A 60,948-nucleotide genomic window follows, 5' to 3' on the forward strand; every position below is an offset into this window, starting at 1 on the left:
AGCCCAAAACCAAAAAGTCAAATATTCTAAGTGGAATGAGGACCGATGAGCTTAGTGAGGAGACAAGCAATGCGTAAATTCTCCTCATACCCTGGAATCTGGAATGCTGCTTGCCATGTGGTCAACTTTTCACCAGTATTTATTGAATGAGTAATTAAGTGATGATCCTTTAAGTGTTCCAGTGGTGTAACACGCAGTGCTTGCTGCACTTTCCTACAGACTTCTAATTCTAAACGTTAGGTACTTGAGGGTCATGACTGTTATTAACACTAGGTTAGGTCTAGCGTTGTGATTGCATAAGTAATTCTCTGAGAGGACAGACTCCCCAGCCTGGAGTGTCATTCAAACCAAAAAATTTTAAAGTAGCCTTGCCCCACATGCAGTATCTCTTGGTTTCTGACCAAGAGAGTGTCAACAAATTTGTCAAATTACATTGTTATATCTTTATTAATTGTATAAAAACATGTGATGGAAAATTTTTAATTAATAGAAATTTCTGTCAACTCTGACACATACTGTCCATGTAGTACAGTTTAATGAATGAATAAACTTGAAAATAATTGAGTGCCAAGAAAAGCTCTTTGATCATATAACTTATTCACTGTTAGATATGTCATATTGGTAACATAAGTAGGTAACTTTGTGGTGCCTTTGCTGGAATTTGTGTATATATCAAGAGCTATATTCTGATGCCATAGTAAAGAAGACACTGTATATAAAGGTATCATTATCAGAGATGTGCACTGGTGTGTGTTTCCATTTCATGAAACACATGTAGCCCTGATTTATTTTAAAGACAAACTAGAGATCACTTCGCTGATAGTAGCTCTCTTTCATTGCAGTTCTGAACGGTGGCCCTCTCTCTGGTAACTATCGGATCACTCAGTTCCACTTTCATTGGGGCAACTCAGATGACCATGGCTCTGAGCACACTGTGGATGGAACCAAATATTCTGGAGAGGTAATGTGATATATTAATGAGAGATAGCTCAAGGAAGTGCCTGGGAAATATCTCTGGTACTGAAGATGCCACTATCAGAATGTCTCAAAAGGAAGAATTCGGATATTAGGATTTATTTAACTAGTCTTTTGGTGGATCATTATAATATCTGCTTACTGGGAGTTTTGTTGCTTTTTTTTAATCAAAAAATGCTTCAATTAAGACATGGTGCTTATATCTGTAGCACAAGTGGAAGTAACTATGTAAGAAAGATTTTTCACAGAAAAGATTATAAAATATATACAGTTCGTTGTGATAGAATTAGATGCTAAGAGTTTAAATACAGTTAAAAACAAAATACTTCCTGTTTTGTTTTATTTTTAAAGTTTACATAATACCTTTCAGTGTTTCAGTTTGTAAAATCTCATTCCTAGTTTCCCTTCTGCAAATCTGAAGTAAGCACTAAAGTGAAATCAAAGCCTAAAGCATTATGTTTTAGGAAGGATAGGTGTAAGTATTCAGGGAATCTAAATCAAAGATTATATTCTCTCAACCAAGGTGATAAAAAAAATAATCAGGAATAGGGGATGAGGCAGGGGAGAGGGAGGGAGGGTGTGACTGGGAGGAGAGGAGGGAGGGGGCTACAGCCAGGATGTAAAGTGAAAAAACAATAAAATAAATAAATACATACATAAATAAAAAGATAACTTCTCCTCACAAAAAAAAAATAATAATAATCAAAGAAACATTTAGTTACAAAGTTCAATGTTATTTATTATTCAGCACAAAAGCCTGTGTGGGATACATTAGGTTCAAGAGAAAATGCAGAGAATTGGGTGACAAGTGCCAGCTCCTCCCTTGGCCTTCATGGAGTCAAACTGAGCCACTTCTTGTCTGTGTAACTCTTCATCTGTAAAATTTGGCACTAAAGCATTAATCTACCCCTACACTTACTGAGAGAATACAACAAGGCAAACTTGGGCAAGCCTCCATCATTGCTTGTAGTCCTTCAGAGGGAAAAGCATGTGAATCCACGGCAGGCATTAAGTAAACAGTGCTCATTAGCAGTGTGAGAGCTTACAAAGAGTTGCAGTGAGCGAGAAGAATAAATGACAATGAAACAACACTCAAATTAGGACTGCAGAATGATCTCGCTAAAAATTAGTGTTCTAATTGCTCTTTATTAGTTATCAACTATTTGTTGAGTTTTTTAGTATACTACATTTTTATTTTTTAGAGTAACTGAATCACAATCTACATTTTGTAGGGGGAAAGAAAAGTTTTCAAAAGAAGGAATGGAAGAGAAGAAGGAAAGAGAGGGGGCAGAGCAAAAGAGGAGATCAGACAAATGTCATGAAAAGAATAAATTCGATTTATGGTGGTCACTTTGTGTTGAGTACTCAATCTATTGGAGGTGTGGCATTTGAGTTCAGTCCTAATTGCAGAGGCAAAGGAAGGGAATTCCAGGAAGTTAGCAGCTAGTACAAAACTTCAAGCTATGAACAAACGAGGAGGTATACACGGCTAGGCGTGGAGGCCAACATATGTGTAAAATACGAGACTTCTAAGATAGTTTTGGACTGAACAGTTAGGTGTATAGTGTTACCGTTCCTAAGAGGAGAAAAATGACAGATGTGGCATGACAAGTTGAGTTTTCCTTTTGCCACATGACTCCTCAGACACCTGTTAGGCACTCACCTGGAGATATCAGGACAGTATCAAGAGCACATCCAGGTACATGTGGATGTACAGGCTGAAATTCCACCACGAGTTTAGGCTGCAGAATTTGACTGAGAAGATTTTTGGGAAGGACACTTGTAAGCTTCCAAGCAGCCAAAGAGCTTCTTACAAAGTTACTTCATGTGAAAGAAAATGATTTTACCTTTTATCCTAAAGTTAACGATACACTGGATTAGTATTCACATGAATTTTATCTACCTGTGCCAAAAGATATCTTCAAATATAGCAAATCAGCATGAAACTCATCTCTCATGTTTTCCTTTGCATCCATATTAGTAATGAATGACTTCTGTGCCCACTTGCAGCTTCACATAGTCCACTGGAATTCTGCTAAGTACTCCAGCGCTGCTGAGGCCATCTCAAAGGCTGACGGACTGGCAATCTTTGGTGTTTTGATGAAGGTGAGTCATGGGTAGTTACACCACTCTAGAAATCACTTGATTTTTTAAATGGTAGATGTTTGAGGAAAGTCATCATTAAACTGGGTTAGACTGAGTGACTAAGTGACTTTTGAGATTACAGTATTTGGAGGTTACTCTTATCAAATACTTATTCAGAATATGACAAAAATGCATTAAATACAACTAACATAGCAGATAAAATGAAGGTGTAGTTTGTGTCATAGTTTTGATAAACATTTAGAGTTTGTCTTGTATAGCTTTGATCATCTTGTTCACAATTAAATTTAAGCCATATTTTCTGTTCACTACTTTGTCTGTGATTATAACTAATAAGAAAATCAGGAACATTTGTTGAAGATGCTATCCTTTTTCCATTGAATGGATTTGGCTTCTTTGTCAAAAATCAAGTGACCATATGTGTGTGGATTCATATCTGGGTCTTCGATTCGATTCCACTGATCAACCAGCCTGTTGCTGTGCCAGTACCATGCTGTTTTAAGTACTATTGCTTTATAGTACAGTTTGAGATCAGGTATGGAGATTCCTCCGGAGCATCTTTTATTGTACAAGATTGTTTTAGCTATTCTGGGTTTTTTGTTTTTCCATATGAAGTTCAGAATTGAACTTTCAATGTCTTTAAAAAATTGTGTAGTTATTTTGATAGGGATTGCATTGAATCTGTAGATTGCTTTTGGTAGGATGGCCATTTTTACTATGTTAATTCTCCCGATCCATGAGCAAGGAAGATCACGCCATCTTCTCAGGTCATCTTCAATCTCTTTCTTCAGAGTTTTGAAATTTTTTTCATACAAGTCCTTCACTTGCTTAGTTAGGGTAACTCCTAGATATTTTATATTGCTTGTGGCTAATGTGAAGGGTGTGGTTTTCCTAATTTCTTCCTCTGCAAGCTTGAGTGAGTTAACCCAGAAGCAGAAAGAATCAAATGGTATATACTCACTTATATCTGCATACTAGCCCAAGGGGCATGTCCCACAAAAGCCTTCACTTACCAGGAAACTGGGACAGAGGGGAAGGCATCCTATTGGGACTCTAAATGAGAGACGCATGGGAGAACAGCAAAATAAAAGGATCCAGAGGGTCCTAGAAATCTACAAGTAGAACAATATGATAGGCAGATTTGGGCCCAGGGGTCCCGCTCAAACTAAGGCACCAGCCAAGGACAATACAGGAGGTAAACTTTAAACCCCTTCCCAGATCTAGCCAATGGTCAGAATATTCTCCACAGTTGAGTGGAGAGTGTGATACGACTTTCTCACATACTCTGGTGCCTCACATTTGACCATGTCCCCTGGAGGGGGAGACCTGGTGGCACTCAGAGGAAGGACAGCAAGTAGCCAAGAAGAGACTTGATATCCTATGAGAATATATAGGGGACGTATCCCCCTCAGGAACAGTCATAGGGAGGGGAATAATGGGAAAATGGGGGGGGGGGAGAATGGGAGGATACAAGGGATGGGATAAACATTGAGATGTAACAAGAATAAATTAATAAAAAAAATAAAAAAAAAATAAATAAAAATTAAAAAAAAAAAAAAGAAAAAAAAAAAAAAAAAAAAAAAAAAAAAAAAAGAAAATCAGGAACAGTCATAGGGGAGGGGAATAATGGGAAAATGGGGGGGGAGGAATGGGAGGATACAAGGGATGGGATAAACATTGAGATGTAACAAGAATAAATTAATAAAAAAAAAAGAAAAAAAATTAAAATAAAAAAGGACAAAAGATAGCACAAAGATGAACATAAAGCTAGCAGATAATTATAAATTAAATGTAATTTTGTGCCTTTTGTTAAAGAAATGATCCATTCTTTATTTCTATTTTACCTTTAAAATATTTTCATTTATATACAAGGATTATAAATATATACAGGGTTTCCTTACTGTATTTTAAATTTTAATGTAGAATTTAGAGTTCTGTAGACATAAATTTATGCTGTCTATGTTTTGCCCTAAAAAAAAAAAAAAAAAAAAAAAAAAAAAAGAAAATTGCACAGTACAAGATCCCATAAAGATCCATACCTCAGAAAAATCTTCTGTCTTGGAGCAGAAAGAAATCTCATCTTTCTCTCTTCAGTTATTGATGCAAATTGAAAAATTAAATTTTGACTAAAGAGTATTTTATAAATCGCCCTCTCCATCTCATACGTTTTTTTCCCCTTTTTCCTTTGATTCTCCAGGTTGGTCCAGCCAACCCAAACCTGCAGAAAGTACTTGATGCGCTGAACTCAATTAAAACTAAGGTAAATAAGCTAAATAAGCTAACTAAGTTCTGAGAACAAGAACACACAGAAGTACAGGAGTCATTCAGTTGCCTGTTTGAAATAGGAAACATGAAGACGGTGTAGAAGTCGCCAGGTATAAGTTGCCATGGGAACCTTGCTTGACCTGGAGAATGTGGTGCAGGAGTTGGCTTTGCCTTGTTCTCACGGTGTTTGCTCCTTTCAGTAAAGATATTACTTGGTTGGTTTTAGGTCTGTTAAAGACATCATACTATAGTGAAAGCGTTCTCTTACATGAAGAAAACCATCTAGATTTTTTAATAATGCAAAAATATGGGAGGGAGAGACTTAGTTGAGAATTATGATTTTGAACTAAACCCAAAATCCTTAATGGGTTTTCTGAAATGCCCATCCTTAGCATCACTGTTTTAACATTAACCACTTAGACCAAAGGACAAGGCGATTTGTCATTTTCTTTTAAAGTATTGTATTTAAAGTATTGTATTTTTATGTAAAATAAGTTTGTTTTGTGCTAAGTGTATAAAAACAATAAACATTCACTGAGTGTATACAAAGTGAGAGAAGGAATGTTTTTTAAACTCTTCTCGAGTATCAAGAATATATTTAAAAATAGAAGAAAATAGTGAGGATAAAAGCTTAAAGAGTAAAATAAGAAATAAATTGACAAATAAATACAAAATATTATTTTATCAATAATTGAAAATTTGATTCCATGGAATAAACAGAAACAAAAAGAATGATTTGAGCAGATTTAGTAACACCAAAAAAATTACAAATGCTACTAGAATAGAAGGATTGGCAAGATGACTCCACAGGTAAAGGTATTTGCTTGAGTCCCTAGAGCCCACACTGTACAAGGAAAACACTAACTCCCACAGATCATCCTCTGACCTCCACATAAGCATGCACGTGGATATGCCCAGAGAAATGTATAAACACATTAATTAATAAGTGGAAGAAATTCAACTAGAAGTTTACATGGTACACATATGGAAGGAAAAGTTTGAAGTGGAAACTACTTATAACAGTGCACCAGTAAATTTAAAAAGGTAGACAAAATGAGTGATAAGCCTGAAAACATAAAATTATAAAACTGACGTGAAAGAAAAACCAAGCACTCCAAAACTGTAAGAAGAAATTGAAAAGACGGCAAACATCTATCTATATAAGTCCAATTTGTAAGAAAGTTTACTCAAGCTTTAAGAAACAATCAAGTGGGTCTGGTAATGTACACCATGGATCAACAGATAAGGCATTTGCTATGTAAGCATTATGGCCAAAGTTCATATTTTCAAGACCCACTGACATGCCAGGTGTACATGGTGTTTTACACATGGTGTGTCACCCACAGTTCCAGAGGTTAGAAGAGAGAGACAGATTTGCTTGTGCCAGCTGCCTAGCTAGACTAGTCTGATTTCTCTGGATTCATCTGAGACCCTGAGTATAAAGTAATATAAAGAGCAACCAAAGAAGGCTCCAACCACCAATATCAGACCTTCACATGCATACTCACCCACCTGCACGTGCACATGAATGAGTACACATACACACATGCACACAAACCACACAGATGTAAACACAAAAAAAATAGTAAAATACTAAAAAGAGGAAGGAGCAATCACGTAGTGTCAACTAAACATTTTCCCAAGCGGAGGGAATAGATAGGAAACTTCTCATCAGTTTAATGATATCTAGTACACAAACTGGGTGAAGAAACTGCAAAAAGAAATTTTTGTAACACAACCTTTCCTAGTAAAATGGCTGAAATAACCACAAAAGTTATAGCAAATCAATTGCAGCAAAATAGTGATAAATTCATCCTTTTGAATAAGTAGGGTTCACCCTAAGAAGCATGCAGGTGGCTTAGTGCTAGAACACCTTTGAATAGATGCATTATATTATCAAATTAAAAATGAAAATTCGTATTGTCAGCTTCTCCACCTGAAGCTGTTTACTGCAATTAAGAAGGAGAGCAGGCCAGGTGCAGTGGTGCACACCTGTCATCCTAGCACTCAGCCAGAGGCGAGCGGATTTCTGTGAGTTCAAGGCAAGCCTGACCTAAAAAGAGAGTACAAGATAGCCAAGGCTGCACAGATAAACCCTCTCTAAATAAGCCAAAACCAAACCAAACCAACAACAACAAAGAACAGTGCATTTTCTAGCACAGCCACAATTAACATTATAATTAAATTTTTAACCATTCAACCAATAAAGAGCAAAATATTAAGCTAAGTACTGGGAAAGCAAAGACAAAATTATTATATGCAGATGATATGTTAACTATATTTACCTGGAAAATTCAAGAGAATCAACTAAAAAATGAAATTGATACAAAATTTGGGTAGAACTCGTCATATAAAAAATTAACATACAAATATCAGTTCATTTTCTGTGTATAAATAGCATCCAATGAGGAACAATCAAGAGAATAGCACATACCTGACAGGCTTGCTGAATGCCTTTGCCCTAAAACAACTGGATCATTGTTTCTAAAGAGGCAGCATGTTTCATAGTGAAATTTAAATGTTTTTTTGATAAATATAAATTGCAGAAAAATTTTAGCTCTTAGTTTTCATCCATCAAGTAAAGAGGAAATTTGTTGTCTAAAATTTTCATATAGTATTTTCTGTCATTTATATTGTTGCTATTCACAAATGTACCAGTTATGAAACAAGTATAGTAGAAAAGCCAATTTAATGCAGCTAAAAGTCTTTACATAATATATAAAGGAGCGTGTGTTGATAAATTCTGTACAGTTATACATACTGCTTCTGTTTCCAGGGAAAGCGAGCCCCGTTCACAAATTTTGACCCATCCTGTCTCCTTCCTTCATGCTTGGATTACTGGACCTACTTTGGGTCTCTGACTCACCCTCCCCTCCATGAGAGTGTGACCTGGTTCATCTTCAAGGACAGCATCAGTGTCAGCCATGAGCAGGTATCATTTGAAGTGGACTTCCTTCTACTCAGGGGTCCCTGCATTAAAAAAAAAAAAAAGTCCATGCAATAACTGTTTTAATAAGCACATGAGACTCCAAGTTCCTCCTGTGCTTTGTAAAAAAAAGCCAAACATGCTAAATGGCATAGGGTGTCAGAAACAGTGAGCTCTCCTTTAAAATCCCCCATGTCTCCCGGGCGGCCTAACTTTACAGTGTTAAAACAGTTTGGGTTTTTCCAGCTACAGTTTCTAAATATCCAACATAGTACTTTCTCCCTTACTGTTTCTAAAGCTGCTGTTGCTGACTGATGAAACAGCTACTTTCCTGACCTGTCTTGTGTTTCTCACAGCACTGTACTGTGGTCAACTGACGTTTTCTGAGAAAGCCACTGTGCCCCGAGCACTGCTATAGGTCCTTTGCATGGATTAACACATTGAGTCTTAACAACCATCCCCAAAAGGAGATACTATACGGAGTTAAGGGGTGCTGAGCTGACGTACCGCTTGCACAAGCTCCCCAGCTAACAAAGAGAAAGGTGCTGTTCAGACAGAACCAGCTATCCCTCATTTAGGCAAAATACCCAGGTGCAGTCTCCTCCCCTCCCACTGAGAAATCCACCACCATCCTCAACTGTTTTCTAGACAACAGTGTGTTAATGTCACTGGAAACAGTGTTTTCTGGGACTTGAACATCTTTTCAATGTCTCATCCCCACAGCTGGCCCAGCTCCGCAGTCTCCTGTCAAGTGCAGAGGGAGAGCCAGCTGTTCCAGTCCTGAGCAACCACCGTCCACCCCAGCCCCTGAAGGGCAGAACCGTGACAGCCTCATTTTGAAGAGCAGCAAGGAGCAATCAGGACCAGGCCCTCTGCCAACATCACCCAGTAAAGTGATCAGTTTTAAGAAACGGGGTTATTTCAGTGCTGAGACAGTACACCTGCAAATTCAATCCACAGAACTAAAAACATTCATTTTGATTCCTGATGCTTAACGCAAATCATCCATAAGCTTGCCTGTTGTAATCTTTAAGCATGCATTTTGTGCTTAAATCCACCTTTCTTCTGTGGAGTGTTTCCTAATACGATTACAGTTAAGTGATTGGTTCTCTTTCTGCTCCCTCCATTTTAAATCAACCAATAAAATGGCTTTACCTCATCTTGTCTAGTGTGCATTTTATTAAAACCATTAGGTTTCCCTTCCATTCGTAGTCATAAGTCTTAAAGGATTTACTTGAGGTTTTTTGTCTCAAACGTTAGCTAGAAGCGTCCAGGGATGGAAGACTGACTCATCTGTCTCAGCGCTTACACCTGCTGATGCCACACCGGCCTCCACCTATGTGCTCGAAGGCTACAAAATAACAAAGCATAAACAAACAACTAAATACGAGGAGCCATTTTATACAGGAAGACCATGCTTTTAGACATTGTTTCCACTTTCCCCACACACATCACCAAGGCCAGTTCTCTTCTGCCACCATTACAACTGGCAGGCTTGGGAGGGTTTTCTCTGTTTTAAAACTAAAAGAGGTAGGTCAGTAGAATCCTTGTCAATCAAGTACAATGACCTGAGTTCTATCTCAAGAATTGCTTTTTTTAAAAAAAAATACAGTCATGGTGGCATGATTAATCCAGTGCTGGAGGCGGGATGAGGTTGCAGACATATCTTGGGGACTTTCTGGCCACTACTGAATGCTCATGTGTGGGTGGGGTTTTGTGTATGTATGGTTTTTATATGTGGGTGTGGGTGTGCAGTGTTCAAATGCATGTGGAGATCTGAGGACAATGTCAGATGTGTTCCTTAGTTTCTTTTTCTTGAGACAAGGCCTTTACTGAACATGAGGGTCAATGACTTGGCTAGATTCGCTGCCCAGGGTCCTCCTGTCTCTATCTCCCCCAATATATCCAGGGCTAAAGAGATGACTCAGTGCACAGAGCACTTACTGTGTAAGTGTGAAGACCAGAGTTTGTGTTTCCAGAGCCACATAAAAGGCATGGCAGACGTAGTGACCAAACATAATTTCAACACTCAGAAGACAGAGAGATCCCTCAAGCAAGCTGGCTACAAGCTTTTAGTCCAGTGAGAGACCATGCCTCAATAAATATGGTGGGGAATAAACACAAAGACAATTCTCATCAGCTTCCATCCTCCATTTGTATATGTGCATGCACATACATGCCCCTACACATTCAAACACTCGTATGCCCATGTAGGCATAAGTGCACACTGCACACACAAACAGGCAAAATGAAAACAAGGCCACAGCTAGATAGAAGCAGATCCTGGAGCCATTGCTCAGGCCTGGCTGGGCTGACCAGAGGTGGAGTCAAAATGTGTCTTCTCATAGCCTTCATTTAAGGTACCATTCTTAGAAACCATCACAACTGAATTTGTATGATGCAGTCCAATTGGCCCACTTGTGAAGTGAACACACATCCAAAAAGCATGAAAAAGAACAACTTTAAAGGAGACAAGAAAACATGAGACCCCTGCCAAAGTCCCAAGTCAAGTTCAAGCAATGTTTTCTGTAAATCTGTTCCCACTGAGATTTGAAAGGTTACCCAGAGTCAAATGAAGCAATGAAAACAGCACAGAGTTATTTTAAGTTAAGTGGGATTCAGCACTTTGCGGGACAAAAACACTATTCTGTATATCACAATCCACTTACAGCAATTTAAAAAGAATTCCAGTGCTCCCCTTGGGCAAAATAGACAAGAATCATACAAAAGTAACAAACTGAAGGCCAACATCTCACACACACACACACACACACACACACACACACACACACACACACACACACGAAGCCAGGAAGCTGTTCTTACTGAGAGAAAACAGCATCAGATTGGCTTCACTGAGAACTTGAGCGTACAGGCACTCTTTGGAGGATCAATCTTTCCACTGTAAGAATGTAACTATTTTGTAACTCAAAGTATTAAAACACTATATACAAATGGACTCAGTTAAACAAAGGCAGCTATTGTGAGGTTAAAATGTCTTAGACTTCAAACAAAGAAACAAAACAAAACACAAACACATCTCACTTATACCACACGTTTAAACAGTTGCACTGTCCCTGCACATTCATACATCCAGACGTCTTCCTCAACCCATATCCCTCTCAACATCTCTCTCTATATTTTTTTTTCTGGCATCTACATCATCACCGGGGAAGTAAATCACTGCTTCCCTTAAGTCCAATATTCATGCCAATGTATGCACCTGCTTCTGTTGCTATTCGGCTCTGCACTACATCATGCATCTAACGTGCATTTTAAATACCCACTTTGTATAAAACCTTTCATTTCTTTCCTGCAGTGAAACAAATTCAAAGTTCCTTAAAATTTGCCCTTAAGACCTTCCATATGTTCCAACCTAAGACTCCAGACTCATATGCCACGGCTTAGCTCAAGTGATGATGTTTCAGCCGCAGAGACATGTCTGCAGTCCCTGAGCAAGCTACTCTACCACATGCCATGGTATGTGGTAACACTCTCAGTAGCAGACTTCATCGTGCCTCTCTCCTTCAAGACTAAACAAATACTTCAACTAAGAGAAGCTGTTATTCCTGCAGGTAGTAGGAATCCTTTTGAGCCCTTAAGACAGCATAAGAAAGCAAAATTAAATCTACTGAAGCACATGTGATGCCTCGGTCTCTCATCATCAGATACTCACACCAGCACAACCTTCCTGAATATCAGCTGTGGTGACCAACGTGATCACACCCTAATAAAATACCGCTCCACTTTTCTATACCACCTGTGCTCTAGGAACAAAAGGCAACTGAGCCCTAGTGATACAAAGGCTACTGGGCTACACCAGCGTGGGTGCTGAAGAAAAAGTAGGCTGGCTAGGGAGTGGGGGAGGGTTTATAGGAAGACTGGTTGAGCGAGAGCAAGCCACACTCATCACTCTTGTTTGCTGGCATATATGCAAGCTGAATTTTGCAAATAGGTTCTTACGAAACGAAATTCTAGTCCCAGTAGAGAGCCAAGTATGCACTTTATTATTTGCTTATGTGCTCAAATTTATGGACCCAGGGCTTCTCATGAATCTGTGAATATTCACAGCAACTACACAAGGCAGCTGAGGAATACTGTGAGATTTTAAATGACTCACCCTAACTCCCATACTTGAATATTGGGCCAGAATCAACATGTGACTTACTAGTCCATCCGGCTCCTATATGAGCATACTTGCTACACTTGGGAATAATTTGCTTTTTGTGAAAATATGTAATGAAATAATTCAATTTTTTAATTGAACTAGAAATTTCAGTTGTATATAGCACCTTTAAGCTTTTAATTGTTCATCTTACATTTTACTTCTTAAAGTACACTGCTGTGTAGAAAGTGTATTTGGGTATTAAGGAGTAGCTCCATGAGTGGATTGCTTGTCCAGCAGACGTGAAGCCCTGGCTTTAAGCTCCAGCACCATATTACCAGTCACTGGGAAGGTAGAAGCAAGAGGATTGTCAGCTCAAGGTGCTCCTTGGCTAGACAAAGTTCAAAGCCGAGCTGGGATACAGGATGATAACTTGTCACAGGAAAAAAAAGTTTGTAAAAATGGAATTAGAATTTTAAATTTTATGTACTGGCTGGCCTTGAACTATGTACCCGAGGAGGACGTGAACTCAATGCTCCAGATTTTCCCTCATGAACACTGATATTGTGTGAGCCATCAAGCCCATCAAAATTTTTACAATATTTTGCAAATAACTGTATTTTGGGACTTTCAGGATATCCTTGTAAATAGGTAATGATGTATGTGAAATTTTTCATAAGTAATTATTTTATTAACTTTAAGCCCAAAAATATTTGTGGTGCAAATTAATTTTCTTTTTGAACTATGTTTAGTTTTTCTCTTGTCCTGACCTGCAAACTACAGAAATACCCACTAATTTTTAAATCAGTTATTTTTATATGGCTTAATTTTTAATGATATAAAATTCATAATTTACACTTAGTTACTACAAGAATAAGTTTGTGAAAACTGACTAAAAATGTTTATGGCTTTGTACATGTGGGACATAGGTCTCCCTTCACGCCTTCTCTATAGCCCTTAGGATGCTCAGCAATGGAAGGAAGACTTTTGGCTTGCTGTGAACTTCTCTGACACAACAGTAGAAGACAGCAAAGCATTAGGATTGCTTGTTCACAAATATTTCTCACCATTAAAAACAGCATCATCTCAAGAAGAGAGACTTCTTCATCTCTCTCACTCACATATCTGTGACAATGCCTGGCATATGGTAAAGGTGAAACAAATTGCTTTAATTAATAGATACACAGGAAAGCCTTGTTTGAGAACACTAATTCTTGAGTGTAAAAGTCCCCATTGGAATCTAGACTCTGAAAGTGTCTCTTGATTTCATTTGATGTGTTTCTCAGAATGAACGTATCATTCATAGGCCAATACTCCTGCCTCAGGCCCCAGAGTGTTGTGATCATTGTGAGCACCACACCCTTCTGTGATGGTGTCTCTTAGCACCATGATCTCTGCATCTTCAAGGTAGAGCTTAGAAAATCGTGCACCCCACAAAGTTATTAGCATTAAAGCATTGAATAAAGGAGTAGACAGCTTAACATTTACAATGACTCAACTGTGGCTGCACTTCGATGCTAACTGTTTGAAATATAAAGACCCCAGTAAAGTCAGGTAACACTCCAGTGGGTTTCACATCAGCCTTGGCTCCTTTGATCATCACAGCTGTTCTGTGCATTCCGTATAGTTATTATCTTGATTTTACCATGATAAAGTTGGAGCTCTGGGGTGCTCTTGAGCTTGTCTAAGGACAGATAGACAAGCGCTAAAACAAAATGAGAATGCCAATTTTTATAGCTAAATCTGAATTCTTAGCTCCCAAATGAACTTTCTATGAGATAGTCATTTTTAATACATACATGCATACATGGATATTTAATGAAACGTGCTTGCACATCTTTACTCTCACTTAAATTTTTCTTAATTTACATAATGTTTGTAAAATTTCAATAAAAATGAATATTTTTAAAACTAAATATTTTATAAGGATATTATGTTTAGGCTGTGCGTACACGCCGCTTCCTCCAGATCTTGGAGCGAGCGCGTGAGCGGTTGATTGCTACTTGGCCATGGCGCTTCACGTCCCCAAAGCTCCGGGCTTTGCCCAGATGCTCAAGGATGGAGCAAAACATTTTTCAGGGTTGGAAGAGGCTGTGTATAGAAATATACAGGCCTGCAAGGAGCTCGCTCAGACCACGCGAACAGCATATGGACCAAATGGAATGAATAAAATGGTCATCAATCGCCTGGAGAAGTTGTTCGTGACAAATGATGCAGCAACTATTTTAAGAGAGCTAGAAGTACAGCATCCTGCTGCAAAGATGATTGTGATGGCCTCTCATATGCAAGAACAGGAGGTTGGAGATGGCACAAACTTTGTTCTGGTATTTGCTGGTGCTCTTTTGGAACTAGCTGAAGAACTTCTGCGGATTGGTCTGTCAGTATCAGAGGTGATATCAGGCTATGAAATAGCTTGCAAAAAAGCTCATGAGATTCTTCCTGACTTGGTATGTTGTTCTGCAAAACAACCTTCGAGATGTTGACGAAGTGTCATCTCTGCTTCGGACCTCCATAATGAGTAAGCAGTACGGTAGTGAAACATTTCTGGCCAAGCTTATTGCTCAGGCATGTGTATCTATTTTTCCTGATTCTGGCAATTTCAATGTTGATAACATCAGAGTATGTAAGATTCTGGGCTCTGGTATCTATTTATCTTCGGTATTACATGGCATGGTATTTAAGAAGGAAACCGAAGGTGATGTAACATCTGTCAAAGATGCAAAAATAGCTGTGTACTCATGTCCATTTGATGGCATGATTACAGAGACTAAGGGAACAGTACTGATTAAGACTGCTGAAGAGCTGATGAACTTTAGTAAAGGAGAAGAAAATCTTATGGATGCACAAGTGAAAGCGATTGCTAGCACTGGTGCAAATGTCATAGTAACAGGCGGCAAAGTAGCAGACATGGCTCTTCATTATGCTAACAAGTACAATATCATGCTGGTGAGGCTGAACTCGAAGTGGGATCTCAGACGACTCTGTAAAACAGTTGGTGCCACAGCTCTTCCTAAATTGACTCCTCCTGTCCTTGAAGAAATGGGACATTGTGACAGTGTTTACCTCTCAGAAGTTGGAGACACACAGGTGGTTGTTTTTAAACATGAAAAAGAAGATGGTGCCATTTCTACTATAGTTCTTAGAGGTTCTACAGACAATCTGATGGATGATATAGAAAGGGCAGTAGACGATGGAGTCAATACTTTCAAAGTTCTCACAAGGGATAAGCGTCTTGTACCTGGAGGTGGAGCAACAGAAATTGAACTGGCTAAACAAATCACGTCATATGGAGAGACCTGTCCTGGACTTGAACAATATGCTATTAAGAAGTTTGCTGAAGCATTTGAAGCTATTCCACGGGCACTGGCAGAAAATTCTGGCGTGAAGGCCAATGAAGTTATCTCTAAACTCTATGCAGTGCACCAAGAAGGAAACAAAAATGTGGGGTTGGATATTGAGGCTGAAGTTCCTGCTGTAAAGGATATGTTAGAAGCAAGTATTTTAGATACTTACTTGGGAAAATACTGGGCTATTAAATTGGCCACTAATGCTGCAGTCACTGTACTTAGAGTGGATCAGATCATCATGGCAAAACCAGCTGGCGGACCCAAACCTCCAAGTGGGAAGAAAGACTGGGACGACGACCAGAATGACTGAGGGCCTTTCTGTTATAGGTGGAGAGTTCTGTTTGTAGGGTGGAATTTGCCTAATGTTTTCTTACTCTTAAATTAAAGTATTTGTGTTGATACTCTGCTGAGTGGCGAAATTAACGTGTTACTGTTGGGCGTGTCTGGTCAACTGCTGCTTATGTCAACCTTTCTAAACACAGGCAGCAAGCAAGGCAAGTCATTTTTACATTGCTGTTCTCCTGTATATCTGGCCTGCTTCAAAAAATAAATTGTATAATCATCATATGTAAAAAAAAAAAAAAAAGAATATTATGTTTGCTCTGTGACACAAGGTGTACATGAGAATTACAGATACCGCTGTAAAGGGAAATGAATTCCTTCTCAGAGTCAGTTTTAGAACAGAAAAAAAAATTGAAGTTAATGGTTTTTTTGTTCCGAGAAAAAATTAAAAGCATTCTACTTGTATAACAAAATATTATTAAATAACCTCATGGGCCTCGGGGGTGTTGACATTGTGTTTTTGTGTTGTCAAGTTTAGAAACTTCTCCTGAAGAACCCTCTACTCCACGGACTTCATACTGAAACAAGAAAATGAAACCGGTCAGCATCTGTGCCTGTTCGCATTGACATACCATGGTCCTAAGCTTTAAGCCATGAGATCTTGAATGTACCAAATGAAACTATGTGGTGTAGTTAGAAAAACCCACAAAGAAACAGATATGTGAACACAGAACCCCGACAAGAGGCAGGTTGATCGGCTCTTCCCACGGGAGCAAGAACAGCGGGTAATATGTATAGGTTGATTTGGTCAGGAGGGCAATGTCACATTAGAAATGTCACAGATCTCTACCAAATCCATCTTGGGTGATCATTTACCATGAGAAAAATTGAGATGGGCTGCTAATATCGAAAGAAAGGTAAGAGAGAGAAGCCAAGAGCACAGTCCCCAAACCCGATGTGGGATGTATGCTTTCTACTCTATTCTGTAGGCTGTGGGCTCCATCCACATTATCCTCTCTCTGTACATCCACTGTATATTTAGGTGAAGTTTTAAGAGCACATTTGCTGCACGTAACAGTCATAAACTCCACACCACACAGGCTCAAGTGAAAACCTTCAGCGTTTAAAGAGACCCACTCCAGGAAGAGAAAGAAAACAGCCGATGCGGCCATGTTATCCACTCCGCGGCACTCAGCCAACTCTGATGATGGAGATTTCCCGTGAAGTCAAGGACCTGGCTTTCCGTATCACCATCGTGTTCCTGCCGCTCTATACATCGTAGGTCATCAATAAGTATTTGCTCATTGACGCAGACAGTCCATTAGTCAATAAGGTAAGTCATTGTTGTCGCCATCCTTGGCCATTTTGTTCTTAGGGGAGAAGAGAGGATCATCTGCAGGACCTCGCAGAACGCAGCAGAGTCACAGGAGGGCCAAAGCTCATGTGGACTGTGCACGGGTGTTCCTTATTACTTCCCAAAATATTTTATTTCCTGAGTCCAACTAATGTAACATGACCAGGAAAGAAGACATCAGATTACAGTCAAGAAAAAAAATGTGAGAAGAGAAAAACAGTTTTCAGTACAGGGCAGAACTCCGGCCTTCTTTTCTTGTGTATAAATTAATAAAATGTTTTAAAAATCATTTTGAGACCTTTTTTTGGAGTAATACTGCAGTGCTTGAGCAGGGTGCTGTTCTCGCAGCACTAACGATGCAGAGGCAGGCTAGCATAGACTACAGAGTCAGACCCTGTCTCCAGGGCCGGGGGGGATCTTCAGAGGTGACACATTTAAAAGATGCATATATGGGTTCCTGTTCGATGATTGTTTGGTGGGTTTCTTAGCTGTAGATATTGTCTAAGAAATCTTGCTTTAGGTGAACGTGAGAACTGTGGTGTGGGACATACACTTCAACAAGCCCCTTAGAAGAACTTGCTAAATCTTTTACTAACCATAACACTTCTGGGTTCTATTTGTTTCAGTCCTCTGGGTTGAAAGTATTCTTTACTTACATTGTTCTAATGTGGTGTGTGAAATGTGTAGAGTCTGGCCAAACTTGTTTTTGTGTACTTCTCGTTTCAAAAATGTTTTTCAATCTATGACCTGATATCAGATCTGTGCTGGTTTCCCGTTTAGCCCTTTTTGGTGGGAACATTCAGACAGACAGAAAGACTACCCACTCTAACTCAGCCTCTATATTTCAAAACTAACTTCAAAAACTACTTTTAAAGCCAGGAGTGGTGACTATTGCCTGAAATTCTAGCAATCAGGAGGCTGAGGCAGCAGGATCACGAGTGTGAAGTCCACCTGGCCCGCACAGTGAGACCCTGGGTCAAACTGAACATTAACTTTACAAATGTTCATATTTAATCTCTGTCATAACAGTATAAAAATGTGATCTTTGTGCTTTTATTTAGATCTTTAAAAATGCATGCATAATAGACATATTAAGTCATGTCGCCTGTGTGAGCACCATGATGCTATGGCATGGACCATCCCCAAGCACATAAAATTCCAATGGGAAAGACAAAGGAAGTAAAGGAGGCAGAAAGAGCCTCCTAGGGAGCTAATACCCAAGTGCTCTAAGGTCACCAGCCACAGCTTTTCTGAGTCCTTTCTGAGTGACTGACTTCTGTAAAAACAGATTCTTCTTGGCACGTGCTATGCTCTTAGCAACGTTCTTTATAGCTAAGCCAACAGTCATCACCCTGGGCTCCGAACGTGGCTGGCGACACCTCCCTGAATGCTGCAACATGGAAGCCTTAGCCTGATAATCCTCTGGGCTAAAAAGAAGATGGAAAACAGAAAAGTGTCCAGTGTGGGAACCAATAACACTCAATTTCTTATGGGCAAACTAGTAGGATTTGTCATTGCTGAGCCATTGTGGAGTTATGCATTGCTGGTCTCAAGGAATTTACAATAGGTTTTATAGATAATATTCTGAGTATGTGGAGATGTGGGTATAATGCAACATACGTGCAAGGAATACATTTTTCCTTGTGATCAGACTTGTGAAGTTGCTGCCATGATGAAGTTTCCAGAATGTCTGGTGGCTGATGAAGATTGTAATGCAGGATCACTATGTAAAAATTAGAAAACACAAATAAATCTAAAAGATTATTTTTTAAAAAATCCTATTTCACAGTGCATGAATACATCAAAACACTTTCTTGCACACCATAAATACAAAAGTATTTATCAGTTAAAATATACATATTTTAGCTTAAGAATTTTATTTTTAAAAGTATTTTAACTTAAAAATATAACAATAACATAAAATTGCTCAAATTTGCCTCACTAAAAATCAATAGTAATGTTTTTTCTTTATTAGATTGCAAAAGTATACACACATAGATGTATAGGGTGTTTAAATATTCAGACAGAGGAAGCTGGAGAGATGGCTCAGAGGTTATGAAAGAGTATCTGCTGCTTTTCCAGAGGACCCAGGCTCAGTCCCAGGACCCAGGCTCAGTCCCACCTGATAGCTCACACCATCTGTAACTTCAGACCCAACACTCTTCTCTGGGCACTGCATGCACGTGGTGCACAGACATACATGCAGGCACTCACATATACACATAAAAGAAAACAAAAACAAAGAAGATATAAACAAAAAGTGAATGAAGAGAGACGCAAAGAGCTAAATGTGTGGCCATATAATATAGACAAATATGACTATAGAGATAAGTGTTATAAGTTGATACCTTATCTTTTGTAATTCACTTGTTTTATTTGCCAGTAATTTATCAGAATTGTCAGAAGATTTAAATAATCATCTATGTCAGTTAATGCACATCTACAAGTTAGTTTTTAATGGTTCTGGGGGCTGCAAAGATGATTCAGTAGGTCGCGTGTTCCCAGTGCTCCATGAGGAGCTTAGGTAAGGTGCTCAGTGCCTACGCTTAGCAAGCATCTGCAGCTCCAGTTTCACAGAAGCAAAACCAGGCAGATCCCTGGAGCTCACTGGCCAGCTAGACTGGCCTTGTCATTGATCTCCAGGTGCCGTGCCAGACTCTGTCTCAAAAACCAAGATAGAGAATGACTGAGGAAGACATTCAGTACAGACGTGTGGTGTACACATGCAGAGAGAGAGAGACAGACAGACAGACAGACAGATGACAGAGACAGAGAAACAGACACACAGAGAGAAAGAGAGGGAGGAGGGACTTTCTTTGATAGTCTAGCCTAGCGACAGTGGGGAATGCTCTTCCGTAATGCATTCATCTTTTCTGTTGCTCATGGAGTATAACATTTTGATGAAGAGCATCTGCTTAGGAAAAAAAAATAACACTGAAAGAATAGCTTTCTTTAGCTTTTCTAAACTTCACCAACGAGCATGCCCCTGGGCCCAGGTACTGAGTACTGACATCTGACCAGCTGTGCAGATGAGGTTGGTGGGAAGTGGACTCCCCGCTGCAGCAGGGCCTTAGGAGCGAGCTCCTCCAAACCTAGGTGCTCTGTCCCATCATGCAGCCACTGGCTGAGAGCACGGTGGCTCTGAGCCACGGCTCTTCTGGGCCCGCTGACCTTCATGTAGAACTCATTTCCTCTGTTCCCATATTGTCCTCCTTGCAATGACCCTTGGCACCCTTTATAAGCCTATAACTCCTTGCAAACACTCCTTTGTTCTCCATTATAAACTGTACCTTTCCTCCTTCTACACTGCCTTCCTCGTCAAGTCACTCCTCGATGACTCGGCTCTTACAAAAAAGGACAAGATTTGTAAGCCCCGCGATCAGGGAATAATTGAGAGTAGTATCCAGATTCTAACAGCAGTTTAATATGCACAGGGTCAAGGGATACTGGAAGGCAGGAAGAATTCATAACATAAGAAAAAGACAAGTGGTTCCCACTTACTGCAGTCAATGTTTTCAAACTGTTATAAGTTCAAAGTTCACTTATGTGAACCATAACAAGAAATTAATAAAGAATCAGCAGCCGCTAAGGTGACATGAAAAAGACATGAAAAACCTCATACACTGCTTTCAAGAGGATAAAATGGTTCAGCCATTAGGGCTCAGGGTTTGCTGGGCCCTCAAAACGCTGAACAGGTAACTGCCAAATGATACACAAATTCTTCTAGATACACACGCAAGCAGTTGAAGTAAGCATTAGCCAAAATTCTGTTTGTTAAGTGTAAACAATCTCAGTGTCTGTCAACAGAGGAATGGACACAAAAAAGGTATATACACACCTGGTAGAATATTATTCAGCAGTAAAAAGGAATGGAATTCTCGTATATGTTACACCACGTTGAAGACAACATGCCAAATACAAACACAAAAAAGGGAAAATATTTTTTCTCTGACTACAGCTGTATAAAACATCAAAAACAGAGGCAAACAGTAGGTTCTAACTTGGCAAAGGTTAATTCCCTTCAACTGAGCTTTACTGTCGAATGAGAACCGCCCAGGTCCTATAAGCCAGACTCAAGTCAGTTAGAGGTTTATAATGCATTCCTCTATAAATTCCCTATTGCTTCCATAACAACTTACAACAAAACTAGTGCCTTAAAACAGTGCACACTTACTTTATTGTCTCACAGTTCTGTAGGTCAGAAGTCACACAAGACTCTCCTTGCACTGAAGTCAGTCATCAGGCGGTTTTCATGGTTGGCTCTAAGTTTGCATTTGTCTGTCTGGCTTCTCCGGATCCAGAAGCCACTAGCATCCTATGGCTCATGGCTGGATCTTTACATCTTCAAGGCACATGATAAAGCATCTTGCTGAGCTTCCTTCTGACTTCACCTCCCTTTCTCTAACAATAGCCAGGAGAGCCTGTCATCCTTTAAGATTCCTATGGTTATATTGTCTAACCTTTCTGAATAATCTGAGCTATTCTAGTATCTCAAAGTATGTACCTTTATTTACATCTGAAAAATCAATTAAGGCAATTGAGAATGAAGCTGCTATGAACATAGTTAAACAGGTGTTCTTGTGGTATGGTGGAGCACCTTTTGGGTATATACCCAGGAGTGGTATAGCTGCGTCTTGAGTAGAACTATTCCCAATTTTCTGAGAAACCTGAAAGTTGATTTCCAAAGTGGTTGTATGCTTGCCCTCCCATCAGCAGTGGAGGAGTGTGCCCCTTTCTCCACATCCTCTCCAGCATGTGCAGTCACTTGAGTTTTTGGTCTTAGCCATTCTGATGGGTGTAAAATGGAATCTCAGAGGATTTTTTTTATTTGCATTTCCCTGATGGCTAAGAATATAGAGTAAATTTTAATTAATTTATTTACTCACTTTACATCTGATCTTTCCAGTGGAAGGAGGGTAACACCAACACACCCACAAACCTTCAACACTGCCTCTGCCTCCAGAGTGCTGGGATTAAAGGCATGTGCCACCATGCCAGGCTACATCACGGTGTTAATAAGGAATAATCAGCGCATCATCTGTAAAGCTCCATTGCCCATTGAGTGAAGTATTCCCAGATGCTGAGGATTAAAAGAGAGCCATGTTTCTGGCCCTTTATTATTCTTCACAGGAGAATGCCACAGTTTCAGGAGATGCCATTAAAATGAGGACGTGGCCCTATGCTGTGCTACATGCTCATTCTGAGGCCTTCCCTAGACATGTGTTCCAGAAAGAGTCCTTCTGCTCTCAAACATAACACCTGGCCTGCATAAATGCTGGCCAGCGTGTGATCTATAATTATCATGTCCAAAACGACCTTAACTGTCATTTCCCAAGCCGGTTTTGTAGACTTCTATATTCCAGACTAACAGACTAAAGTCCCTGGTGTGTTTGTTCCACATCTTTGGAAAATGGTACCCAGAAGTGTCAGATGAGATGGATTTGTACTAAAAAGAAGACAGGAAAGGTGAGGCGGCTGGAGGATGAGGGATTGACCTGGGCTATTGTCTGCACACTTTACAGTCACACTGAGGTTTCTCACCATCCTCTTCTGACTCTCCTCTGCATCCTGTACCTGCTAGCTGTGCACCTTGTAAGAGGAGACAGCAACTGCTCCCGTGCCCCCGAAGGGAAGACACAGCACATCAGCTACAGCAGGACTGACATCTGTTTCTGTGGAATAATCAAGGCCAGCACCCTTGCTGGGTGCATCATGGAACCAGGAGACCCCTGAACTGTCTTCTGTCATCTTAAAAACCATTCTGAAGATATGAAAAATAATCTTTAAGTAAAATACCTTAAGTGTTCCATGACATCCTAGAGTATTAATTTCTACTCAGTGCAGGAAACGTATCCTGCTTCCTTGATAGCATTGAGTTTACTCTGTTTCTGGATGACTAGTGTCCTCCCGACTAGAGGCACACACTGGCCAAGTGGCCTCTGGCCATCTCTCTGGTCTTCTGGCCACGTGTCTCTCAATTCCCTCCTTATGGAAGGCAATCACCGTTGTCTCGGACGAATCCTTTTGTGGTAGCCTCTGATCTTTACAAAATGCTGACATCTGACCTCAATAACATGCCTGTTGACTATTTCAGGTCATTAATAGCTTGCATCACATGGAGAAACCTGAGGAAATTCTAACAGACACTGACCCCAAGCCCAAGAGATAGGCAAACACTGAAATCAAAGCTTGCTGCGCACTGGACTTCTGCTTCCCTTTTTGATCTCTGCTGGGTTTCACTCTGTGAGAAAATGGCTGAGACACTATTGCCCTGCTAGGCTGACAGTGGTGAAGGCCACCACTCCATATGAGTGTGTACATACATGTGTGTGTATGTATGTGCACATGTGAGTATATGTATACATGTGTTAATGTGCACATGTGTGTGCTTATGTGTACATGTGCATCTAATTATACATATGTATCTCTGTATGTGTGCATACATACATGAGTTTGTATGTATGCACTGTGTATGTCTACAAATCTGTGTGTATTTGTATCTGCGTATGTGTTCATGTGTTTTTGCACATGTGTGTGTTTACTCGTGTATGCATATGCATGTGTATGTGCGCTCCTCTCTATAGCAGTGTAGTGCACTGTGGAGCAGCTGTCCATGGCAACACAGGGAGAATCTGAATACCCCACACCTTGCAAGAAACCCCAGGATTTGCGTCTCTGCTGCTAAAGCAAAGACTTGCTGTCATACATCTTGGAATAGTACAAAGAATAAATTAGATCCACTTTCTTAGTTTTACTAATTAAACTAATTAAACATTGGAAATTGCATACAAAAGATTAAATTTAAGAATAACTTTCTGTTTTAAAAAATTAATATATAAATCTGATTTTCACTATTTGTCTTTCACCCCCAAAAGAGATTTCAAACATTATCTGGTCAGAAACACTGTCGTAGCTGGGCGCAGTGTCCCATGCCTGTAATCCTAGCACGTGGGGAGTCAGATGCAGGCAGATCTCTGTGAATTCTAGGCCAGCCTCATCTACAAAGTGAGTCCAAGAAAGACAAGCTACATAGAGTAACTCTGTCTTGGGGAAAAGAAGGGGAAAAAAACCACTGTCACACTGTCTTTTATCCCAGTGCCCTTCACAGCAGGCGGCACACAAGCAGGGCTAAAAAAGAGGCAGTTGAGTAAATAGATAACAAATATTGTAAAACAACCGTTGTTTGCTTTCCATTAGCCAATCATCTATTTATGCTAATGCATCCATTGTCAAACACCCATCCAGAGATGACGTCGTGTGGGTGCTGTGTTAGTTGTGAAGCTACAGACATAAAACATACAGACCTCTGCCTGCAGAGACCTGGGCCCACCGTGAGAGGGGGCTGTAAGAACAACAGCAGGCATGATTATAAGCCAAACCCTTGAGAGCAGAGATAAACAGAATGCCCACTGGGGTCAAAACATCAAAAGGGGCTTTTTAAAAGAGGCCATATAGGTGGCCCTTAAAAGAAAATAAGAGAAAATGAAACTAGTCATAATTGCATATGTCAGGAACCCCAGCTACTCAGGGAGCTGAAAAAGATGGATTACAAGTTCAAAGCCTACCTGGACTATAGAGCAGGGTGAAGGCCAGCCCGGGCTACTGCCTGGGCAACTTAGCAAGACCTCTCAGCATACAGACAAAAAGGACTGGAGACGTAGCTCAAAGACCCTGGGTCGATCCCCAGCACTGCAAAAACATGAAGGAGAAGGAAGTGAATGAGGCAGAGAGGAGGGAAGAACAGACAAAGAACAGCGAGCCAGCACAGGCGGCAGAAGCCTGGCTGAGAGAGTGCAAGGTTGACTAGCCAATCACAGAGCCACATATCAGGGCTGGATGTCCAAGGCTCTCAGCCTCCTCCGAGCCTGATCCCCTCCCACCCCCCAGCCCCAGCCTGAGCCTCCATCACACTCTTCTGCCGGCTGTGTGTGGCAGCAGAGTCCTATGAGCACTGTGTTCTGTGGGTTATCACCGTGGCGAGGGCTGACCGCAGACACAGTCTGTAGACATATTTTCTGGTTGAGGACATGCAACTCCATAGTGCAATCTCTTCTGTGTCCCAGACAGACTCAAGCTTAACTCAACGTTTCTCTGCCAAAAGGTAAAAATGGGCCACTTTTGACTAAACTCCCAGTGTCTTCTGGGCCTCCAATTTAATCTATCCTTGCTTGCTGCACCCTGGAGGTTGACGTCTACGTGTCACCTCAGACTAAATGTCTCTGCTCTGTGAGAAGACAGATTAGCACTTGTGGACACCGTGTGACATTCTTCAGCCATTTGCCACCACCCTCCTGGGTGATGGCACTTGAAGGTGAGGAAATAGAGCAATTGCTCCTTGTCCTCTCTGCTGAACTTGAGGGCAGAAAGGACAGCTGAGGGAGTCCAACTTTACCCTCCACAGTGCAACATATGTGTAAGTTACTCCAACTGGAATGTGTAAACACACAGCTGCACCCAGCTCATCCTCACCTGCATCTCCCCTGGCCTTGTCCTACTTGTAAAATTGAAATAAATTATCCAAACTCTGAAAGAGCAAGCTATACCAAAATTTCATCATTTTAAAATCCCTAAAAGACAAAACAGTAAGGGTTGTTGCTGCTGTAGAAGTGAACACGCCAAAGAGTGTTCCTTATTTCATTTTTCTTTGTCTTTGATGACTTTCAAACTGTTATCTGCAAGAGTTAAAATACACTAATATTTCTCCAATGAATGAGCAAGGCCAATTGCATTATTTCCCATTTAAATTGCAGAGTCAAGGTGCCAAACAGGAAGACTGGGTCCCAGGTTCATAGCAGCTCCTGAAATTCCAGGCTACGATTCTTGAAATTCTAAGCTAGGGGCCTCTTATCTTTTATATGGATCAAAACACCCATCGTAAGTGGGACTTGTTCTACCTCAGTAGACTTCATATCCAGAGGCAGGTTTTCTCACACACTGCAGACGCTTGAGTGAGGGGAAATTCAGTGTTGGTCAATGGGCTTAGCTACAGTTAATCTGCACTTGGAGTAAGGCTTTCAATCTTCCTTCTATTTTATCTAACCCCAGGCTAGCCTTCAATTCATTAAGCAGCTGAGGATAGCCTTGTGCGAGGAGTTTCCTGAGTCCAGCCATCTCAGGGACAAGTTCCATCTTCCTGGCTGGGTCAAAACTGAATCCATGTCCCGAGGCTCCAGAACCAGCTCCTAGCCTGCTTCTTCAGGGTTTCTTTTACAGGGCATCTGTTTACTCTAGCTAGGGGCTCTAGTCACAGTCAAATTAGATGTGGGTCTTGAAATAAAACCTGAAATATATATATATACATGTATGTATATTGACTTAACATTTTGACCTGTTTTTTGCGTCTTGGTTCCTAATTTTGCTGACACCCACCCTCCCCCGCCCCGCACTGTCTTCCCTTCCTGCTGTAACTTCCGAAGCAGAGTCCCTGGCTCCCCCACCCCCCGCCAGCAGCAGAGGATTCCTCAGCACAGTGTCAGCATCTCCTTTTATATCAACGCCAATGAGTCAAATCAGCAAATCATGCTGAGTCAACTGATGTCTAAATATCTTGATTAAACTGCGCAGATCTGATAGCACTGATGTGCCTTTAATTTGTTATTCAAGACATGCTGCCATACTTATATATTCTTAAGAGATTATTATATTATATTATTATATATTATATGTTCTTAAGAGATTAACTGCCCACCCACCCACCTTCTCAGAACTTTACCGTCTGTTGAGACGTAATGTCAGCAGTGTCAGCATCTAACAGGAATCTGGCGCCAGACTGTTCTTGCGACCTCTTGACTGGCAGCGCGCACACATGCAAATCTTACAGGTCACATTTACTGAGCATCTCAAGCCCTGTGGTAATTGCTTTAAGAACTTTGCCTTTGGTAAGTGTATAGATGAAGTGTACGGATCTACACTGATGTCACTATCACCCCCCCTTTCATGATTAGAAAGTGAGGTCTGGGGACAGTAAGAAATGTGCTGCTGTTTGCCAACCATTATAGTTCACCTATCATCCTTCAGATCAGAGCCATGGCCACTGCTATCAGCCTCAGGTCAGGGACCTGGAGATGGAGCTTTAGTGGTTAAAAGCGCTGACTGCTCTCCCAGAGGACGTTGGTTCCATTCTCAGCACCCACATGATGGCTCACAACCACTTGTAACTCCTTTTACAGGAGATACAGCACCCTTTACTGCTTTCTACAGGCACCAGGCACACAAGTGATACACAATATATGTGCAGGCAAAACACTCCTATACATGAAAAGTAATTACACTAAGTAATAAATAAATATATAATAAAAAAGATTTTACAAATTCCATCACTAGTGCTCATAGCTGGCTTCTTGTCTCAGGTGAGGGTGAGTCAGGGAAAACTCAAATGCCTCTCAAATCACAAGAAAGACATTTATTTGAAAATCCTGATTTCTTGAGCATCCAGGCTACGAAATCATAGCCAAGTTCCCAGAAAATAAGTGTGACTGCTTTCTTCACTTTTTGAAATGTCCCAATCCCTATCCTCCCTATTCCCCACCCCAGTCCCAGCAGAGGCTGCACAGGCTCTTTAACTGTTGATGAATTCGTCCTCAACTTTCTCCACCCTGGCGGAAGCGGCACCTGTAATGGCACCCAGAGGAGTGAGTGGTACCAGAACAGGTGGCAGCCTGCTCCCTTGAGGTGGCCAGGAGACTCACCTGGAGACAAGAGGAGGAGGGAAAGAGAACGAAGAAATTACAAGACACTCAGTGTGACCTGATTAAGTTACTAATGAGCATAAATGAGACACCTCTTGAGGAAAGGGCGTCTGGTCGGAACTAGAAACCTGCGCTGACCAGAGGGAAGCGGTGGTTGTAGCAGCCTTCCTCCCTTCTCCGCTTGCCTGTCCCGCCCCTTCTGAGATTACCAATTTAATAAGACAACAGCGCCACCTCATGGTTACAATGAGGATGAACCATGGAGGGCCATGCACAATCCTTTTTCTTCCTTTGAAGAAATCAGCTGCCATTTCCCGCCCCCTGTTAATGTTTCTTTAATTGCTGCTGACTCTGTTTTCTCTTACTTTGTATTCTCATTTCATGCAGGAGTTACTTTTGCCCTCACTCATCCTCTCCTGTGATCTCCTATGTCTCTCGCCATGATGCGGCTTTGATAGTTACGGTGTGAGGAGTTAGGGTGTAAAAACATCCACAGCATTTCAAAGCATTGAAGCAACACTAAGAACAGTTTGTAAACTTATGTAGTGTACATTTCATGGATTCAATAAAACCTTAAAACTGTGGTATCTTTGGAGGGCGGGGTTGACGACAGCTGTGCATGTAATGTATTAGTAAAGCTTTAAAAAGGGGAGGTGGAGATGATGTCACATATCCATAGTCCCAGCACTCAGCTGGCACAGGCAAGGAGAATAATGGGAGAGTTCAAAGCAAACTGGTCTACACATCAACCTCCCCCCCCCAAAAAAAAAAACAAAAAAACAAAAAAGCAACAAAAAAACCTGACATATATTTTTTAATTCTATACCTAGTTATCTATAGAAGTACAAAAGTAACAGAAATTTAATTATACTGTGATCTATATACTATTTCAAATAACTATGAAAAACTTTTTTCATGAAATAACCATCTGTTGGCATTTGCTGTGTGCTGTGGTATTAGCACACTAGTTGACAAAATAAAACCACTGTTCTTAATAGACAGGATGAGAGAGAGAGAGAGAGAGAGAGAGAGAGAGAGAGAGAGAGAGAGAGAGAGAGAGACAGAGACACAGAGACAGAGAGAGACAGAGACAGAGACAGAGAGACAGAGAAGAAAGAGTCAGACAGACAGATAGTTGGAGACACAGAAACACAGATATAGAGAGAAAGAAAACAGGGAGGAATGGGGACTGGGAGAGAGAGGAAGGAGGGATAAATACTTGAATTATGCTATAATGTTATTGTACTATAGAAAATATAAGAAACTGGGGTAAGAAAAAGAAAGAAATAGATGAGGACATGTCTTCTGTTGAGATAAAGCCAGCTCGAGGAGGTAGCTTCAGAAAGAGTGAAAAAGAAGGCCCACAAGGAGGCATCAAGGCTGCTGGATCTGGACCCAGGGCTCCTGCACAAACAGTTGCACCAATTAAGGACAATGGATGCAGTAAACCTAGACCCTGCTGTTCAGATGTACAATAGACAGGGACTACCTCTGACATGAACTCTGGTTCCCCCAATTTAATCACTTCTCCTTGGTGAGGGAGCCCTGGCAGCACACAGAGGAAGAGGAAGGAGACTATCCAGATGAGACCATATTGGTGGGGGAGAAGGTCCCCTTATGGCAGAGGTCTGGGGCGGGGATGATAGGGCAGAAGAGGGAGGGAGAGTGAGAAGAGAGGGAATAACAGTCAGGATGTAATCTGAATACGTTATAATAGAAAAAAGAAGAGAGAGAAGGAAAGAAAGAAAGAGAGAAAGAAAGAAAGAAAGAAAGAAAGAAAGAAAGAAAGAAAGAAAGAAAGAAAGAAAAATCCAGATAATTTGTCTGGAGCAAAGTACTCCAACAGAATATGAAAAAGAATGTTCTAAAAGCAGGAAATGTTGATGAGGAAGTACGGTGGGTAGTGCTTGGGGAAGAGAATGGGTACAGGGGCAGCTGGTGCGCAAATCACGAAGATTCCCTAAGCCGTGGTCAAGATTTTCTGACGGAAACAATCAGGCAACACCAGGGGCGCCACGGCAAGGCGGTTTCTACAGAGCTTGCTAAGGCAGTCTATATGGTTTTGATTTAAAAGGGGGAGAAGACGGTGAGGCCTGAGCAGCTAATTCTCTTAATGAGGAGAGTTTGCCAGGAGCGCCAACATCTGCAGGGAGGGTCTAGGTGGAGGTGCGGGTAGGCAGTGAGTACCACTGAGAAATCTGTTTGGACATACTATGAAAGAGCGCCCCCCTGCGCCCCAGGGACATCATTAGGTGGATATGAGTTCAAACTTGGAGGAAAAGAGATTTAAAAAAGAAAAAAAACCGACACAGGTGTTATCTACTTCTTTAAATATTATATAAAGTTGTGGCACTAGAAGGAACCTAGGGGAAAGAGCAAAGAGAGAGAGAGAGAGAAAAGAAAAAATAGACTAGAAAGGGACAGATGAGCAACTATCTGAAATATGGTAGAAACACTTGCAAGTCTGTGGGCTGTGCACGGTATCTCTGATTCTGTGCCACTCCTGGGAAAAGAAATATTACACACAAGAAAATGTAGATAAGTTTTACAAAGTCATTTAAAATACTTAGGTATGTTGGGGCTAGTTTAAATGGTATGCCTAATAAATGTTTATTATTAGGCTATAATTATTATGGTGAAGTTCTTTAAACCCCTATCAATCAAATAAAAACACAGACACCGTGTGTGTGTGTGTGTGTGTGTGTGTGTGTGTGTGTGTGTGTGTGTGTGTGTAGAACAAGACATTACCTGGGGCACGGCAGATATTAACTTCCTAAACTCATTTTACCTCCCAGCTCCACCTCAGGATGCGTTCCATCTATGATCCCAAAATAACTGTTAATGTTCTCCGCCTCCTCATCCATGCTGACCTAGCCATGTGCTCCTTTCCCATGCTAAGCCATGGCATTGGCCCATTTCCTCCTCTTCCTCCTCCTCCTCCTCCTCTCCCTCATGATCTTTTGACCCCAGCCTGGGACCCACAAACTCCACCTCCCTTTCTTCTGCCAAATCTCAAACTTCAGCATTTTTATTAACCAATTACTTTAAAGTACATGAAACAAGGTTTAAACTAGAAGGGCAGGGACCAGATTTTGGAAGACAGTAATTAGCACTAAAATATATACCATCAGACCAACTCCCAACAACGGTATAAATTGACGCATTTGTAATAAACATTAGCTAGGTACAAGGACTAATTCAAGAATTCCAAAACATTCCTTTTCAGTATATTGAAATAGGAATCTCCGAAATCCTTTATCATGGGGGGTATTAAATGAAACATATACACTTAACTGTTGAATCGCTCTGAATTTTAACAAGGAAACTCTGCTGGCATTGTATAGGACAAGGAGTTTTTTGTTTGTTTTGTTTTGTTTTTTTAGATGGCCATGTGATAAACCATCCTGACTCCACCTTAAGATCAGTGTGCATCTTGTTACAAAGTCAAAATAAGTTTGGTTTTTGTTTTCTATAAAATATAAGTTTTTATGTCTTAGGATTTGACCAGACCATAACTTGAGACTTCCTGGAACTGAGTAATATGGAACTTGGTCTGTACCTGAGTGAGGCTTGACCTACACCTATCCTGATGACATAAAGTGTTCTGCCAAATAATTTGAGATGTTCTGCCAAGTTCCTACATAACAAAAATTCCTCTGGAAATCTCCCAACCTTTGGAACTCCCTAGCCTTGCAGGTTTTTAAAGCAATAAAGAGCCCACGTTCTCCTATGTTCAATGTTCTTTCAAAACTCACTTTAGAGAGACAATCTTGTCTAAGAGAAAATAAAGCTTGTTTAATTCGACTAAAAATTTGGGTAATGGTCTCTCCTCTCATTCAGTATGATTAACACATGAAGTGGACCTTCCCAGGGAAGAAGAAAGATGTGCTTCCTCTTCCTCCTCACGTAAGGAAAAGAGTCACCCAGGGTTCACATCTCAAATGCTTGCGGCAAGTGAGCAAACAGTTCTGCCTATATGCTTTTGCATAGTGACACGTCACTGAGAAAACCTTTCATTATGAGGAAGGAGCTCATATACTTTGTGATTTCTACCTAGAACATACAAGAGCATTTACCTCATAGAAAACAGAGGGGCAGTCTTTTGGGCATGGGCACGAGGTGGGGAAAGCTGACTGCCTGAGTGACAGGCAGACAAACCGGTACATATGGAGAGACCCCTTGGGACCAACTCTCTCCCTCTCTCTCTCTCTCTCTCTCTCTCTCTCTCTCTCTCTCTCTCTCTCTCTCTCTCTCTCTCCCTCCCTCCCTCCCTCCCTCCCTCCCTTCAAGATTTCTCTGTGTAACAGCCTTGGCTGTCCTGGACTCACATTATAGACCAGGCTGACCTTGAACTCCCAGAGATCTGCCTGCCTTGGCCTCTTAAGTGCTGGGATTAAAGGTGTACACCACCACGCCCAGCAGCTGCAGGATTTTCATGGATCTTAGATATTTTCATTAAATAACAAGCATGAAATCTGCTTACAAAACACTTAATACCTATAGAGTCTCCACTGCATCGCAGAACGTGATTACACTGGCTGGTGATTTTCACCGTGGGTGCCTCTCCTCTGTATTCTACTTGGCTGAGAGCACAGTGCCCCCACCTGAATCAGAAGCCAGGTTTTCCTACAAAAAACCTCTCATTGGAAGTGAGGAATCTGCCTACATTAAGACCCTTTTTTTCAATTAGTTCATTCTCTTTGTGATGGCCATTCTTGGTGTCCAACTTGACTACATCTAGAATTAACTGGAATCCAGTAACAAAGGGGACGCCAGTGAGGAACAGATGGAGAAATTCCCAAGCCCAAAGGTGCTCGGGCGCCCCACAGGCCTCCTCTCATGGTGTGTGCTCTTTAAGCTCTATTAAATAATAGTGACCAATCACTGTTAAATCGGTCATGTTTACGTGTTTGCTGGCTTATTTATATGTAAGGGTGTTTGGTCTGCATGTGTGTCTGTACCACATGCATGCTCAGTGGGCATGAACTCCAGAAGAGGGCGTCTGATCCTCCAGCACTGGAGTTATACATCATCATGAGCCATCATATGGGCTTGGGAATTGGACCCAGGTCCTTTGGGAGAGCGCCAGGGCTCTTATCCTGTGAGCCACCCCTTCCTAGCCCTGTTATGCCTATCTTAACGCCTACCTATGGAACCTTGGAATGCATGAGCTAAAGTAACTCAGTTCTCATTTTAACAACATTTCAGAGTTTTTTTGGCTTTGTTTTCTTAACTAAATACAGAGTTAGAATAAATTAGAGAAAGCAATCAAGTGTTTACATTTCTTGATTGCATTTTATTTTCTGAAAATCTTTATAGTTTTAATTTAAAGGATGTAAATATTATTTTGCTTTGGTCATAAAAATTATAAATATAACATTAAAAAAGGAACACCTGGTGTTTTGAGACTGGCTTTATACTGGTGAAGAAAGTAATACAGAAAAGTGGTGTTTGTTGCTACAGTTCTGTGATTTCTACTGAGAAACCATCAGTCTTAGTCAACCTTATTTAGCCAGAAACATGCACATCAAAATAATGAAACAGCACAACAATATTTTGGCATTATCACAAAGTAATGCTGACCTCACTCAGGGTTTGTCCCAGAGGTCAGCAAACCACTCAGACTGCTGGTCCACTTCACTTTCCTCACTGTCCAGAGGGTGGCAGAAGGCTTGATGTGGAGACCAATGGCCTAGGTTAGAGCAAAACTCCCCTCTGCTTTATCTTGGAGAAATTTCATAATTGCCAGGGTAGCACTTCATTAGCAAGCAAGTTGCTTGTTTTTAGGAAAACAATAGAGTACCTGCTGTTTTATAGGGGCAGGAGAAACTGTGCTAGTCTTGAGTGTAGCAGGAGCATTTATTTGCATCCATGTGTTCATTCGCTAGTGTTCTACAAATGCTTTCTCCTTCCCTTCCTTGTCTTTTCTCCATCCTTTCCTCCTGCCTTTCATCCTCCCTTTCCTGCCCTCTTCTTTCCTCTTCCTCCCCTGCCACTCATCTCCCCACTGAGTAGCCTTGGCTGGCTGGGAACTCCTCATGTAGACCAAATGTGCAATGATTCTCTGCCTCAGTTCATTGTCTTCTGGGATTCCACTGGTGGTTTTTGTTTTGGTTTTTTTTGTTTGTTTGTTTTTTTTTGGTTTTTTGAGTGACACATAAGGATAGACCATTGTGGATAACAAACCATGCTGTTTGTTGAGTAGGTTCACAGGCAGCTAATAAAGAGTGAGAAAAAATTAAATAGAGCCCCCCTCATCCTTTCTCCGTGTCTTCCCTTGGCTATAGTGTCCTGCTTAAGCATTGGGAAGGTGATTGGCTCTTGGCCAATGAAAATTCAGGCCAGATACTTTTTAATATTTGTGGACATAGGTCCTGTGCTTTGACACTCCTTTGACTCACAAAGAAGAGAAGAAGCACACATCTGACATGGGGAGACCAGAACTCCCAAGTGTCAGGGTACAGTGAGTCTTGATCTTGACCCCCTATTTTATCATTCAGAATCCAGATTAACTTCTGGATTTTATTTTAAAAATAAATCTTAGTCGGGTGTGGTGCTGCACGCCTTTAATCCCAGCACTTGGGAGGCAGAGGCAGGCGGATTTCTGTGAGTTCGAGGCCAGCCTGGTCTATACAGTGAGTCCAGGATGGCCAAGGCTACACAGAGAAACCCTGTCTCAAAAAACCAAAAGAAAATAAAAATAAATAAATTTTCACTTTATGTGTATAAATATTTTGCTTGGAACCCTTCAAGAGGAGAGCTTGTGGGCAGAGGCCCAGGCACAGGAGGTTGTGGAAGAAAATGCTTCAGAGCAGGAGCAGTCCCCACAGGACAAGCAGGTTCTAACCTAGATGCCAGAGTCAAACCACCCAGGTTCCCCTAGTCTGATTTTGCAGCTGAAGCTACTCATGAGCCAACACACACCATAGAAACTAGAAGGGGACCATTCTAAGCAGTTAGCCATCTGGGTGCTGGGTCTGGCCCAGCGACAATACTCCCTGCTGCAGGTGGCCAAGCTTCTGACCCCTGACATGGTCTCAAAAGACCCTGCAGCAGCTGGTGCATAAGAAAAACAGTGAACATTGTGCTGAGAGTCCTGGGTCCCTGGTCTGGCCAGGGGGCACCCTGTAGCCGAGGGGCTGTGTTCCGTGTCTAGTCTTTGGGGCACTGTGGCTCTATACCCAGACTGTGGCAAAGCAACTGAATGGCCTCACACACACTCTGGTCATTCTGCTCACACCTGACTGTGCCTCAGGTAAGACTTTCTGAAGGCCCATCAAGAAGGAAGATGAGAAAGAGGTGAAGGAGGAGAGGAGGAGAAGGAAGAAGAGGAGGAGGAAAGGAAACGGAACCCCTGAGACCCAGGAAGCCCAGCACCAGTCCTTCCTTCCCTGCCTGAGGAGGGACTCTCTACCTAAGGCCTAGCCTTCCTCTGAGCCTAGAGCTCCCACTCTCCCTCCTGCTGTTCAAGGTTGCAGTCCTCCCAGTCTGGAAAGCCATTCTGAGCTCCATGGTAGGTGCAGGACTCCCTCTCCCCAGCAGGGCCTCCTGCTCGCTGCCTGACTCCACCTGGACAGTGTCTTTAGACAAAGATGCCCCTAATCACATTTGATATATGGCTCTTGACACAGCTCCCTGACAGCTCTCTCATCCTTGCACCTAGGTACTGTGTGCCCCTTCATATGATAGGAGCGTGCTGCCAAATGTAAATAAAGTAAGCATTCTAAAAATGCCTGGTTCCAACTAATTATGAACATCTATGCTGGAAGCCCCCCCCCCCCCCCGCCGCCTCCAACTCCCCAAGGGCTATATAGCCTTTGTTCTCCCTGAGTAAAGTTGAACTAACTCCTGAAGTGGCTCCTGGAGTGTTTGGTTTCTGTGCTGCTTACAGCCTTCCAGGCCCTGCATCTGGTCTTCTGCTCCTCCTGCCTCAGTGGGCTGGTGGCCATCAGCCCCCAGAGAAGAGGAGAACCAAAAAATTGCATCATATAAAAGTCATGTAATTGAGTTGGTAACATATACTAACAAGCAATGAGCTCCGCCAGGAAAATGCACTGCATGGCTGAGGCATCTATGTGAGACTTGGCCCATCGTTTCCACTCGTGACAGAAAAAACAACAGACCTAGGATAGCTCCCTGCTCTGTTTAAACACTGGGCAAATGGGGGACATGTTCACTAGCTGAGGGCAGTTCTGCTGCAGTGGCACTGTGTAAGTTTCCGGTCCAAACCCTATTAACGCCGTGAGCTGGCCAACATTGCCACACACACGCTGTCAGTCATCACCTTGGCGGTCATTAACACTCTTGGGTGAATATATTACGTGAAAGAATGCCTTAAATAGCTGTTCCTGGCCTGAGGGAATCCTCATTAAACTTTAAGTTCCTCTGACTGAGGCACAAATACATTATTCTATTGCAGTCCCTGTATGTCTCGTGTTATGTGCTATATTACAGTACAAACAGTAAAAATCTGAGAGAAATATGTTAAAGGAAATATATACTCTTGTTTAATCAGGACAATATCAAAACTGTAAGAACTATTTGTTTAGGAATTAACACCATTTATAAGTGAATTTAAAGTTTTTATCAAGCATTATTTAGAATGGGATAGGGTCAGCCAGAGGCTGCAACAAACTTTTAGTACAGTCTGAGGTTTGTAAGGCTGACTCTATCATCATAAAGGATGAAGCAGCTATACTCTGTGATTTTAATATACATTCTACAATGTTTACCAACTGGACATCCTTTGGTGCAAATCTAGGCATGAGGAGCCATGTGGTTTCACAACACTGGTTTCTCTGTGGTGCTGAAGTTCCTGGGAAAATGGAATCCAAGAGCTTGAAAGTCTAGAAAAGCCATCAGTAGGGATGCCTGAGCTCTGTTCCGTTTGCTGCCTCGGTGTTCCCGGTTGGGCTGGCCCACTGGTGGCTGCTAATAGAAAGATGCTCTCACTCTTCGGCCCTTCAAGGGCTGAGGAGGACGATGGTTGCTTAACAGAAAAGCCGCAGTCTCGCCCTCAGCTGTGCACAGGAGGTTTCGGAATCGGGCCAACTGTTGACAATTAGAGCAGAATCAATTTGACTGTAGAAAGTCACACCAATCTTGATGAAGTGTGTGAAAAAGATAAAAGGGCTAGGCTTGCAAAATTCTAAGATCCAGGTCACAGATCCTAAAGAATTATTCTGTCAGAGACTATAGATAGTGATGAATCCAAAATTAAGTATATAAACGTTCTTCATTTGTAGGTCAAAGTTGTAAAAGCGGGAGGCCTCTACATAGTACACACTGGAATTCGCAGAAACAGTTTTCCACACATCCCCTCTCACAACACACATCTGACATAGTACTACAAAAATGTGCTCAAACATACCTGATGTCTGAAGTCTGTATTATGTTTTTCCACATAATACATGCTATAAGCATCTTTGCATATCAATAAACATAACTTTACACACTACTTGTAATTGCTGCAAAGTTCTAAACACACTGTCTATCGTAAATGTGATTTATGACATTCCACTAATTTAGGGAAGTTAAATACTGTCTACTAAGATGTAGCATAGGTTTGCAGTGATAAAATAAAGACTGGATAAATTCCCTGAACATCCTTAGCCCCAGGTAGTCCACAAAAATATGCTGCTTTTAGAACAAGGTTTGCTGTTTCTTTTGATTTTTGCAGTGTTTTGATGAAGACAAATTGGTACACTGTTAGACTGGCAGCCTTTGCTCTCTACCCAGGGTTAGTCCCCTAAACCTCAGAGCCATCAGTTAGGCTTCCACTCTCTCTCATTTCTTGTACAGTGTCAATCAGGAGGGCGGCAGAGGAGAAAAAGACTCTCACCATTAACTTAGTAATTTGCAACAATGGCCTGTGGACACACAACCATCCTCTCAGAGGCACGTCTGTGTTTTCACAAATGAAATTCCGTCATGTATTTTTTAAAGAGCCCAGACATGAGAATGAGGGGACAAATGATTACAACTTATGAATAGTCATTTTCATTAGAGTAGATCATTCTAGTTGAAAACAGATAAGACTTGCGAGAAACAGTGACAGAGGCTAATGTAACCCTGGCCATAGCCTAGTCAAGGTGACGGTGTTGTGAATGCAGTTCAACTCAAGATAGTGATCCATGAACCTCCCAGGACACTGAGCCTCCCCAGTGATGTCACTGATTGCTCAAAAGGCACGTGCGCACATGCACGCACACACACACACACACACACACACACACACACACGCATGCACATACACAGAGAGACACACACACAGACACACATACACACACAAAGAGACCCACAGACACACACACACACACACACACACACGCATGCATGCACATACACAGAGAGACACACACACACAGACACACAGACACACACAGAGAGACCCACAGACACACACACAGACATACAGACACACACACACATACACACACGTCATTCAATTCCTCTGGAAGCTTGTCAAGGATCCACGCTTCTGTATCCCTCTTTCATCACCAGTGTAGAACTGCATTTCACTGTAGAACTTTCTTCTGCCAGCTTGCTCATTTGCCAAGTGCTAAGCCTGTTTTGCCTTCATGACCTACCTGGCTGGCTCAGATATCTCAGCCCCTCACGTAGGCACAGGCTGATTCAGGCACAAAACTCCCTTTTCACCAAGGCTGACTCAGTACCCACCCGTTCTTGGCAGGTACATCGTGGAGGCTAAGGTAGGTGTGACCTGCTTTGCTGGTTTTCTGGGCTCCACTGCTAAGATCTTCATCTCCTTGAATTGCAAACCCAGCAAGACAAAATCCTTTTTTACAAAGTCCTCTAAGTAATTTCGTGTCACACTTGTACTCAGCCATGCTTAAGAACTCTCCACTGCCTGCCACCAAAGCTGAGTAATAATCAGCTCTCTTCTAGAGCATAGAGAGACAGACACTGTGCTTAAATGCTTTACACCACGAGATTTAACTTAATCCTCCAAATGACTTATGGACAATGTACTTATCCTGTCTTAGAAATGATAACCGCAAGAGGCAGCTGGGATGTTTTAACAAATAAGGCGACCAAATCACTAACAAGCCACAGAAGTAAACTGCATTTCTCTCTTTAATTTTTTTTTATTTTAATCTGCTTTCATCTAGCTTTATTATGGAAACATTAATAAATGAGTAAGAATGCTTCAATAACCAATGAATGCTAGGTTCCCTGTCCACACTCCCACATGGTTCTCCATCGCATTCCCACACAGTCTCTCTTTCCTCAATCCCGATGACTTTGAGGCAAATTCCGGACATTGTGTCATTTCAGTCTAAACACCAGTCCAAAAATCAGTAACCACACATCTAAAGTTGTGACTTTTTAAATAGGCAAGTTATGTCGTAGTAACTTTTTTTTTTAAAGAATAGTATCAAAGCCAAGTATGTTGCACATTGAATTTTAGCAGTTAAGTAAATCAGTTCTGATTAGACTACTCCAAAGGGAGCTGGCAGAAAAGGCCAGCCTTCCAAAGAAACAGGGAAATTTTTAATTCAAAATACCAAAAGCAGTCTATCTATTGTGGGCAAACAGTTAAACAAAAAGATAAGAAAAATTATTCCAAGAATAAGAAAATTAAATGAAGTCTAATGTTCTCTTTATGTGAGACAATGGCTTCATAGGAAAAATGTAACTGGGGGGAGGCAGGAATATGACAACAAATAAATGAGTTACTCTTGTAAGCTGGTACCATTATATAGTGGTGTTGAAAAATGAATACAGACAATATTTCTCCACGATCTTCAAAAGAAAGGCCAGGGCACACTGAGGTTAAGAACCATCTAGAGCCTGGGACTGTGGCTCAGAAGGTAAAGGCACTTACTACACACCTGTGATGAGGTGCGCTCAAGCCCTAGAACCCACAAATAGGGAAAGAGAGAGAACCAACTCCACAAAGTTGTCTTCTGATACCCACATGCACACTGGGGCACACACACAGCCCCATACACACACACACCAACATCATGCACACAGAGAGAAACAGACACATTCCTCCCACCCCCACACACACACCCTCACACACATCTCACACACAGGATAATGAAAATGAATTTTAAAAAAATTAAAGAATTAAATGTTTTTAAAATTACTTTTGCTGAGTAATTCTTAAAATCAATAAGATATTTTGTCTCTACATAAAAACACTGGCTGTTGCATAGTTTGCATTTTTATAAGCTTTATATTTTAGGAAAAATTGAGACTTACAGATCTACTGCAGAGATAACAAATATTTCCCACATAACCCAGACTCAGTTTCCCTATGAATCACATCTTACATTATATGGCACGTTTTCCATAACTGTTGATCCTGTACCAGCTTGGCACCATTAATTAAAGTCTCTTCTTAGCTCCGATGACTTATCCTTACTTTCTTCTGCTTTGCAGCACCATGCATGGATCCCAAGGTCTTTCAAGATACTAGACAGTTGCTCTGCCACAGAGACAAATCCCCACCCGCCTCAGTGTCCTTTTGCTTTTGAGAACCCTGACATTTTGGAAGGGGTCCTAATTAAGTATTTTATAGTATGGCCCCCATCAGGGCTTTGTCTTAGAGTTATCTTTCCCCATGGTTAAATTAAAACTGGATTAAAAAAATATATTCTTTTCTTCATTATTTAAATCTTAATAGTAATTTGACTGGTTGCTAAATATCTCCCCCAGACTGGTTAAGACTGAAATAGCTGACAGTGTCCCAGCTGCAGTCAATTTAAGTTAATGTTTCAGAGGAAACTGCCAATCCACGGGAGCTCTAAAATGAAGCTATTTTTTCACATACTCTCACATGTGAAAAGTCACATTAACAATTGTAGTTAAATGAGCCTCACAATATAGTCCAGCAGTGAATCCACTGCTGAGGCAATTATAATCCTTAACTTTGTAGGGAGTTACTTTCAGTAAGGCTCACTTTATTCTTTTTAAAGAACTAAATCGAGTATTTTGATAATGCTGTCTTCTAAATCACTCATGGATTGGAGAAAAACAACAACAATAATAAAAAAAGATATTTCCCAAGTGCCTAAAAAATAAGGATGCTCTTGAACTACGGGGAAGAAACTTTATCCAGAGTTATCAGACCTAAATGAGTGATTATCAGTAACTGAGTAAAATTAAACAACTTAGCAAGTGAAATGAAGAAAACTAACTCCATTTATAAGTCCACAGAATCAGTAGGAGGTCATTATTTTTTTTTCTCATTGGATGATGGGCAAAATTTTAGAGCTTCTGAATTTTTAATGTTTATTTATTTACTCATTCATTTAATGTATGTGAGTGTTTGGTCTACATGTATACCAGTGCACCACTCACATGCCTGGTTCCCAGGAAGGCCAGAGGAGGTCACTGTGAGCTGCACGTGGGCACTGCAGCTAGTATTCTTAAATGATTAGCCATCTCTCCAGTCCTGGGAGTCCTGGATCTTGTCCCAACTTCCATGAAATACTGTAATAACTATGCACTACTTTGTTACTTGTCTGTAACTCTAAATACAAAGGCAGTGAGGGAAAGCACTCACTGCTCATGCCAAGGAAAACTCTGTCCTGAGATGACCGTGCCTAGGTAAAGCAGACGTAACTTGACAAGGTGAGATGGAGACTGCATAGCCAGACAGATACACAGGCCTAGAGCAGGAAGATGTACTAACTCAGTGCAAAAATAACTAGACTCCATTGCTATGAAGATTGCAATGCCTAATTTTAAAAAGCTCAACAGGTGTAAGACAAAATCACTAAGAAACAACATTCAGGAGCACCTTTCTCAGGGCTTGGGGCAACCTGAGACTCTAGGCCCTGGGGCCTACTCAGAGGGCTCCACAATCATACAACCGAAAAATGAAGCCTGGGCTGCAGCTCGGTGACCAAGTGCTTAGCATGAGCAAGGCCCTGTGTTTTATCCCCACCACTCTGAAAGGTAAATAAAAATTTACAAAGAAAAATGTCTGAGTAAATGCTCTACCAAGGAGAGCACAGGTGGCTGCAACCTCTTAGCAATATTCCTTCGGGCAGCCCACAAAATTTTGTCAACAAAAGCCAAAAGTCAGCTTTTATATTTCAGTAGAAACACTTGACAGGAGAGCTACCATCTTAAGGTTCAAGTGATGATGGGAGGGAGGGAGGGAAGGAGGGAGGGAGAGAGGGAGGGAGGGAGACAAATCTTATCTAGTCCAACCACTCATCCAATTAATGAAAGACAATGTCAGACTTCAAAAAATGGCAGAAATAAAAACAGTATTAAAAATGATTTAGAGCTGGGCGTGGTGATGCACACCTTTAATCCCAGGACTCGGGAGGCAGAGGCAGGCAGATCGCTATGAGTTTGAAGCCAGCCTGGTCTACAAAGTCCAGGACGGCGAAGATAACATAGAGAAACCCTGGCTCAAAAAAAACTTTTTTGATTCAGAAGTTTTCTCTGCTAACATCACAGTCAACTTGGAAGAATGAACATACCTGTTGAGAGCTGATATTTATAGGTTGTTTTAAAACAATCCATGTGACACTCTCAAGAAGAGGCGGGACTGTCAGAGAACCAGGGTATGTCCAGTAGTCCCAGGAGGCCGGAAGCAGCGATAAAGGGTCAAAATTTGTGAATCGGGTTTGTTTACCCTGGAAAAACAAAAACAAAGAGAATTGTCACAGATTACAAATGAGATATCTATACCACACACACACACACACACACATACACACATACACACACATACACACACACATACACACATACATACACACACACACATACACACACACACACATACACATACACACATACATACACACACATACATACACACACATACACACACACATACACACATAGACACACACATACACACACATACACACATTCACACACATATACACACACGCACATACACACACATACACACACACACTGTAATTACTATAGTTCATTAATATTTTAGTAAGACAAATTTCTGTCTTAACTCAAAAAAAGATCAGATAAAGTAGTGATAATAATTTAAGAAAGGCAAGAGAGTCAGATATGATGGCACATACCATACCTATATCAAAATGCAGAAACAGGAGGATCATGAGTTCAGGGTCAGCCTGGGCTCCACAAGGAGTCACAGGCTAGTATGAAATAGGGAGAGAGATTCCAGGTTGAGGAAAAGAGTAGTTTTATTTTGCATAAGTAGTCTTTTAAATCATTTGTAATTTAAGTGTTCTTTATAAAATTCTGGTATTAGAACTTATATCTGCATAGATTTATTAGTGATTATTTTAGATAATATCAGGCTCTTAAAAGATGTATCAGGCTCTTTGCAACTTTGAAAAGATAAGTGACAGTAAATTATTTCTGCAGCTTGGGGCTGGTAAGTTGAAACCTGCTTCAAAGAATGTAGGACAAGCTGTGTCTACTGAGGAAGACTTCAAAAGAAGGCAAAAGAACTCAAGAGAGAAGAAAGCTGATCGTCAGTGACAAGTAGTAACTAATTTTACCTTTTCTTTAATGGAATCCAAGATGTCAATGATCTTTTGCAGTTGAAGATTGTGTTCCCCAATCTAAAAATGTGAAATTTCAAAACAGAAATGGTTACAATAGCAAATCAACACATTCAACAAGCAGTCCACTTCAACCCTTAAATTGAATTATTTTCTAAAAGCCAGAGTTATCTCAAAGCCTACAGTGACTGTTCTAGAACACATTTCTCTTTTACCTGTAGCGATAATTTTGGAATTTTGGTCTCTTTGAAAAACACAAAAGCATTATAAGAGTATGTTTTCATTTTATTCCCATGTGTGGGGCCGTGGGGCAGCTTGGCAGCAGCTGACTGTGATTTGTCTCATGCTTTAAGCAGAGGCATGATCGCCAGCTGCAGATAGTTTCTGCAAGTGTGTGACATTTGAAATTCTGGGAACTTAACAGAGAATATATAAATGCTAGAGCCCCAGTAGGTAGGTGGCTGGGTGGTGGTTGGAAGCTGTTGGTTGCGGTTTGTTAAGCAGTTGTGTGCAAAAAAGAGACAACAGCAAGAAGAAATTAAATATCCTAACAGCCAAGATCAAACTTGCCCCAAGAAACTCTACACCCCTAATCAGCAGGAAGTAGTTTTAATGGTAAAGTCACCCCTTTTCCCCTCTATCGTTTTTTTCTCTCCTATATAGTGTTAGGTGGTTAAAAGGGCTGGAAGAAAAAAAGAACTCACAAAGTGGTAAAAGCCCGGCTACATATACCTGACAAGTTGATTGTGCCAGAAGAGTCTGAACAAAATAATATTACAGGAATCCTACAATGAGCTCTCAGGTTGTTTTCAAAGCTGGTAGTAATAGCTTCCCATGTTTCAGACATTTGATAAAAGGTTTGTTTCTATTTTTATTCATGTGTGTGTGTGTGTGTGTGTGTATGTGTGTGTGTGTGTGTGTGTGTGTGTGTGTGTGTGTATCAGCCATATATATGTGGATGCCCAAGGACGCTGGAGAGAGGAGAGAGAGAGAGAGAGAGAGAGAGAGAGAGAGAGAGAGAGAGAGAGAGAGAGAGTGAACCATATATATGTGGATGCCCAAGGAGGCCAGAGTGTGTGTGTATGTGTGTGTTTGTGTGTGTGTGTATGTGTGTATCAGCCATATATGTATGGGTGCCCAAGGAGGCCAGAAGACGGCATTGTGTTCTCTGGATCTGGGCTGCTACCAAGTCTTACACAAATACTTAGATCTCCAACTTGCAGACGAAAGTTACTTGAAGTCCCAAATCAAGTCCCAGGGCTCCACCCTGAAGAGCGTATGCATCCTCATACGCACATACACGTTATGTATGCCTTTCGTTGCTGGGAGTGTTTTCAGTCCACCTAAAGGCTTAAAAACCTTGTAAGATCCAAGCATCTTCTCTTGCCATTCCTAGATCCTGTTGCTACCTCCCGAACTCTGTGGATAAAGTCCTGGCTGCCCCTGCTTGCCACATCACTCACTCCCAGTCTCTGCTATCTCAGCCCCGCCCCAGTCCCACAAGTTACAACACCACACAGACAATGAGGCATGGAAAAAGTGCACACCCTGTAAGAAAGCATCCGTGGGCAAGACGACAGGACTTGCCTCTTCACACCCAAGTACTAGAAAAGCAGAAGCATGGCATTCTTTTATTCCTTTCCAAACAATTGATCAGTATTTCTGACATGATTGGCCAATGTGGTCAAGCAAGTGCCACAAGAACCACAGGAAGAATTTTCCTCTGTGCGAAGGGCTCTGCATGTTGAAATCGAGAGCCAGAGGAACGTAGATTTCCTCTTGGGGTTTCAGCTGTTCCTTCTGTCGCTATTCCTGCTGATGCCGCAACTGCTCCTCACATAGAAATTCTCAGTTGGCAATTAAAAAAAATAATCTGATGCCCTTCCTCAACCATTATTAAACTGTTTTAGTGTTCACTTCAAAAGGAAAATACCAAATGTATAACTCGTTTGCTATTTGAAACTAGGTGAACGGCTGACTATTTAAAATGAAATAGGAGAGTCTCACCTGTAGAAATACTCCCAGGACAGCCAGCCCATCTGATTCGTGAGCTGCCTCTACAAAGCTAGGGTACTTGTCTGAATTCCAGTGGACAACATGGAGCTGAAAAGAAACACACAACATAATTCAAACATGTGTATAAGTGCAGCAAATTAAGCATTGATATAATTATCTAGTGCTGGATCCTCAAGCCATAAGGAATCCTTGTGCAGACCTTGACTTTTTTTAAATTTCACTTTACATCCTCATCATAGCCCCCTCCCTCCTCTCGTCTGAACCCTACTCTCTCTTTCCCCCTCTCCCCTCTCCTGTTCCTCAGAAAAAGGGAGCCCCCCCTTTCCATCCACCCCAGCTCAAGTCACATTAGGACTGTCTGTGTCCTCTTCCCCTGTGGTCTGGCAACACACAGTCCCTCCAGGGGAAAAGTGATCAAAACACTAGCACAGAGTCCATATCAGAGACAGGCCCCACTCCCCTCACTAGAGGACCCACATGAAGCCTGAGCTGCCCATTGGCTACAGCTGTGTAGGGGGCCTAGGTCCAGTGCATGCAAGGTCCTTGGTTGGTGCTTCAGTCTCAGCAAGCCCCTCTGGGCCCTGGTTAGTCGGTTCTGTTGCTCTTGTGGAGCTCCTGTCACCTCCTGGTCTTTTTCTCCCTGGCCCCACTTTGCCACAGGACTCCCTAAGCATCGCTCAATGTTTGCCTGTGAGTCTCAGCATCTGTTTCTGCTGCTGGATGGAGCCTCTCAGAGGACAGCTCTGCTGGGCTTCTGTCTACAAGCATAGCAGAGTATTTTTGATAGTGCCAGGGGTTGGCTCTCCATGGGGTCTGTCTTCGGTTGGGCCAGGCATTGATCAGACATTCCCTCAAGCTGTGCTCTCTTTTTATTCCTGCACATCTTGCAGATGAGGTAAATTTTGAGTCGAAGCTTCTGTGGGTGGGTTGGTTTTTCCCCTCCCTCTAACAGGAGTCTTGTCTAGTTAAAGGACATCCTCTTCAGTTGCTATGGCCCCTTCTACTAGGAGTCTCTGCCAGAGTCCTGCAGACCTTGACTTTATCTTCCCAATCTACCTTTACATTAAAAGATACCAGAAGGATTATGGGCTCCTATTAGCTGTGAGTCAGATACGAGCTGCCCACGGAGCCCACTGAGGTGCCTGGGCTCTTCAGGTGCAAGAAGTCAGCTTCCTATAAAGTGGCTGCTGAGGATAAGAAGGTTGCCTCAGAAACTGACCTGTTAGATGTCCACCATTGTAGTCTCACATTTTGTGGTTGGGAAGTTTGTATTTCCATATGATAAACTATTTCAGAACTAGACATATGTTTTTATTATTAGATTATTTGTACCGTTAAATGATAATGACATATATTTGTGGGGTGGTGTTCTTATTCAGGGGGGTACAATATTGTCATGATCATATTGAGCTGACTGGCATACTCAGTTTACTTTTTACTGCCTTATATAAATACATTCAGATCTTTTGCCAAGAACAAGTTGTGATGAGGAAAGAGAGGCTTTGGGCCAAAGAATAAGAGATGTCTGGACATGAAGGGAGAGTGGCAGCTGGTGCTAGGAGGAAGGGAGAGAGAAGTAAGAGAACTTGAGACTCCTGAAAGGACTCTATCTACTGTACAAGTTAATTCTCACACAAGCAGATATTTACAGCCCTCCCCACCCCCAAAACCCCTACTCAGCCGAGTATCCCAAACACAGAGGAATATGAGAGTAACCAGGCTGACTACCACGTCAGTTCTGCTTGGAAGAAGGACAGAGAGAATCCAGAGGGCAACCACTATGCCATGCCCAGAAGACTTAGTTCGGATCATAAACGCTGAAGGCCAGGCCACGCCGTTGCAGGCATGGAGCTGATGACACCAGGGAGCACCTCAGAGAAGAATCCTTGTGGATGGGCTCGGCAACTCAGAAGGAGGGCAACTTCACGCTCAAATCACCCTCACAGCCAATGGCCACAGAGAGAATTCAGCATATTCAAATAAGTACTTCTGTCTCCATCCCTCAAATTAAACCCCGCATCTTACAGGCAACTATTAGGAAGGGTTTCTGGTTAGATAAGGATTATCGCTGAGAGTCAACTATAAAACAATAAAACAGTGCCACAGCCATGTCTAATCAAGGGATGCAGAGGGATATCCATCCAGATATATACAGATATATACAAAGGTGGATTGTGTATCTTGTTCCCGGCCGGTGTGAGATAGCTGGGGGAGGGAAGAAGCGTGAAAACACTGAATGATGAAACAGGGCTCAGGAGAGATAAAGAGCATTCCATTGTGGGGACGGGCCAGAGAGGGCGTGAAGTGGTTTCCAGTGGCTCCGTGCCAATTACAGCAACTCCTTAGAAAGCTTGCTTACTGAGAAATGGCATCAAGGGTCAGGATCACGACTGGTCAGAAAATGAGTAAATACAGAGAAGGAAATCTCCTCTGTAGACATCCTTCTGCCGGCCAAACAACTGGGTGACATACAATGAGAACCTGTTTTTAAAAAGGAGGATCCAAGTTAAGGGGTAACAATCTAGATGTAATCTGAATAAATTAATAAAAAAATAAATTTTTTAAAACTCCTCTTCTCTCCCACATATCCCTATAATACCTTCATGGAAGAACTGGTATCACTTTTATATTTTGGCATATTTTTTCTTTGCATTAAAAGTAAACACATTAACAAACTTGGCTGCCCTGTCTATCAGGGACATTGATTTGAGATGAATGACAGGAAACTAGCACTGACAATAATTAGAATAGGATTGGTTCAACAGGGTGTAGCAACACACACCTTTAATACCAGCATTTGCGCACCAGCAGAGACCAGCAAGATTTCTTTAAGTTTTAGGCCACCCTAGTCTATACAGAGAGTCCCAGGCCAGTCTAGAGCTACATTGTGAGACACTGTTTTAAGAACAGAACAAAAAGGATTCTTTCTTATTGGTAAAGTCACTTCTAAAAAAAAACAGTACTATTTAACTTTGGCGTTTTTAAACTGAATGTTTGTGATATGCAAAATGTGCTGCCAAGCACTACGACAAAAACCTACCATCAATGTGAACATCTGATTTATGCTTCTCTTAGATCAGTGTGTCAGCTTTTCATCTTTCCCGAGGTAATTACCACATAAAGAGAAAGGCTTTTCTCTGGTTCCTGCTTTCAAAGGTTCCAGCGCAAGATCAGGTAGGCCCTGGCTTTCAGTAGCATATCCCAGCTGCAGTGCCTGGGAGAGCAAAACTGATCACCTCATCACCAGGAAGCAAAAAAAGAGTCAAGCGAAGGGACAAGGTCCCACTATCTCCCTAACGGCACACTGGTAATGGCCTAAGGACTTCCTCTGAGGCCACTCCTCAGAGAGGTTCATTAGTCTCCCAGTAACAGGGTCGAGGGGAGGAAGCGTTTGATACACAGGCTTGTGAAGGGTAGCTCAGACCCTGTAAAGGAAAGCCTTTCTCTCCATGCCAACCTCAGTCCTAGCGCACAGCACTTTGCTTTGCTCTTGCCCTTCCCTGGAAAACACTCTGGGTCTATATATTTTTTCTCATGCTCTTTTCTCTTCGCCCTTTTGGCTCAACTTGCGTGCCGTCTTGAAGAAGCCTTTCCCAAGCCTGCAACCACTCTCCAGATCACCACGGCCAGAGAACGGACCAGCTGCCACTTCACTGCCCTCCCGTGATGACAGAGCAGGTACTGCAGAAGGGACATGTTACACGGCAACCTCAAAGGCCCAGTCTGCATGCAACCGAGTAATAAAGCTGGAAGGAGAAGAAGTTCCATTTGCTGGACTTTGCGAACCACAGGGCTATCAAGGGCATCTGACCACATCTCAGGAAGCGTGAGGAGCCGGCAGGAATCTGTAAGGCCTGGTGACTAGATTGTCTCGCTCAAATAGTCCTCGCTGAGGCACAGAAGACTTGGCGTGGGCCTCTGGGTGAAGCTCAACGCTATCTCGTGGCATTATAATGAGGCATGTCATTCCCTGTCCTTGAAGCAGAAGATTAGACTGAGCAGAGAATTCCTAGTGAGTGAAGTTGACCCACAAAGGAGTGCCTTACCAGCCAAAGCGAACAAGACAGTGATCACTAGGTTTGTGCCGTGCAGCGGTGTTCTGAGTCGTGTGCAGAGGTTGCACTGGATCCCTAAAATCACAATCTGGATCTGTGTCTTTACAGTTCAGTCCTAACTGCTGCTGTTGTCATGCGTAGAATGCAAGCTTTATTTACTTCTGATTATTTGGGTCTGGATCAAATATGCACAACGCTGAGCATAAAACAAAGGTTCCTCTTCTCTCTGGCCTTCCAGAAATTCCAACAGACAAAGTTGAAAGCCACACAATGTGGATTTCAAATAAAGTCACCATGATGCTTCCTAGCTGGGTAAATAAATTACTCTTGCCCGGTCTCCGATTTACCACCCCACCTCCTCCAACAAATACGTCTTGTTATTTTTGGTGTTGCTGCTATTTGGTTTTACTTTATCAGAAGAAATCTTGTCATATATCCTAGGCTGCTGGCCCAGAATCCCTGATCCTCCTCCCTCTGTCTCCCCAACGTGGGTTACAGGCATGTGACACTGTGTTAAGCTCAGTTTACTCATTTCTAACATGTAACAAAGACTAAGTTCTCAGGGTTGGTTTAAGGCTATGAAAGGCCACATTTGAAGCTTTCCCTAAATAGCTGAAGATCTCCTGGGGCTATGGAAGGCTCCCTACAGAGGAGGCACTGTGTGCGGCTTACCTCTGCAGCATACCTCACTCCATCTACCACATGCTCAGAGCCGTGGTCATCTGCTGACCCCCAGTGCAGGTGGAACTGCCGCAACCTGTAGCTTCCAGTGAGAGGACCTCCACGCAGAACTAAACACCGACACATTTTAGAGAGGTAGCAAAAAAAAAAAAAAAAAAAAAAAAAAAAAATTAAAAATTTAAAGTACACATTTGCACATCCTATGAAAAGCCAGAGCTTCTCCCTGAACCACCAAGCCCATTCCTGTCCCTACAATGTGTGTCATTCCGTTTGCCAACAGGGTTACATCTTTACACATATGAGGAGTGAAAACAAAGCACTGGAAACAGAGGCTACCATTATGGAATACTTGAGAAGTCACAACACACCGACAGACGGCAGAGAGAAAAGATTCAAATGCTCAAAAGTGAAAGTCCACCTTGTTTAACTGGGAGCGGGCCAGAATTTCTGAATGAGAAATTGAAATACAAAAAGGGTTTGCTGTAAGCCTAAGAGAGCCAAACAGATTTTATGATTACATACAGGCTCTGCAGGGTGTCTGAATGACCAGGGTCTGGATTTTCTATATTTTTATGGTCTTGGACAAACTCTGCCTTCTAAGCTGCCACTTACACATCCAACCACTGGAGAGAGTGGCACAACTTCCCTAAGATGACTGTGAAAATAGAAAAAAAAATGTGGTATGCAAAACACTTCCCAGTGCCTGGCACACAGCAGCATTGTGGACACATGAGCATTGCTACCGTGTATGGTTGTAGCCATAACCATAAAGAGCAGCACACCTTCTGGGCCTAAACACAGGTCTATGTTTGTGAGGAAACAAAATATAAGAAGAAGTTAATTCATTATTATCAAGATGTCTTTGTCACTTTGATGAAGTACATTTCAGTGTTTTCCCTCAGCAGTTATTATCTCTAAGATTATGATAATAAAATGTTATCACAACTATACTGAAACACATTTTAAAGCAAAAGAGTCCTGAGAGAGGCCTGGTGGCACACACCTGTAGTTGTGGCAGCTGGGCTGCCCCGGGAATACACTGTGCAGCAAACTAAAGAAAAAGAAAGGAAAGGCGGAAAGGAAGGGGGGGGGGGTGGAGAGGGAGGGGAAGGGAGGGCAAGAGAGGAGAGTCCTGAACTATTTCTGCCTAATTTGGTTGGTTGTTGCAGATTGTACACTGCTAAATGCAGCCTAACCATCACTAAACTAATTGTGTTACGCAGGGGAGACAAAGACTTAACAACAGATATTTAAATGACTCCTCAGAGTCTTAAATGTCAAAACGAATCTAGTTTATATAAGAACATTTTTCTTTATAATGCATGAAGGTGGGGTAGGAGAGATGACTCAGCAGTTAAGAATGCTTGCCGCTCTTCCAGAGGACTGGAAGACGCACACATACACACACGCGCGCGCACACACACGCACACATACGCACACACACACACATACACTCACATACACATTACACACACATAAATAAAAACAAATATTTTACAAAATGATAATGCCAACATATGGTTATCTTTCAAAGGACTGTGAACAACAGAAAAGAGGAGAGCACCATTTAGATCAGTCTGTGGCCTTGCTCGTGAATCTACTCTGTGAAACACAGCATTTTTGTTGCTTCTCCTTGCACTGGGCTGCACTTATGAAAGCAGCCCGGAGTCCTGCTGGTGCCACCACCCAGCAGAGTAACTGTCGGAGAAGATGCATAAATCTGATCAATAAATGGATAAGATTTAAGCAGTTTCAGCCCGATTCCCTGGAGTGACGCCAGCAATGTGCTCACTGCTTCGCCTGCACGACTGAGGATGGAATGGCATCTGAAGGAAAGCAGTCAAGGGCTCCTTTGTGCTTTTCTTCCTCGCTGTTGCATAACAGAATCTGAGCTGGGCGAAAAGTCATTCCCTTGCAGATAGAAAGGAGATTAGGGAGGTTGAGTAATCAATGTGGAATTGACTTTGGGAGGAGACTCAGGCAAGCTGGCTCTGGAGAAAGAAAGTGATACAAAAACCACACATTGTTAGGGAGACATCCAAGAATAGTGGCTGCACAGGTCACGGCTAGAGTTAGGTTAGCAGGTTCTGCCTGGCTGAGTAGCATGGATTGTTTTACAGGTGACATATCCAGACTGCATGGGTCAGTATTCAGTGAGTTTATAACAAGCAAATGCCTAACTGTGGACAGGACTATCTATCAAATGGTACTCTTCCAAAAATTCAGGTCAGCAAAAAATGAGCTTAAGACATTTAGGTTTTTAGGGTCTGTAATAAATAAAATAAATCCATGGTACAAAATTAATAATGACAATTTCTTTTTGGCTTCTTAGACAGGCTACCTCATGTCCTTCCCACTGTCAGAACTCAGTCCAATGATGAAAAAGTCTGAGTGCTTGTGAGAAAACAACAGTCTTGTGACCTCAGTTTCTTTAAAAAAAAAAATTGTTCTTGAAATTCATTTTCATGCTTCAAACAGGTGCAGTGAGTAGGAGTGAGTTCACGTCAGATTGCTCATTATTTTTTAAGTGATTTATTTATTTATTATTATTATACAGTGCTCTGCCTCCACGTACACCTGCACACCAGAAGAGGGCATCAGATCACATTATAGATGGTTGTGAGCCACCATGTGGTTTCTGGGAATTGAACTCTGGACGTTTTGGAAAAGCAGGCGGCGCTCCTAACCTCTGAGCCATCTCTCCAGCCCCCAGATTGCTCATTATTGCTCGCTGTTGTTATCCACTATATGCCTCTATGGAAAAACATGTTCTTGCCAAGTAAGGCTTGCCCACCGGGTGTGGCTCGCCCTGTGATTAGACACTGTACTCATGTGACCCCGCTTAGCCGCCAGAGTATAAACTGTCTGATGATCTGAGTAAAGTCGGCTCTTCCGTGAGACTTTAGTCCGCCTCGTTTATCACTTCCACTCGCGAGACTTGACTCCGTCTCATTTATCACTTCCACTCGCCAGACTTTACTCCGTCTCATTTATCACTTCCACTCGCGAGACTTTAGTCCGTCTCATTTATCACTTCCACTCGCGAGTCTTTTACTCCGCCTCGTTTATCACTTCCACTCTCCCACGGCCAACCAGAGCCATCAGTGCCGCAGAAGGGAAGTAACTGCAGGTGTGCTCCACGGCCGGAGGCACCAATATTTAATTTTAACAGAAGTGATTTTGCATTCTCACACGGCCGATTTTATTTCCACTAACCATCCCAGGTCAGTAAATAATGAACTATTGTCTCCATTTTATCCTTTAAAACAAGGAATGCTTTCTCCAAAGCCAAATACTTTCACTTAGAATTTCCCAAAAAGAAGTGTTTTCCAAATGCGAGACATTCAAGAGATTGCCAACCTGGCACTTAACACAGCAGAGGCAGCGCCAGGATGGGGTCATCCTGGAGGACCACAGCACCAGAAGAGGCAGGTGAAATCACAAGACAGTGAGATGAGTCTAGAAATACAAGTGTCACGGGCAAGGGCAGCCCCATCTTGTCTCCGCTAGTCAGCCCCTTCTATACCCAGTAGCTTCTCCCTGAGGAAGCGGATGCCACTTTGCTCCCTTTCCAAGAACTATTAACACTCACAAGGGTGAGTGCCTACATATTAACCAAGGCGCAGGTGGCATCTGCGCAGCCAAGCAAAACCTTTAAGGGCTACGAGGGCAACCTTGTGCCTGCAGTGTGTTCCCTGTCGGCTCCTTGGAGCTGGGGACATGGCGCAGCTGGTAAGAGTTCTGCTGTGTAAGCATGCGGGCCAGTATCTGAGGAAAAGTTAAAACCTAACGTTGAGAATGGCGGCTCCCACCTTTAATCCGGCCAGCGAGGAGTACAAAGTCGCGTGCCCACCAGTACTTCACTTACTGACTCAGAAGAATAAACAAAACAACAACAATAAAACAAAAAACCAATCTAGATGTGGCCATGGTGCCTGTGCCTCCAGGGCTGTGAGGGTATGGGGTGAGGACAGCGGCTTGCAGGCCACCAGCCTCCATCCTGGTTCACTGAGAGGCTCTGTCTCAAAGGAGCTGAGGAGTGGAGGGGAGAGGAAGGCAGAGTGGGAGGCAGGGGGAAGAAGGAGAGAAAGAAAGACCTAGATTACTGCAGAACAAATTGAATTAGGGTTTTTTCCCCCAATAAAAACACTAACATTCATTTTTAAAAAGTTTGTGAAGAAAATCTCAACACTGTCTATTTTCATATTAGATGTGAGTGGCACGAGACTTTTTATGTCTGAAATATAACAAATGTGAGTGGTAGCAACTTGATCTTTAGAAACTTTGGACTGCTTTTCCAAACTATTCAATACAACACACACACACACACACACACACACACACACACACACACACACACACACACATCTATTGACAGAGCTGAAAGCCTGGAAGAAATAAAGGCGAATACACATAGTATGGCAAGTTTTCCCCTTTCTGCTTCACAGAAAAAGAAACATCAAGCTAATTGTTCCTTTGTGTTTTACACAGGTCTCACTGTGGTTATCTGAGAAACGCGAAAAAGAAATCTGTATAAGCTTACAGTTTTTAATAACAGCAATGCTTTCATGAAAGAAGATATTATGACCTCTATTATAAATCCTTAATTGGGAGCCAGTGACATGACTCAGGGGCTAGAAGTATTTGCCAGGCAGGCCTAATGACCCAAGCTCGATTCCTGGAACCCATACCGACCTCCATAAGTGCACTGGACACGTGCATGCAAAGACACAAATGACAAGAAAGCCTCTCACATATTTGCATTCAGCTATGTATATTTATATATGTATAAACATATAGAATAGCATAGTCTCATCCATACTTGGCAGCAGATAGGCTCAAAGAGCATTCTAATACTCAAATACTCATTTTAAGTAAATAGTGTTTTATTCTCCCTTTAGATGATAAACTGATGAGGGTATTGAATGTTTTACTTTGTGAGTTTACCATTTCATTGTGAAAGATATGACCCATGAACAAATTAAATATAATTTTTATTACAAGCAATGAAAAGTATAAATAAGGATAGATGTTTTAAATACTTCTTTTTTAAATTAAATATCTACTTTCCTTCTTAAATTTCTATTATTATGATGGAAATGTGTAAGTTGTGATAAGAATAACTGATAAATCTCACTTATTAACAAGAATATAAGATCTATACATTTTAATGAGAAAAATCCATGAAATATTTTAAACAGGAAAAAATTTCAGAATATGGCATCAGCCTAAATACAATTAAAAAATGTAAAATAATATAGCACATGTATACACGTATGCTATACATTTAAATACTGAGAAACAATAGAGCACTGCTTACATAATTAATAACAATAAACTGTAGGGACGGGCTTAATTTTTATCCTACATTTCTGTACGTCTTGTTACATATACATATTATGATTGCAAGCACACACACACACACAAAGATTTAAAAAGCAAATATCTTAGCATTGTAGAAGAAAAATGAGCAAAAACAATTGCAACTAAAAACTCTCCAGAAACAGGGGACTAGAGAAATGGCTCAGCAGTTGATATTAAGAGTATTTGAGCCGGGTGTGGTGCTGCATGCCTGTAAACCCAGCAGGCAAGGAGGCAGAGGCAGATGGGTCTCTCTGAGGCCAACATGGTCTACAAAATGAGTTCAGTACATCTAGAGCTACACAGAGAAACCCTGTCTCAAAAAAAAAAAAAAAAAAAAAAAAAAAAAAAAAAAAAAAGAAAGAAAGAAAGAAAAGAAAAGAAAAAAAGAAAGAAAGGGAAAAGAATATTTGTTGTTTTTGTACAGAAGACCTAGATTTGAGCCCCAGTACCCACAGGGGGGATCACAACCATCATAACGTCTAGACAGCCACACAGTACACATTCATACAGATAAAATAAATATATCTAAAATGTTTTTAAGTTTACAGAAAAAGATTAAAATTATTTAAGAAATACCATTAAACTTCAATACTTTCATTGTAAAGTAATAATAACCTAAGACCAATTTTAAAATATCATCCTGTATATTTTTTTTTCCCTACAAATTTTCTCTATCATTTCATGGTAGCATTTTCTTAAGGTCCAAATATACAACATTTGAATTCACATGAGAAAAAAAATGCTTCAAGTTTCAAACTTCCAGAATGAAAAACTGAATAAACCCACCCATTCAAAGTTTTACCACATCAGAATAAACCAACAGAGCCAACCTGACTTGTCCTCTGTGTCGTCGAAGTCAACGTTGAAGGAGTGGCCACTGTTGCTGATGATTTTAGCTGAGGTAGGGTCATACTTGATATGGAGAGGCCGCAGCGAGGAGTCGTATTTCACTTCTTTGGTTTTAATCTCAATTGGAGACTGCTGATCCCCATCAGCAATGGGGAAAAGTTCATTCCAGTGAATAGGGCCTGAAATGCACAGGACCAAAAGGAAAAGCGTTAAAAAGGTTCTTCATCCAACAAATTAAAACTGGTAACAGGGGGCTGGGGGGGTGAGGAGGCCCCATGGATAAAGCACTCACAGCACACGTCATCAGAGGGGGAGAGTTTGGGCCCTCATCATCCACATTAATGCGGGTGAGTGTAGCAGCTCATTGCAGGCCCTTAGAAGGAGAAGACTGGGGGTGTCCAGAGTAGGCTGGCTAGTGAGACTGACAGAATCACTGAACTCTAGGTTCAGAGAGAGACCATGCCTCATAGCATAAAGTGGTAGGGAGCAAAAGAGAAAGCCAGCCAAGTCCATCTCTGGCCTCCACATATACCCACAGATAAGAAAATGCTCATACACATAAGCATGCCACCCCCACCCTGAAAAAAAAAAGAAAAACAGTAAAAGTAAGATGCTCATTTGTCAGGACCCTGGTCCTATATTTTAACCAAGCCTAGTGCTTTGTGGGCATGGAAAGGCAATTTATTTGCTTTAATTTGTTTTCATGATTAAGATGTGCCTTATGGGTAACAGAATATTTACATTTTATAAAGCACTTCCCAAATGTGCCCACCTACGAAACTAAAACAAAAGTACAATTCATTCTTGCAAACAAAGAAATCCTGTCTCAAAACGCAGACTGTTCCCTGGCTGCTCCAGAGGCCAAGAAGTGTACAGAGTAGAGAGATGAAGAGACAATGTCAAGCATCAAAGAAGGCAGCCATTCTAAAGACGCTGCCTCTTGCTGCTGGTCACACCACTCACAGATACCCTCTCTTGTTGCTCAGCTCAGCTCAACCACCTGCCATTTGCAACCAGTCTACCCAGGACACACACAGACTGACACAGAGAATAATCCAAAATTGGCTATTGCATGTCAGGAAACATAACTCTGTTCCTCCCATTGCTTTCTGGAGAAAAGCCACACCATAAACGTAAGACAGCGCATTCTTCTGTGAATCGGGTACTTTGGGTCATGGTAATTTTCCATTAAAAATCCTAGAAGATACTGTAGAACGGACACTGCACTTTCTTATTAGATAAAAAGGGGTCTTAAAAAAATCTCTTATCCATACATACTCTTTCTGTTCACAATTTTGTTGTCTTATTTAAAATAAAAAATCTTGGCTGGAGAGGTGGCTCAGAGGTTAAGAACATTGGCTGTTCTTCCAGAGGCCCTGAGTTCAATTCCTAGCAACCATATGGTGGCTCACAACCATCTATAATGTGATCTGGTGCCCTTTTCTGGCAGGCATAAATATTAAATAAATAAATATTTTTTAAATCTTTCTATCTTATGGCCAACACATATGTGTTAACCTAACAAGCATCAGATTTTGAAAATGCAATGCATGTGTAGCTGGTCTTTGCTACTTTGTGGGCTCTTCTCTTTCCAACTCTTTATCCCCCCAACCCCACTTCACCCCCTATCACTAGATAAGAAAGAAGGCACAGAGAGGGGGAATCTAATTTCTTTCCTTTTGCCTATTGGGGCTCTAGCATTTCTATACTCTCTGAAAGGGTACCAGAATTCCAAACATCACACGAACACAAAAACTATCTGCAACTTGCAAAGCCATGCCTTGACTACGGAGGCAAATCAGTCAGCTGCTGAGGAGAGTCCAAAGCAGCCCCACATCCTCAACGTCCTGGATTAAAAAAAAATCTTATAATATTTCTGTGTTTCTTCAAGAAACCAAAATTCCAGAATCTTTCTACAACAGGCAAGGGGCTGCTTTCTCTTCCTGATCCCTATCCTCATCAATTGCTAGCCCTTCACAACCAAACTGTTTTAGAGAAGCCCAACCTATGCAAAACTAAAAGCCCCTTAGACCAAAGAGCTTATTTGATCGACTCACTTGCATTATTGTGCCTCCTAAAATAGACCTGCCTTGGTGTGAATATATATATATATATATATATATTGATAATACATATATATACATATATATATATGTATTAGCAATTCGACTTTAAACTGACTTAAACATGGCTCTTAAGTGAAAGGTACACAGTGGCTCCTCAGTGGCTTGAGAAATTTTTGACTCTCTATAGTGATATATAATGTTTAGTGATGTCACATGGCCTAAACCCATAAAATGATCAGAGGTTAAAGGAAGAAGTAGCAAGCTGCTTGGGAACAGGGCACACTGTCCGGGGCTCCACCTCCAAGTCCTTGTCATCGCTGCTGCTCTCTGCTTAAGTTCCCCTTAATCTGCTCAGTCACTGACTAAACAAGAAAAAAAACAAAACAAAGCAACAACAACAAAAACAAAATCCCCAAATACCCAAAGCTTGCTTAGTCAGGACACAGCACATCGCAACAGAATTCTGCCGACGTAATCTCATAATCTAACTCCAAGGCGTGGCCCTCTGGTTCTGGAAGAGGATTCTTCTACAGCTCCTAGCTAGACTGTAAACTGGGACTAGAGAGAGGGCTCAGCAGTCGGGGGCACTTGTTCCTCTTGCCAAGCACCTGGGTTCAATTTCCAGACCCACGTGGTGGCTCACAACCACCTATAACTCCACTCACCCAGAGACCCAGTGATCTCTTCTCCCTCCCTTAGGTACCAGGCATGCCTGTGGTGCACAAACATGTATGGGAGCCAAAAGCTCAAACATTGTTAAAAGAAAATAAATAAATATTTTTAATTTAAGAAATGAATAAAATGCAGAATGAATCCTCCTTAATGCCCTTTTTGATTTTTAAATTTTCTGGAGAATTTTATTGTAATCGATACTTTTTTCTGACTGTTAGGGCGCAGTCACAACCTACCAGCAAAGTTATAAAGTTCATTCTTAAAATTCTAAACTTCATTTTAAAAGTAACATTAGTCATCAGAACCTTAAGCAAGCTGCAGCAAGAGATGAAATTTTCCATCCGAGACGGGGGGCGGGGGGGGGGGGGGGTTAACCACAAGTTCTGCCCAGTCTAAGTTACAGAGTAAGACTGTGTCTCAAAACGCGAAAAAGGAAAAAATAAAACAAAAGAAAGGAAAAACTTTCAGTAAATGTCTTTAATATCTACTGGAGAATACGATCCAATAATAAATCTGCTAACTGGAGTTTCTGATATTATTATTCACAAAGAGAGGCTTGTACCAATGCTTTCCTGGTTTCTCTTTGCAATTCTTTTTGAATAATTACTTGAGGCAATCAGTTCAATAGACAAACAAGAAGAATGTTTTATCTCTAATGCGTTTACAATAGGAAGAAAAGCACATATCTCCTTGCCATGCTTATTGATGAATTCAGCACGTTATAATTTCTACAATGATTTGCTAAACCTTGGTCTCTGAAAGGATAGGTATGGTTAAGAAAAGAAGAGTGAAGAACAGGCCGCGAGTAAGCTTCAAGCACGTTACAAGTTACTGAGATTGCTCCAACAGGCGTCCGGGGACCTAGTGATCGGTGCTCGTGCCTCACCGACGTTGTCCTTGTGTCCTTACAACTGTGCCATCTAACTTCTGACCTCTCAGGCTTTTCTGTGTGCTCCAGAGAGAGCAGGCGAGGATCTGAACCCTGGTCGCCTTCAACCCACGGGGCTCCGGCCCGCCCCCACCTGCCCCCACTGGAGCCCGAGCTCACCGTTGTGCTCGCCGTACCCCCAGCTCAGCCTAGCCATGATCCTCCTCGATGGAGAGCCGCGGTCCCAGTGGCAAGGCGCCCGCGCCAAGGAGCTGAGCGGGCCCAGCGGGTGGGGGGCGGGTCCTCCCGCACCCCGACCCGGGGAACCCGAAACCCGAGGGCACCGCCGGCTCCCGCAGGGGGCGCGCGCGAAGAGACGTGTGCTCCGCAGCTAGACGGGTTTCCAAGGGGGGCGACGGGGATTTCCTGCCTTCTGAGAAGTCAGACAGTCCAGAGAGGCTCTTCTGGAAATGACTCACCCAGGCAGGAGCTGCTGCCTGGAGGTGGGAATCTTGACTGGGAACTGTCAGGGGACCTTAATGGAAGTGGCAGTGGTGATTATACACGCACACACATCAAATGCTGATAGCGGTAATAACCACCACTTAAAACGACAACTACTAGTTATGAAGTGCTCACTGCTGGGCCAGCCCTCCCTGCCCCCACAGCTCCATCCTTTGCTGTCTGCATTGCTCATTTCTCCGCTTCCTTTTTGCTTACTCCAGCAGCTCGCAGGCTTGGCCCTGCACAGAAGAAACCAAAGTCACTGGGCTCTTGATCCTTAATTTCGTCGCCTCTCTGGCCCTGCAAGAAGGAAGGTGTTCAGAAAGGAAGCGTGTTCTGGCTT

General features: G+C 41.8%; 3 protein-coding genes across 5 annotated transcripts; 2 read left to right on the forward strand and 1 right to left on the reverse strand.

Annotated features, from left to right (window-relative positions):
* Window positions 1-2,886: 2,886 nt before the first annotated feature.
* On the forward strand, window positions 2,887-9,280 carry Ca1 (carbonic anhydrase 1). Its single transcript, XM_051173017.1, has 4 exons — window positions 2,887-3,081; window positions 5,276-5,338; window positions 8,120-8,275; window positions 8,993-9,280. The coding sequence occupies exons 1-4, from the start codon at window positions 2,932-2,934 to the stop codon at window positions 9,107-9,109; spliced, it is 486 nt and encodes a 161-aa protein (XP_051028974.1). The 5' UTR covers window positions 2,887-2,931; the 3' UTR covers window positions 9,110-9,280.
* Window positions 9,281-14,319: 5,039 nt separating this feature from the next.
* On the forward strand, window positions 14,320-16,046 carry LOC127212807 (T-complex protein 1 subunit theta-like). The gene is given in 2 exon segments (XM_051172977.1): window positions 14,320-14,839; window positions 14,841-16,046. Coding segments are annotated over 2 exon segments (1,647 nt in total). The 5' UTR covers window positions 14,320-14,383; the 3' UTR covers window positions 16,032-16,046.
* A 20,380-nt stretch (window positions 16,047-36,426) lies between these two features.
* Ca13 (carbonic anhydrase 13) lies at window positions 36,427-60,403 on the reverse strand. Of its 3 annotated transcripts, XM_051139631.1 has the most exons (7): window positions 60,282-60,397; window positions 56,477-56,674; window positions 50,274-50,392; window positions 45,538-45,633; window positions 43,528-43,590; window positions 42,514-42,669; window positions 36,431-37,096 (listed from the first exon to the last, which is right to left on the reverse strand). In XM_051139631.1, the coding sequence occupies exons 1-7, from the start codon at window positions 60,316-60,318 to the stop codon at window positions 36,977-36,979; spliced, it is 789 nt and encodes a 262-aa protein (XP_050995588.1). In that variant the 5' UTR covers window positions 60,319-60,397; the 3' UTR covers window positions 36,431-36,976. The 3 variants fall into 3 exon arrangements, with proteins under 3 accessions (XP_050995589.1, XP_050995590.1, XP_050995588.1); XM_051139632.1 differs by lacking the exon at window positions 50,274-50,392 and having other exon boundaries at window positions 36,427-37,096; window positions 60,282-60,403; XM_051139633.1 differs by lacking the exons at window positions 50,274-50,392; window positions 60,282-60,397 and adding an exon at window positions 60,059-60,078 and having other exon boundaries at window positions 36,427-37,096.
* Window positions 60,404-60,948: the final 545 nt, after the last annotated feature.

This window comes from Acomys russatus, chromosome 31 (genome assembly GCF_903995435.1).
Source record: "Acomys russatus chromosome 31, mAcoRus1.1, whole genome shotgun sequence".
NCBI lineage: Eukaryota > Metazoa > Chordata > Mammalia > Rodentia > Muridae > Acomys > Acomys russatus.

What these genes read in the sequence shown, in the direction of transcription:
- Ca13 (XM_051139631.1), bottom strand. Translation starts at nt 60,318, where the DNA reads ATGGCTAGGCTGAGCTGGGGGTACGGCGAGCACAACG. An exon ending in TCCTGGGAGTATTTCTACAG is followed by an intron (nt 43,591 to 45,537) that starts GTGAGACTCTCC and finishes TCACATTTTTAG; the next exon opens with ATTGGGGAACACAATCTTCA. An exon ending in TGGATTCCATTAAAGAAAAG is followed by an intron (nt 42,670 to 43,527) that starts GTAAAATTAGTT and finishes TTGTTTTTCCAG; the next exon opens with GGTAAACAAACCCGATTCAC.
- Ca1 (XM_051173017.1), top strand. Translation starts at nt 2,932, where the DNA reads ATGTTTTCCTTTGCATCCATATTAGTAATGAATGACTTCTGTGCCCAC. An exon ending in TCTTTGGTGTTTTGATGAAG is followed by an intron (nt 3,082 to 5,275) that starts GTGAGTCATGGG and finishes TTGATTCTCCAG; the next exon opens with GTTGGTCCAGCCAACCCAAA. An exon ending in TCAGTGTCAGCCATGAGCAG is followed by an intron (nt 8,276 to 8,992) that starts GTATCATTTGAA and finishes TCATCCCCACAG; the next exon opens with CTGGCCCAGCTCCGCAGTCT.